At 40.7% G+C, this 72,089-nt stretch overlaps 1 protein-coding gene across 1 annotated transcript; it reads right to left on the bottom strand.

Annotated features, from left to right (window-relative positions):
• Positions 1 to 18,147: 18,147 nt before the first annotated feature.
• lypd6 (LY6/PLAUR domain containing 6) lies at positions 18,148 to 63,553 on the bottom strand. The gene is made up of 5 exons (XM_080785744.1): positions 63,387 to 63,553; positions 36,244 to 36,413; positions 25,906 to 26,004; positions 23,663 to 23,793; positions 18,148 to 18,464 (listed from the first exon to the last, which is right to left on the bottom strand). Exons 2-5 carry the CDS (start codon positions 36,359 to 36,361, stop codon positions 18,297 to 18,299), a joined length of 516 nt encoding a protein of 171 aa, XP_080641870.1. The 5' UTR covers positions 36,362 to 36,413; positions 63,387 to 63,553; the 3' UTR covers positions 18,148 to 18,296.
• Between the last annotated feature and the right edge of the window lie 8,536 nt (positions 63,554 to 72,089).

Raw genomic sequence — 72,089 nt, 5'->3', positions numbered from 1 at the left:
ATTTTGGAAAAAAAAGTTAGCCTCGTTTCTCATCATTTTGGACCATGGGCTATAGCCCATATCGTACGGCATACTATAGCGCGCCGTTTTTCATCATTTTTGAAGATTTGAAAAAAATGACGAAATGACAAAAACGAAAGGTTATAGCCCATGTTTTTTGAAATTTTGAAAAAAAAAGTTAGCCTCGTTTCTCATCATTTTGGACCATGGGCTATAGCCCATATCGTACGGCATACTATAGCGCGCCGTTTTTCATCATTTTTGAAGATTTGAAAAAAATGACGAAATGCCAAAAACGAAAGGTTATAGCCCATGTTATTTGAAATTTTGAAAAAAAAAGTTAGCCTCGTTTCTCATCATTTTGGACCATGGGCTATAGCCCATATCGTACGGCATTCTATAGCGCGCCGTTTTTCGTCATTTTTAAAGATTTGAAAAAAATTACGAAATGACAAAAACGAAAGGTTATAGCCCATGTTTTCTTTAATTTTGAAAAAAAAAGTTAGCCTCGTTTCTCATCATTTTGGACCATGGGCTATAGCCCATATCGTACGGCATACTATAGCGCGCCATTTTTCATCATTTTTGAAGATTTGAAAAAATGACGAAATGACAAAAACGAAAGGTTATAGCCCATGTTTTTTGAAATTTTGGAAAAAAAAGTTAGCCTCGTTTCTCATCATTTTGGACCATGGGCTATAGCCCATATCGTACGGCATACTATAGCGCGCCGTTTTTCATCATTTTTGAAGATTTGAAAAAAATGACGAAATGACAAAAACGAAAGGTTATAGCCCATGTTTTTTGAAATTTTGAAAAAAAAAGTTAGCCTCGTTTCTCATCATTTCTGACCATGGGCTATAGCCCATATCGTACGGCATACTATAGCGCGCCGTTTTTCATCATTTTTGAAGATTTGAAAAAAATGACGAAATGACAAAAACGAAAGGTTATAGCCCATGTTTTTTGAAATTTTGAAAAAAAAAGTTAGCCTCGTTTCTCATCATTTTGGACCATGGGCTATAGCCCATATCGTACGGCATACTATAGCGCGCCGTTTTTCATCATTTTTGAAGATTTGAAAAAAATGACGAAATGACAAAAACGAAAGGTTATAGCCCATGTTTTTTTTAATTTTGAAAAAAAAAAGTTAGCCTCGTTTCTCATCCTTTTGGACCATGGGCTATAGCCCAAATCGTACGGCATACTATAGCGCGCCGTTTTTCATCATTTTTGAAGATTTGAAAAAAATGACGAAATGACAAAAACGAAAGGTTATAGCCCATGTTTTTTGAAATTTTGAAAAAAAAAGTTAGCCTCGTTTCTCATCATTTTGGACCATGGGCTATAGCCCATATCGTACGGCATACTATAGCGCGCCGTTTTTCATCATTTTTGAAGATTTGAAAAAAATGACAAAATGACAAAAACGAAAGGTTATAGCCCATGTTTTTTGAAATTTTGAAAAAAAAAGTTTGCCTCGTTTCTCATCATTTTGGACCATGGGCTATAGCCCATATCGTACGGCATTCTATAGCGCGCCGTTTTTCATCATTTTTAAAGATTTGAAAAAAATTACGAAATGACAAAAACGAAAGGTTATAGCCCATGTTTTTTGAAATTTTGAAAAAAAAAGTTTGCCTCGTTTCTCATCATTTTGGACCATGGGCTATAGCCCATATCGTACGGCATACTATAGCGCGCCGTTTTTCATCATTTTTGAAGATTTGAAAAAAATGACAAAATGACAAAACGAAAGGTTATAGCCCATGTTTTTTGAAATTTTGAAAAAAAAAGTTAGCCTCGTTTCTCATCATTTTGGACCATGGGCTATAGCCCATATCGTACGGCATTCTATAGCGCGCCGTTTTTCATCATTTTTAAAGATTTGAAAAAATTTACGAAATGACAAAAACGAAAGGTTATAGCCCATGTTTTTTGAAAATTTGAAAAAAAAAGTTAGCCTCGTTTCTCATCATTTTGGACCATGGGCTATAGCCCATATCGTACGGCATTCTATAGCGCGCCGTTTTTCGTCATTTTTAAAGATTTGAAAAAAATTACGAAATGACAAAAACGAAAGGTTATAGCCCATGTTTTCTTTAATTTTGAAAAAAAAAGTTAGCCTCGTTTCTCATCATTTTGGACCATGGGCTATAGCCCATATCGTACGGCATACTATAGCGCGCCGTTTTTCATCATTTTTGAAGATTTGAAAAAAATGACGAAATGACAAAAACGAAAGGTTATAGCCCATGTTTTTTGAAATTTTGAAAAAAAAAGTTAGCCTCGTTTCTCATCATTTTGGACCATGGGCTATAGCCCATATCGTACGGCATACTATAGCGCGCCGTTTTTCATCATTTTTGAAGATTTGAAAAAAATGACGAAATGACAAAAACGAAAGGTTATAGCCCATGTTTTTTGAAATTTTGAAAAAAAAAGTTAGCCTCGTTTCTCATCATTTTGGACCATGGGCTATAGCCCATATCGTACGGCATACTATAGCGCGCCGTTTTTCATCATTTTTGAAGATTTGAAAAAAATGACAAAATGACAAAAACGAAAGGTTATAGCCCATGTTTTTTGAAATTTTGAAAAAAAAAGTTAGCCTCGTTTCTCATCATTTTGGACCATGGGCTATAGCCCATATCGTACGGCATTCTATAGCGCGCCGTTTTTCATCATTTTTAAAGATTTGAAAAAAATTACGAAATGACAAAAACGAAAGGTTATAGCCCATGTTTTTTGAAATTTTGAAAAAAAAAGTTAGCCTCGTTTCTCATCATTTTGGACCATGGGCTATAGCCCATATCGTACGGCATACTATAGCGCGCCGTTTTTCATCATTTTTGAAGATTTGAAAAAAATGACAAAATGACAAAAACGAAAGGTTATAGCCCATGTTTTTTGAAATTTTGAAAAAAAAAGTTAGCCTCGTTTCTCATCATTTTGGACCATGGGCTATAGCCCATATCGTACGGCATTCTATAGCGCGCCGTTTTTCATCATTTTTAAAGATTTGAAAAAAATTACGAAATGACAAAAACGAAAGGTTATAGCCCATGTTTTTTGAAATTTTGAAAAAAAAAGTTAGCCTCGTTTCTCATCATTTTGGACCATGGGCTATAGCCCATATCGTACGGCATACTATAGCGCGCCGTTTTTCATCATTTTTGAAGATTTGAAAAAAATGACGAAATGACAAAAACGAAAGGTTATAGCCCATGTTTTTTGAAATTTGTTTCTCATCATTTTGGACCATGGGCTATAGCCCATATCGTACGGCATACTATAGCGCGCCGTTTTTCATCATTTTTGAAGATTTGAAAAAAATGACAAAATGACAAAAACGAAAGGTTATAGCCCATGTTTTTTGAAATTTTGAAAAAAAAAGTTAGCCTCGTTTCTCATCATTTTGGACCATGGGCTATAGCCCATATCGTACGGCATTCTATAGCGCGCCGTTTTCATCATTTTTAAAGATTTGAAAAAATTACGAAATGACAAAAACGAAAGGTTATAGCCCATGTTTTTTGAAATTTTGAAAAAAAAAGTTAGCCTCGTTTCTCATCATTTTGGACCATGGGCTATAGCCCATATCGTACGGCATTCTATAGCGCGCCGTTTTTCATCATTTTTAAAGATTTGAAAAAATGACGAAATGACAAAAACGAAAGGTTATAGCCCATGTTTTTTGAAATTTTGAAAAAAAAAGTTAGCCTCGTTTCTCATCATTTTGGACCATGGGCTATAGCCCATATCATACGGCATACTATAGCGCGCCGTTTTTCATCATTTTTGAAGATTTGAAAAAAATGACGAAATGACAAAAACGAAAGGTTATAGCCCATGTTTTTTGAAATTTTGAAAAAAAAAGTTAGCCTCGTTTCTCATCATTTTGGACCATGGGCTATAGCCCATATCGTACGGCATACTATAGCGCGCCGTTTTTCATCATTTTTGAAGATTTGAAAAAAATGACGAAATGACAAAAACGAAAGGTTATAGCCCATGTTTTTTGAAATTTTGAAAAAAAAAGTTAGCCTCGTTTCTCATCATTTTGGACCATGGGCTATAGCCCATATCGTACGGCATACTATAGTGCGCCGTTTTTCATCATTTTTGAAGATTTGAAAAAAATGACAAAATGACAAAACGAAAGGTTATAGCCCATGTTTTTGAAATTTTGAAAAAAAAAGTTAGCCTCGTTTCTCATCATTTTGGACCATGGGCTATAGCCCATATCGTACGGCATACTATAGCGCGCCGTTTTTCATCATTTTTGAAGATTTGAAAAAAATGACGAAATGACAAAAACGAAAGGTTATAGCCCATGTTTTTTGAAATTTTGAAAAAAAAAGTTAGCCTCGTTTCTCATCATTTTGGACCATGGGCTATAGCCCATATCGTACGGCATACTATAGCGCGCCGTTTTTCATCATTTTTGAAGATTTGAAAAAAAATGACGAAATGACAAAAACGAAAGGTTATAGCCCATGTTTTTTTAAATTTTGAAAAAAAAAGTTAGCCTCGTTTCTCATCATTTTGGACCATGGGCTATAGCCCATATCGTACGGCATACTATAGCGCGCCGTTTTTCATCATTTTTGAAGATTTGAAAAAAATGACGAAATGACAAAAACGAAAGGTTATAGCCCATGTTTTTTGAAATTTTGAAAAAAAAAGTTAGCCTCGTTTCTCATCATTTTGGACCATGGGCTATAGCCCATATCGTACGGCATACTATAGCGCACCGTTTTTCATCATTTTTGAAGATTTGAAAAAAATGACAAAATGACAAAAACGAAAGGTTATAGCCCATGTTTTTTGAAATTTTGAAAAAAAAAATAAGCCTCGTTTCTCATCATTTTGGACCATGGGCTATAGCCCATATCGTACGGCATTCTATAGCGCGCCGTTTTTCATCATTTTTAAAGATTTGGAAAAAATTACGAAATGACAAAAACGAAAGGTTATAGCCCATGTTTTTGAAATTTTGAAAAAAAAAGTTAGCCTCGTTTCTCATCATTTTGGACCATGGGCTATAGCCCATATCGTACGGCATACTATAGCGCGCCGTTTTTCATCATTTTTGAAGATTTGAAAAAAATGACGAAATGCCAAAAACGAAAGGTTATAGCCCATGTTTTTTGAAATTTTGAAAAAAAAAGTTAGCCTCGTTTCTCATCATTTTGGACCATGGGCTATAGCCCATATCGTACGGCATTCTATAGCGCGCCGTTTTTCGTCATTTTTAAAGATTTGAAAAAAATTACGAAATGACAAAAACGAAAGGTTATAGCCCATGTTTTCTTTAATTTTGAAAAAAAAAGTTAGCCTCGTTTCTCATCATTTTGGACCATGGGCTATAGCCCATATCGTACGGCATACTATAGCGCGCCGTTTTTCATCATTTTTGAAGATTTGAAAAAATGACGAAATGACAAAAACGAAAGGTTATAGCCCATGTTTTTTGAAATTTTGAAAAAAAAAGTTAGCCTCGTTTCTCATCATTTTGGACCATGGGCTATAGCCCATATCGTACGGCATACTATAGCGCGCCGTTTTTCATCATTTTTGAAGATTTGAAAAAAATGACGAAATGACAAAAACGAAAGGTTATAGCCCATGTTTTTTGAAATTTTGAAAAAAAAAGTTAGCCTCGTTTCTCATCATTTCTGACCATGGGCTATAGCCCATATCGTACGGCATACTATAGCGCGCCGTTTTTCATCATTTTTGAAGATTTGAAAAAAATGACGAAATGACAAAAACGAAAGGTTATAGCCCATGTTTTTTGAAATTTTGAAAAAAAAAGTTAGCCTCGTTTCTCATCATTTTGGACCATGGGCTATAGCCCATATCGTACGGCATACTATAGCGCGCCGTTTTTCATCATTTTTGAAGATTTGAAAAAAATGACGAAATGACAAAAACGAAAGGTTATAGCCCATGTTTTTTTTAATTTTGAAAAAAAAAGTTAGCCTCGTTTCTCATCCTTTTGGACCATGGGCTATAGCCCAAATCGTACGGCATACTATAGCGCGCCGTTTTTCATCATTTTTGAAGATTTGAAAAAAATGACGAAATGACAAAAACGAAAGGTTATAGCCCATGTTTTTTGAAATTTTGAAAAAAAAAGTTAGCCTCGTTTCTCATCATTTTGGACCATGGGCTATAGCCCATATCGTACGGCATACTATAGCGCGCCGTTTTTCATCATTTTTGAAGATTTGAAAAAAATGACAAAATGACAAAAACGAAAGGTTATAGCCCATGTTTTTTGAAATTTTGAAAAAAAAAGTTAGCCTCGTTTCTCATCATTTTGGACCATGGGCTATAGCCCATATCGTACGGCATTCTATAGCGCGCCGTTTTTCATCATTTTTAAAGATTTGAAAAAAATTACGAAATGACAAAAACGAAAGGTTATAGCCCATGTTTTTTGAAATTTTGAAAAAAAAAGTTTGCCTCGTTTCTCATCATTTTGGACCATGGGCTATAGCCCATATCGTACGGCATACTATAGCGCGCCGTTTTTCATCATTTTTGAAGATTTGAAAAAAATGACAAAATGACAAAACGAAAGGTTATAGCCCATGTTTTTTGAAATTTTGAAAAAAAAAGTTAGCCTCGTTTCTCATCATTTTGGACCATGGGCTATAGCCCATATCGTACGGCATTCTATAGCGCGCCGTTTTTCATCATTTTTTAAGATTTGAAAAAATTTACGAAATGACAAAAACGAAAGGTTATAGCCCATGTTTTTTGAAAATTTGAAAAAAAAAGTTAGCCTCGTTTCTCATCATTTTGGACCATGGGCTATAGCCCATATCGTACGGCATTCTATAGCGCGCCGTTTTTCGTCATTTTTAAAGATTTGAAAAAAATTACGAAATGACAAAAACGAAAGGTTATAGCCCATGTTTTCTTTAATTTTGAAAAAAAAAGTTAGCCTCGTTTCTCATCATTTTGGACCATGGGCTATAGCCCATATCGTACGGCATACTATAGCGCGCCGTTTTTCATCATTTTTGAAGATTTGAAAAAAATGACGAAATGACAAAAACGAAAGGTTATAGCCCATGTTTTTTGAAATTTTGAAAAAAAAAGTTAGCCTCGTTTCTCATCATTTTGGACCATGGGCTATAGCCCATATCGTACGGCATACTATAGCGCGCCGTTTTTCATCATTTTTGAAGATTTGAAAAAAATGACGAAATGACAAAAACGAAAGGTTATAGCCCATGTTTTTTGAAATTTTGAAAAAAAAAGTTAGCCTCGTTTCTCATCATTTTGGACCATGGGCTATAGCCCATATCGTACGGCATACTATAGCGCGCCGTTTTTCATCATTTTTGAAGATTTGAAAAAAATGACGAAATGACAAAAACGAAAGGTTATAGCCCATGTTTTTTGAAATTTTGAAAAAAAAAGTTAGCCTCGTTTCTCATCATTTTGGACCATGGGCTATAGCCCATATCGTACGGCATTCTATAGCGCGCCGTTTTTCATCATTTTTAAAGATTTGAAAAAAATTACGAAATGACAAAAACGAAAGGTTATAGCCCATGTTTTTTGAAATTTTGAAAAAAAAAGTTAGCCTCGTTTCTCATCATTTTGGACCATGGGCTATAGCCCATATCGTACGGCATACTATAGCGCGCCGTTTTTCATCATTTTTGAAGATTTGAAAAAAATGACAAAATGACAAAAACGAAAGGTTATAGCCCATGTTTTTTGAAATTTTGAAAAAAAAAGTTAGCCTCGTTTCTCATCATTTTGGACCATGGGCTATAGCCCATATCGTACGGCATTCTATAGCGCGCCGTTTTTCATCATTTTTAAAGATTTGAAAAAAATTACGAAATGACAAAAACGAAAGGTTATAGCCCATGTTTTTTGAAATTTTGAAAAAAAAAGTTAGCCTCGTTTCTCATCATTTTGGACCATGGGCTATAGCCCATATCGTACGGCATACTATAGCGCGCCGTTTTTCATCATTTTTGAAGATTTGAAAAAAATGACGAAATGACAAAAACGAAAGGTTATAGCCCATGTTTTTTGAAATTTGTTTCTCATCATTTTGGACCATGGGCTATAGCCCATATCGTACGGCATACTATAGCGCGCCGTTTTTCATCATTTTTGAAGATTTGAAAAAAATGACAAAATGACAAAAACGAAAGGTTATAGCCCATGTTTTTTGAAATTTTGAAAAAAAAAGTTAGCCTCGTTTCTCATCATTTTGGACCATGGGCTATAGCCCATATCGTACGGCATTCTATAGCGCGCCGTTTTCATCATTTTTAAAGATTTGAAAAAATTACGAAATGACAAAAACGAAAGGTTATAGCCCATGTTTTTTGAAATTTTGAAAAAAAAAGTTAGCCTCGTTTCTCATCATTTTGGACCATGGGCTATAGCCCATATCGTACGGCATTCTATAGCGCGCCGTTTTTCATCATTTTTAAAGATTTGAAAAAATGACGAAATGACAAAAACGAAAGGTTATAGCCCATGTTTTTTGAAATTTTGAAAAAAAAAGTTAGCCTCGTTTCTCATCATTTTGGACCATGGGCTATAGCCCATATCGTACGGCATACTATAGCGCGCCGTTTTTCATCATTTTTGAAGATTTGAAAAAAATGACGAAATGACAAAAACGAAAGGTTATAGCCCATGTTTTTTGAAATTTTGAAAAAAAAAGTTAGCCTCGTTTCTCATCATTTTGGACCATGGGCTATAGCCCATATCGTACGGCATACTATAGCGCGCCGTTTTTCATCATTTTTGAAGATTTGAAAAAAATGACGAAATGACAAAAACGAAAGGTTATAGCCCATGTTTTTTGAAATTTTGAAAAAAAAAGTTAGCCTCGTTTCTCATCATTTTGGACCATGGGCTATAGCCCATATCGTACGGCATACTATAGTGCGCCGTTTTTCATCATTTTTGAAGATTTGAAAAAAATGACAAAATGACAAAACGAAAGGTTATAGCCCATGTTTTTGAAATTTTGAAAAAAAAAGTTAGCCTCGTTTCTCATCATTTTGGACCATGGGCTATAGCCCATATCGTACGGCATACTATAGCGCGCCGTTTTTCATCATTTTTGAAGATTTGAAAAAAATGACGAAATGACAAAAACGAAAGGTTATAGCCCATGTTTTTTGAAATTTTGAAAAAAAAAGTTAGCCTCGTTTCTCATCATTTTGGACCATGGGCTATAGCCCATATCGTACGGCATACTATAGCGCGCCGTTTTTCATCATTTTTGAAGATTTGAAAAAAAATGACGAAATGACAAAAACGAAAGGTTATAGCCCATGTTTTTTTAAATTTTGAAAAAAAAAGTTAGCCTCGTTTCTCATCATTTTGGACCATGGGCTATAGCCCATATCGTACGGCATACTATAGCGCGCCGTTTTTCATCATTTTTGAAGATTTGAAAAAAATGACGAAATGACAAAAACGAAAGGTTATAGCCCATGTTTTTTGAAATTTTGAAAAAAAAAGTTAGCCTCGTTTCTCATCATTTTGGACCATGGGCTATAGCCCATATCGTACGGCATACTATAGCGCACCGTTTTTCATCATTTTTGAAGATTTGAAAAAAATGACAAAATGACAAAAACGAAAGGTTATAGCCCATGTTTTTTGAAATTTTGAAAAAAAAAATAAGCCTCGTTTCTCATCATTTTGGACCATGGGCTATAGCCCATATCGTACGGCATTCTATAGCGCGCCGTTTTTCATCATTTTTAAAGATTTGGAAAAAATTACGAAATGACAAAAACGAAAGGTTATAGCCCATGTTTTTGAAATTTTGAAAAAAAAAGTTAGCCTCGTTTCTCATCATTTTGGACCATGGGCTATAGCCCATATCGTACGGCATACTATAGCGCGCCGTTTTTCATCATTTTTTAAGATTTGAAAAAAATGACGAAATGACAAAAACGAAAGGTTATAGCCCATGTTTTTTGAAATTTTGAAAAAAAAAGTTAGCCTCGTTTCTCATCATTTTGGACCATGGGCTATAGCCCATATCGTACGGCATACTATAGCGTGCCGTTTTTCATCATTTTTGAAGATTTGAAAAAAATGACGAAATGACAAAAACGAAAGGTTATAGCCCATGTTTTTTGAAATTTTGAAAAAAAAGGTTAGCCTCGTTTCTCATCATTTTGGACCATGGGCTATAGCCCATATCGTACGGCATACTATAGCGCACCGTTTTTCATCATTTTTGAAGATTTGAAAAAAATGACAAAATGACAAAAACGAAAGGTTATAGCCCATGTTTTTTGAAATTTTGAAAAAAAAAGTTAGCCTCGTTTCTCATCATTTTGGACCATGGGCTATAGCCCATATCGTACGGCATTCTATAGCGCGCCGTTTTTCGTCATTTTTAAAGATTTGAAAAAAATTACGAAATGACAAAAACGAAAGGTTATAGCCCATGTTTTTTGAAAATTTGAAAAAAAAAGTTAGCCTCGTTTCTCATCATTTTGGACCATGGGCTATAGCCCATATCGTACGGCATTCTATAGCGCGCCGTTTTTCGTCATTTTAAAAGATTTGAAAAAAATTACGAAATGACAAAAACGAAAGGTTATAGCCCATGTTTTCTTTAATTTTGAAAAAAAAAGTTAGCCTCGTTTCTCATCATTTTGGACCATGGGCTATAGCCCATATCGTACGGCATACTATAGCGCGCCGTTTTTCATCATTTTTGAAGATTTGAAAAAAATGACGAAATGACAAAAACGAAAGGTTATAGCCCATGTTTTTTGAAATTTTGAAAAAAAAAGTTAGCCTCGTTTCTCATCATTTTGGACCATGGGCTATAGCCCATATCGTACGGCATACTATAGCGCGCCGTTTTTCATCATTTTTGAAGATTTGAAAAAAATGACGAAATGACAAAAACGAAAGGTTATAGCCCATGTTTTTTGAAATTTTGAAAAAAAAAGTTAGCCTCGTTTCTCATCATTTTGGACCATGGGCTATAGCCCATATCGTACGGCATACTATAGCGCGCCGTTTTTCATCATTTTTGAAGATTTGAAAAAAATGACAAAATGACAAAAACGAAAGGTTATAGCCCATGTTTTTTGAAATTTTGAAAAAAAAAGTTAGCCTCGTTTCTCATCATTTTGGACCATGGGCTATAGCCCATATCGTACGGCATTCTATAGCGCGCCGTTTTTCATCATTTTTAAAGATTTGAAAAAAATTACGAAATGACAAAAACGAAAGGTTATAGCCCATGTTTTTTGAAATTTTGAAAAAAAAAGTTAGCCTCGTTTCTCATCATTTTGGACCATGGGCTATAGCCCATATCGTACGGCATACTATAGCGCGCCGTTTTTCATCATTTTTGAAGATTTGAAAAAAATGACAAAATGACAAAAACGAAAGGTTATAGCCCATGTTTTTTGAAATTTTGAAAAAAAAAGTTAGCCTCGTTTCTCATCATTTTGGACCATGGGCTATAGCCCATATCGTACGGCATTCTATAGCGCGCCGTTTTTCATCATTTTTAAAGATTTGAAAAAAATTACGAAATGACAAAAACGAAAGGTTATAGCCCATGTTTTTTGAAATTTTGAAAAAAAAAGTTATCCTCGTTTCTCATCATTTTGGACCATGGGCTATAGCCCATATCGTACGGCATACTATAGCGCGCCGTTTTTCATCATTTTTGAAGATTTAAAAAAAATGACGAAATGACAAAAACGAAAGGTTATAGCCCATGTTTTTTGAAATTTGTTTCTCATCATTTTGGACCATGGGCTATAGCCCATATCGTACGGCATACTATAGCGCGCCGTTTTTCATCATTTTTGAAGATTTGAAAAAAATGACAAAATGACAAAAACGAAAGGTTATAGCCCATGTTTTTTGAAATTTTGAAAAAAAAAGTTAGCCTCGTTTCTCATCATTTTGGACCATGGGCTATAGCCCATATCGTACGGCATTCTATAGCGCGCCGTTTTCATCATTTTTAAAGACTTGAAAAAAATTACGAAATGACAAAAACGAAAGGTTATAGCCCATGTTTTTTGAAATTTTGAAAAAAAAAGTTAGCCTCGTTTCTCATCATTTTGGACCATGGGCTATAGCCCATATCGTACGGCATTCTATAGCGCGCCGTTTTTCATCATTTTTAAAGATTTGAAAAAATGACGAAATGACAAAAACGAAAGGTTATAGCCCATGTTTTTTGAAATTTTGAAAAAAAAAGTTAGCCTCGTTTCTCATCATTTTGGACCATGGGCTATAGCCCATATCGTACGGCATACTATAGCGCGCCGTTTTTCATCATTTTTGAAGATTTGAAAAAAATGACGAAATGACAAAAACGAAAGGTTATAGCCCATGTTTTTTGAAATTTTGAAAAAAAAAGTTAGCCTCGTTTCTCATCATTTTGGACCATGGGCTATAGCCCATATCGTACGGCATACTATTGTGCGCCGTTTTTCATCATTTTTGAAGATTTGAAAAAAATGACAAAATGACAAAACGAAAGGTTATAGCCCATGTTTTTGAAATTTTGAAAAAAAAAGTTAGCCTCGTTTCTCATCATTTTGGACCATGGGCTATAGCCCATATCGTACGGCATACTATAGCGCGCCGTTTTTCATCATTTTTGAAGATTTGAAAAAAATGACGAAATGACAAAAACGAAAGGTTATAGCCCATGTTTTTTGAAATTTTGAAAAAAAAAGTTAGCCTCGTTTCTCATCATTTTGGACCATGGGCTATAGCCCATATCGTACGGCATACTATAGCGCGCCGTTTTTCATCATTTTTGAAGATTTGAAAAAAATGACGAAATGACAAAAACGAAAGGTTATAGCCCATGTTTTTTTAAATTTTGAAAAAAAAAGTTAGCCTCGTTTCTCATCATTTTGGACCATGGGCTATAGCCCATATCGTACGGCATACTATAGCGCGCCGTTTTTCATCATTTTTGAAGATTTGAAAAAAATGACGAAATGACAAAAACGAAAGGTTATAGCCCATGTTTTTTGAAATTTTGAAAAAAAAAGTTAGCCTCGTTTCTCATCATTTTGGACCATGGGCTATAGCCCATATCGTACGGCATACTATAGCGCACCGTTTTTCATCATTTTTGAAGATTTGAAAAAAATGACAAAATGACAAAAACGAAAGGTTATAGCCCATGTTTTTTGAAATTTTGGAAAAAAAAATAAGCCTCGTTTCTCATCATTTTGGACCATGGGCTATAGCCCATATCGTACGGCATTCTATAGCGCGCCGTTTTTCATCATTTTTAAAGATTTGGAAAAAATTACGAAATGACAAAAACGAAAGGTTATAGCCCATGTTTTTTGAAATTTTGAAAAAAAAAGTTAGCCTCGTTTCTCATCATTTTGGACCATGGGCTATAGCCCATATCGTACGGCATACTATAGCGCGCCGTTTTTCATCATTTTTGAAGATTTGAAAAAAATGACGAAATGACAAAAACGAAAGGTTATAGCCCATGTTTTTTGAAATTTTGAAAAAAAAAGTTAGCCTCGTTTCTCATCATTTTGGACCATGGGCTATAGCCCATATCGTACGGCATACTATAGCGTGCCGTTTTTCATCATTTTTGAAGATTTGAAAAAAATGACGAAATGACAAAAACGAAAGGTTATAGCCCATGTTTTTTGAAATTTTGAAAAAAAAAGTTAGCCTCGTTTCTCATCGTTTTGGACCATGGGCTATAGCCCATATCGTACGGCATACTATAGCGCGCCGTTTTTCATCATTTTTGAAGATTTGAAAAAAATGACGAAATGACAAAAACGAAAGGTTATAGCCCATGTTTTTTGAAATTTTGAAAAAAAAAGTTAGCCTCGTTTCTCATCATTTTGGACCATGGGCTATAGCCCATATCGTACGGCATACTATAGCACGCAGTTTTTCATCATTTTTTAAGGATTTGAAAAAATTGACGAAATGACAAAAACGATGGGTTATAGCCCATGTTTTTTGAAATTTTGAAAAAAAAAGTTATCCTCGTTTCTCATCATTTTGGACCATGGGCTATAGCCCATATCGTACGGCATACTATACCGCGCCGTTTTTCATTATTTTTGAGGATTTGAAAAAAATGAAAAAATGAAAAAAAAATCCGCAATTTCCGCAATTTCCATTTCCGCAATTCCGCAATTTGACAAAAACGATGGGTTATAGCAATTACCATTTCCGCAATTTCCGCAATTTGACAAAAACGATGGGTTATAGCCCATGTTTTTTGAAATTTTGAAAAAAAAAGTTATCCTCGTTTCTCATCATTTTGGACCATGGGCTATAGCCCATATCGTACGGCATACTATAGCACGCAGTTTTTCATCATTTTGGTGTGGTTTAGGCCTCATAATCAGATTGTTTGTGGGTTTGACTGTCTTTTTTTTTTGCTGATCAAAACACACACATTGTCTCATGATAAACAGTCTCATCTTCATCTTTAATATGAAGGTTCAAAGTATTCCACATCTATATGTACACATATTTACACACAAATGGCACATAGAAACAAATCTACATAATATTGGCACAAAACTGGCATGCAAAGGACTCATTGCCATTGAAGGCTGGACATGCACAAGCACATATTTCACAAGTTTGTATATAATGCTGGGTTAGAAATTCTTAGAATCAGCGAAGGCAACATGTGATGTTATTTTGGCTGTCAGATCATTAAAAATAAGTTTTTGTATTGAAAGCAAATATTGCCTGATGCAAAAGATAAGCTACGGCTCTAGCCCTTGACCGGTTCTAAAACAAAACTAACATTTACTGCACAGACTACACGAGGTAAAATGATTTACCTCTGTGAATCATGATGATTAACATGTTTCTTCCTGTCCACTGGCTCATGGTCTGCATGTGTGTGTGTTAGAGAGATACAGACAGCAGTGGTGGAAAGTAACCAAGTACATTTACTCAAGTACTGTATTTATACCAGTTTGAGGTAGCCTACTTATACTTTACTGGAGTATTTCAATTTTTTTCTAATCTAATCTAGCATCTTTAACATATTTCTACATTGATTGATACAATTATTTAAGTAAAAAAAAAAGTGAGTACTTTTACCACCACTGACAAGAGAGAAAAAGACAATGAGAGACAGAGAGAGACAGACAGACAGACAGACAGACAGACAGACAGACAGACAGACAGAGAGACAGAGAGAGAGAGACGGACAAAGAGAGAGAGACAGAGGGGAAGTGACCAGCCTCCACTGTGTCTCGGGCCATGAGCCTAAACAAATCATAAAGCCTTGAGAACAATAACACTGTAGTTGCAAACGCTGCACTTTCTCCCCCGGCCCCTCCTGACCGGAGGACCCGAGTCCTGGATGAGAAATGTGTCACCAGACAAATAGACACGTCAGAGAGCCCACCATGGCACGTGAATGGAAAACGTTGAATCGTTTTCTAACAGCGAGAAGAAGTGCTCCGTCCGTATGTTCTTCCCAATAAGGTTTCCGTTAAAGGGCGGTTTTTCCTTTGCGTCGCAAAAATGCTTGCTCAGGGAACATCAGGTGTCTGCTCCGTATCACAGCTGTCAGACTGAAACCTTGTACTGCATGTCCAAAACCGTCCAAAAACCTTTCAGGATATTGTTGCTGTGTCGGGCAGAATCCTCCTCCGATCTTCACATTTTGACATTTTGTTTCTTCCTAAATGAATGCTCTACTACTAACAAAAGCATCAAAAGTAGCAGATCCACAAGCTCGAAATGTGGCACGAAGAGACATATTTTGATCTTGTAGATCTGCTGCTTGTGAATTTGAATCAGTGACAGTTTTGGACGCATGCACTTAAACTATGTGAAAGCCTTTACTGTATGTTTTCACCCCATTCCACAGCACATTTAACAGACAGCAGGCATTGTTGGAGTGGCCTCTATTTTGCATCGCTGGAAAATAATTAAAACTAAAATAGCACTGTACTTTCTTTTTTTTTCCCCAGAACATTTTCCTTTTTTTTCCAAGGAAATCTATTTTTCCCCTAAACAAAATGTTCCACCACCTCATATGAAAAAGCTGAACATTTTGTTTTGATTGTTGCCAAGCATTCTTGTCCGGGTTCATAGAGGTACTTTCCACACTAGTTTGGAAAGGAAGAGAAATCCATTTATGTTGGCCTGCGTTCCAAATGGAACATGCGTGTGCATTAAAGGGGTAGTTCACTCAAAATTACTTTGGGTGAACTACTGTATCAATTACACACCCCATGAATCCTTGAATTCATGGAGATTTATTTGTTCGTGCCTCATTCCTGAGCCAATCATTTGATGACCAGGTCATCGGTCAGTATACTCATTGGATGACCAGGTCATCGGTCAGTATACTCATTGGATGACCGGTCATATAGACTTGCCGATCATTAAAGTATTGGCTCAGAAATGTGACAAAACAAATAAATCTCCTTGGAATTCAAGGATTCATGGGGTGTGAAATTGATAGAACATAAATGTTTTTTTTGGGGTGAACTACTCCTTTAAACGACTTAAGCAAGGTATTTTGACTGGCCTGAAATCCAAGGCTAGTTCTCCACAACAACAACAAAAAAAGTTGATATCGTTAATAACAATGTCACCTTTTTAAATGGCCTATGTTATGTTTTTAGAAAAAACTGGACCAAAACAAGCTATATATTTCTTAATCAATTGACCCAAAAATATTATATTGACATACAAATAAATTGGCCTAAGTCACATTGTCCTTTCATTTTCACTCTTGAGATAGGCCACTATACTATACTGAGACGGGGACAGCATGATCCTTTTTATATTATATTATACTACTGAGACGGGGACAGCATATAGGTGATTTTACCAGAGGTTGCTGCAGTGTCATGGAGAGCTGATTTAGGAAGAAAATATCCATAATTTTATGAAGGTGACGATGTGATGAATTACACTTGCATGAGGCTCTTAAATGAGTGTCATGTTCCAGCGTCAACCAGTAATGTGTCAGGAATGAGAAACACTCCCAAGTTATTTCACGTTGCAGTTATTTCTTCGACGTTGCTTACTATGAGTTATCTATCCAGCTACGGGGAGTAATCTTTCCCTTCCAGTGCTGCTACTCTGTGAGTCACTCACGGTACACATCAGATACATGCTGAAATAAAAACAGGTTTTAACATTCCACACATCTTCACATTTCTAGCATAATAACGACAGTTTATGTATAAAAATAAATACTATATATATTTACACATGTGTTCAATAAACACAAACATGGAATAATAAGGACTCACAAAATGTAACATCAACATTATAAAACGTGAAAGTCAGACAGAAAAAAAAACATTCTGGCTAGGGCAATGTTCTTCAAATCTTTCCTTATCGCCTAAAAATGTATGAAGCCCTTAAACTGACAAGTTCTAACCAGCCAAGACAAATTTCTAGGCTTACAGCTACCCCCACCCCATCTCACCCGTGACATGGCCTAGAGGCAGCATTGCCATGTATGCTTATTCTAAGCAACTTTGGGCTCATTTTTCAGTAATGTCATTTGTAAATAATTATTGGTAGTTGTTGTTTTTTTGGGCTTGTCTCTAAAGTGTAGTTGCTTATGGTATTTGGGCTTGTTTCCTAAATGTTGTTTAAAGGTACGAAAAATCTTTTCATGGCGAAGACCCCCAAATGAATATGCATTTCTCTACGGACTCCCCCCACCCCCCCCTCCAAAATATGGGCTTGTAAAATAATGTCAGTCACGATGCGACAAGTTGTGAGCTTGTAGATAGGCTATTTTCAAATAGCTGTGTGTGTGTGTGTGTGTGTGTGTGTGTGTGTGTGTGTGTGTGTGTGTGTGTGTGTGTGCTCATGTCACTTCTCCTCTTTCGTAGACCTGGTTGCTCGTTTCTCTCTCTGCAAGATCTGGCAACACTGCCTAGACAGAGGAACCCCAGTGGAGAGCTGTAACATTATACAGTCATGTTTATGATGTTTTATCCTTCAAAAGATCCATGGTGATAATGGCAGCGGTTTCCAAAGTCAAGTACCACCGTGCACAGTGCTAAGTGCTCATTCTCCCGATAATCTACTTAAAACGTTTTTGAGGGGCTGTCAGTCCATCGCTTGAAATCCCTTTTAAAACATTAAAAAAAAGGAAGACAAAACCGTCCAAACTGGTACTGTAGTCAAGTCCTGAAAACCTGGAGAATAGGAGATGTATAGGAGCCGGTCCTGCCCGAGAGAGAGAGGGTGACTCCGGCAACATCAGACTTCCAAAGTTTGTCGTTGGTTAAGAGTTAAGTTGAGATGACCGCTGTGAGAGTGAGCAGACTGAATGTCAGTGCGTGGCTTTTGGAAAGCCCCGCGGCGCCACTGAGTGGCGAGGTGGTGGCGAAGATGGCCTCTGTCTGGTTCCAAGGCAGCGGGAGGTTACAGATATTCCCCTCGCAGCAGGCTGTACACACCTGGAGCAAAACACAGGAACAATCAATCAATCAAAATGTTAAGTGCCTGTGTCCACTTGTCTTTATTTTATGGCACTGCAATGTGACCGAGATCCCGTCCAGTAGTCTAAATAGTTACTGTCAGCCAGACACCTCTTATCTCCATATGTTTTTTGTGTTTTACGTAAATTAACACCCTGGCCGATGACAAATTTAGCAGACCAAATTTTCCAGAACGGCCTGTTCGGCGGCCTGTTCGGCGCCACCAGGAGGCCGACTTTAGAAAAACACATTGTTGATATTGCTCCTCCAGATTCTGTCCAAAAATCCCGGAAATCATTACACACCATCTCTATAGTCATGTGTTCAAGACGGATCTGTCCGATATTTCATATTCCATCCTAGTTTGCAGAATTGCAGGATTGGCCCGTTTTGAACAACAAGCCTCACAGATTTTCTTTCTAGGGTGAGGAATATATCCCACCCTTTTCACATTGGCCTGTTATAGCGCCACCAACGGGTGGATTTTTGAAAAACATGCCTCAAATCATCCAATTACCATCCAAGGCATAAGAAGAAACGGCACCCTTTTCAAATTGGCTTATTATAATAATAATAATAATAATAATAATAATAATAATATCTCAAACTTATATAGCGCTTTTCTGAGTACCCAAAGACGCTTTACATGGGGGGGCTTTACAGAGGTAACAACAAATTAAAAACAACTTTAATAGAAAGAAAAGGAAAAATAACACTAAAAGCTAAAGAACATTAAAAGACAGTGAAAAGGGTTAGCTAGGGAAGGCAATTTTGAAGAGGTGGGTTTTGAGGGTGGATTTGAAGGTTTGAAGGGTGGGGGCATCTCTGAGTGCCTTAGGGAGGGCATTCCACAGGGTTGGGGCAGCAAAGGCGAAAGCTCTGTCCCCCCACGTACGGAGTTTGGTTTTGGGGACATCGAGGAGGTTTGCATCACCAGACCTGAGGGAGCGAGAGGGGGCATGGCGTTTGAGGAGGTCACAGAGGTATGGGGGAGCCAGGTTATTTAGAGCTTTGTAGGTGGTCAGGAGTGTTTTGAAGTGGATTCTTTGTTTAACCGGTAGCCAGTGAAGGTCACGGAGGACAGGTGTAATATGGTCTCTGGAACGGGTACAAGTGAGCAGGCGGGCAGCTGAATTCTGGACATATTGCAGTTTATTGAGGACTTTGGAGGTGGTGCCGTAGAGGATACTGTTACAATAATCAAGGCGGGATGAGATGAAGGCATGGATGAGTGTTTCGGCTGCGGAAAATGACAGAGAGGGTCGGAGACGGGCAATGTTCTTGAGGTGAAAGAAGGCGGTTTTGGTGACTTGGTTAACATGGGGGAGGAATGAAAGGGTGGGGTCAAAAATGATACCAAGGTTGCGGATGCGGGTGGAGGGTGTAACAGTGGATCCATCAATGTTGAGTGAAAAACCTTGGGTGGAATTGGTGAGGGAGTTGGGACCGATGATGATGATTTCCGATTTATTGCAGTTTAGTTTGAGAAAGTTCTTTTGCATCCACGTTTTAATATCTGTGAGGCAGGCAGTGAGAGTGGAGTGGGTGGTTGGGGTGATGGCTTTGGTGGAAAGGTACAGCTGTGTGTCGTCGGCGTAGGAGTGGAACTGAAGTCCATGGTGACGGAGGATCTGACCTAGACTATATCTAGTTATTAGTTAGACTGTAGTCTGTTGTCTTTGTTGCCGATTATGTTATTACATTTTGAGCCATATCTTTCGCGGTTTAGGCATAACCCCTTATGCCTAAACTTATTAAGCATTTTTTGCCATTTGAAAAACATTGTAAAATAGTGAAAATAGCCAATCTACACACATCAACGCATTTTGTAAGTTTAGGCATAAGGCTGTTTGCACACATGCGTGCATATAATTATGTTTGCTTTTTATGTGCAGATTCTTCAGCGTATAATAATGTTCTGCCCAAGGTTTCTGTGTAGCTTTTCCTTTCCATCACACAAATGCTTGCTATAGGAACAACATTATGTCTCTGCTACTTTTATTACTTTACCGGGTAAATGCTTGCTATAGGAACAACATTATGTCTCTGCTACTTTTATTACTTTTGAAATGGAATCCTGAAAGTAACAGTTGGACATACATTATGAGGTTTAAAGTAACAGTTGGACATACATTATGAGGTTTAAAGTAACAGTTGGACATACATTATGAGGTTTAAAGTAACAGTTGGACATACATTATGAGGTTTCCACCCGACATATTAGATTTTTGAATTGGTTTTTTTCACCCATATGCAGATTTAAACACTTTCACTTAAAAAAATATCCGATCTAAACAAGCTCACAAAGCATTGCGCTGCAGCGCGTTGTGACCTAGTAGATGGGCTATCTTCCCTACTTCTACACAACACTTACTTGACATTAAATAACCTTCACACACCCGTGAGGGGCGCTCTTATCATCGTACAACATCATACTGGAATACTCGCCCCGGTGCTTGCCCGTTTTTCCTCACAGAATTTTCCCCAGTGAGGGGGATAACTTTGTAATATGCTATTGGCTGTTTGTATTCTTTTTGGAGAAATATAAAAAGATACTGCTGTGGAAAGGCTATATTATTTGACTTATATTGAACCTATAAACAATTTAGTATTATTTAGTATATGTAAGGTTTTGCCCCCCCCCTCAAATGGTACCTCGTCAGATAATCCCCACATATCCTACAACAACTTCTGTGAACAGACTTCACTGTAGTAGCTTTTCATAAATTATATTTGTACTTAGGCTGTTCTGCTGTCATGAAAGTTTATAGTTAGAGAAATTCAAAGTCCAGCCGTCTGCTGTCCAGCCTCTCCCACCCCTCACTGGGGAAAATTCTGGGAGGAAAACAGAAACGGGGCGAGTAGTCTTGTTACCCTGTACTGTACATCAACTCATTCAATCAAGTGTATCGCCAACTTGTTACTGAAAGTTGAGAATTGAAAGCCTAGTACAGTATTTATACACAACATATCAATGTTTGTGTTAGGGAATTTGTCGTATGTCTATTTGCTCAGACACTGACGTAAAATGATCCATTCATTGTAATTTAATGTTTGTGGACGGACGAAGTTTGTGGACGGACACTAAAAGCTGGATATAGGAGGGTCAAAAAAAAGAAGTTGAATGAAAATGACAATTAATTAATTATGTAAAATACGAATGGTAAATAAAGCGGACACCGCTGATTCCTTGTTGCCATTTGACAATAATCGTTTTGCATCAGGTTTTTAGTTCCCACTTCCCAGGCCCTTGGACTGACGTTCTGATCTGCAGCCCTGTAATTTCCTTCCTCCGCCCGTCCGTCCATCCTTAGTGAAGACTAGACACACATGTTTCAGCAAGGATTACAGTGACAGTGTCCAGGAAGAAACCCCCAGTTAATACCCCCGTCTTCATCTTATCTGCTCTGAGCGCTTTGAAGGATCTGAAGGATTAACTAAACTGCCTGTTTAAGTGGTGCTGAAAGAGACTGGTGGGCACATCTTTACCCCGCATTAGTGTACTGTACTGTCCTGTACAGTAGAGTAGGCGACCGGAAGCAGTTTGGAGTTTATTAATTCCAATGGAGGAGTGAAAGTGAACACAACTTCGGAACGATTCTTTAGCCCCATGGTCAATGAACAAAATATTGGACCCAATCGTTCGTCACAAGTCACACAATCTTCCCAATATTTTCATACTGAAATGGCTTTTTCAGAGAGACAAATCAGGAGAAAATCTATTATATTATCGACCTCTCTCTGTTTGGTACAGGTTCCTAATAGGGAGGAAATGGCTGTAGATTTGCTGATCCCGATGCCCCACCCCCAACACAAATTAGATAGATAGGTGCTTTATTCTTTATTAATTTTGATCATTCTGTCATACTTGATAATAGATGGGTTCAGAGATTGCTGACAATTGAGGGAAGACGTCACGTAATTATCTTCTGAATAGGGCTCAGTATTCCAGTGCTGGTAGGCAGCAGGCTCAGGATGGGTACCACAACCGCACAATAGATAGCAATGGGAAAAGCAACTCTCTTGTTTGCCTTTCTCTCTTTAATCATGGAAACAATGGTAACTATTATTATTATACTTATTATTATTGTCGCGTCTCTGTCGGGTGGAAACATGTCTAAAACAGTTTAAAAAATGTCAGGATTCAAATTCAAAAATAGAAAAGACAGCAGATCGACAAGCTCGAGCTTGTGCTAGTTTGTGTCACTGTGTGACGGTGTAGTGTGACTGTGTAGGGCGTTCATTTACAAAAAAGACAAAAACTTTACTTAAAATACAGAGATGGGAGGTTTCTGCCCGACAGCAACAGTATTATAATAATTATTAGTAATGCTATAATAATAACTATCATGAATCTCTATTGTTGAATGTTAGCTGTAACTTGGTACCAAGTTCTTCTCTGTTCTACATAAGCTGTGGTAATGAAGAAGTCTTTTCCCCCTCCAGCATATTGTGGAACAGGATCTCCTAAAAGAACATAAGCTTTCTGCTGAGGGAAACTCACACCACCACAACCAAACAGGTTGACCTCCCGCCAGACCATTAACACCAAAGACGCCGACCTCCTGTGTGCACTGACCTTTGGTTAATGCTATATTGTCAGATGGTACATCTACACTCAAATTCAGTAACTTTTCCTTTTTGAGTGGTGCAACCACTCAAAAATATATATAGACAGCTAACGGTATGTGTGTCCCTGGGTCTGTCTGTCCCTGGGTCGGTATATCTGTCTGTCTGTCCAAGCACAGAAATAGCGTTCGTTTAAGTGTCACTGTTGCACAGCCTAACACACAGACCGGCCAGGGAGGAGGGCTTGCACAGTACCACTCACTTCAGACGGGTATGATTCTCTCCCTCTCTCAAAAGTATAACTTGTATGGGCAGTCTCTGGCACAAGATATTTACAGATGGGGGTCCGCAGCCAAATCCATATAAATTTGCCGATAGGGAGATCCTTGACAGAAGTCTGAGAACCACTGCATTAGAGTTCACAGCACTTGAGCTCATCAAATGGCACGGAGAGTTGTCTTCTGTCTTTTGTCCCCCCAGAAGTAAAGATTTTAGTTAAATTACAAAAAATAAATACAAAAAGTTAAGATATGGGATAAGAGGTTTCTGCCCAGATAATGAAATGTAAATTGAACTCTGGCGAGCATTTATTGGTCTACTCTACTCACCTGGTTTCCTTCATGGTCCATGTGAGTGCACCCTGTGTAGAGACAGTCCTCCAGGGCGACGCAACGTTTTGTCACAGACACGCTGTCCCCCTCCATGTCCATCTTGTGGCGCGTGTAGCAATACCTGGCATCTGGCAAGGAAAACAATGTTCTCTAGAGCAGTGGTTCTCAACCAGTGGGTCCGGGGACCACCAGTGGTCCCTGAGGGGGTTCCAGGTGGGCCCCAGCTAAATGATGGGAGAGTTGGTAACCAAATGGAGCCTTATTAGATCTTTAACTCTTCAGTGTATAAAATGAATTTGATGCTCTCAGGAGTTAAATTATTGTTAAACATCTGCATTACTTCATTTACAAGAAGTCTACTATACACAGAGAATGTAGAATAATTGTTATTTTGATCAACGTTTGCCTGCTGTCTCTAATGGTACGTACCACATCAATAGTCAATACAGCATGGAATTGTGGACAAAATTGTATTCAACCAAATGCCCAAATAACGGGCCTATAGAGGCCATGCACTGTCTTTTTCTGTCCCTTTTTTCTCCTATGTTTGTCAGTTTATTATATTTGCTTATTATTGGAGTACAAAAAGGAAGGGCAATTCAACTTAAACCTTTTTTGAATATTAGATATTTATTGTATGTATTAGGCCTACTGTTATTATTTCATGGATCTTGTTCCCTGATTATGGCTTCTTATGTGTCTGTGAGCTACCCGTTTGTGGTAGTGTGTGTATTTCCTTTTGTGTGTGTGTGTGTGTGTGTGTATTTCCTTTTTTGTGTGTGTGTGTGTGTGTGTGTGTGTGTGTGTGTGCACGCGCACGCGCGCGCACACACACACACACACACACACACACACACACACACACACACACACACACACACACACACACACACACACACACACACACTATAAATTCACCTCTAACACAATCCTTATGAGATTGAAACTTAAGTTGACACAAAGAATGTTAATTTGATGCTAAGCTCCATAAGCAGGGCCTTTTCATCTCAAATCAGGCTTGAGCTGAGCTTTTTTGCTACACAATTCTATATCCGATGAATATGACTTTTGTCATGTACCGTTGAAACCTGAGGGAAATACTGCTCATTGCATTGCAAACGTTACAGGGAAAACATTCCAATTTCTTTTGGTCAAGCCCCCGTATCTGAAAATCTAAGACTGTGTTTTTCCAAACAAAGAATGTGCTTTTCTTTATGAGCCAAGGCCAAGGAATACTCCGTCATTAATAGAGGAACTGTAAATCTCGCCCGGCAGCAGCGGTCACGACAGGCTGACTTTGGGCTGGCGCGTTTTTATCAGGACAGCTATTTATGAGCTAAACATGTCCACAGCTGGTGAAATATGTACAGGTACAGAGACCTCCACAGAATAAACAGTGTGTGCATGAATTTACAGCGGCTCATGGAGGCAAAGAATGTCGTATCTAAATACAAGAAGACAAGTGCTTGAGAGGCGAGGAAAAACAGAAAATACTATTGGATTCCCCCCCCCCCTCTCTTCACCAAAAAGCAGATCTACAAGCTTGTGGATCTGCTATTTTTGACTAACGTTTCCCTCCCAGAATATGGATGGTGGGTCGTTCAACTTCATAAGAGTTGAACGACCCCACATTAATCACTTGAACTCCAGCATCCCTGTTATTATGAGTGTGGGTAAAACTTTTTTTAATTAACATTTTGTTGTTAATTAACAGTATGTTGTTAATACAATATAATTCATACAATCTGTATGGTAGAGTATGTTAATACAATATAAATTATACAATTTGTATGGTGGTAGAGTATGTTAATACAATATAGGCTATAACTTTACTATTTATTTTACATCTTCTAAATTATTGTCTTATTTTCTTTTAAATGATTTTCTATTCCTTTGTACCTTGTATATGGACCCGAGCCCGCTAATAAAGATTGAATTGAATTATACAATCTCTATGGTAGAGTATGTTAAAACAATATAACTTATTGATGTATTTTGTCTCCCTGCTCTTCTATTGAGACATTTAGAATAGATCATGTCAAAGGTCATGTCTCACGCGACACAGGATCTGATATGAATTTTGACGGTCAAGATAAAATGTATCCCCTGAGAAAGCATGCAGGCTCTATTAGCTCAAAGGTAAACCAAAATAAACCAAGTTCAAATCCAGGGTAGAAGAGGAAAGTTACATGGTGCAGCTTTAAGATGGATGTTATTTTGCCAACACTAGTCTTCATTACCTCGTGGGCAGTACAGGTCGGGCGCCCAGCGGTTGCACTCGTAGTTGTCGGGCGCGTCTTCACAGGTGAAGCACTTGAACCCGCCAGGGAACGGAGTGGCTGCAGAAAGAAACAACATTTTAAACGTATTAATCAGCATATCAAAAATAAATTCCTTAAAATCCAGGAAAACTGGGAGCGCATTCATTCACAAGAGGAAGGGGTTTGGGTTTCGTAGCATTGGGCCTCATGGGCATCTCGCCAGCAAACCTTTTAAAATGATCCGGATGAAAAGTACAGTAAATCCAAAACAACAATCCTCTTTCACAAAGTACACTGGATGCACTGGAATGCATGTACTGTAGCCTACAAGGGATTGTTTTAATGCCCTTTCGTCTTTTGATTTGCTGAAATGTACGGCTTTATATCATATACGAGAAATTATGGTGGTGATGGTGATAACTATGCCCGGGTCCACAGATTTATGATTGACTGATTGAATACTTAGTCAGAAATGTAAACAGCACGTAGTACAGTCAGACATAAAGGATAATGGATTGTTTCCATTGTGGTCCTACAGTATGAATTAAATTCATCAACATAGAATTACAAAAAAAGAAAAAAACATAATACATGGCATCAATACGAACACTAAAGGAGAAAAGAAAAAACGGTCAGTGAATGAAACCTCCTTCCGATGCAGGGAAATATTAGACTAGATTTATTTATCGATTCTGACTAATGATTCTCTCATTACCCATGGTTCTTAGGATTTTCCTCTCAGACTGCCCCACTTTTCAGGTCGGCATGAGTCCTAAAACATGTAGGTCCGTAGTTTAATTTAAAAAAAAAGTTTTTTGATCCACTCCGTCTCAGAAATTCAGAATCTGTCATCCATCTTGGATCTCTCATCGATTGTAACCGCACAACAGCGCCCCTGGCTGTCAGGGTTGCGCAGCCACTTGCACTCATTAGGGGAGACGAGGAGAGATCCAAGATGGATGACAGATTCCGAGACAGAGTGGATCAAAACCCTTTTTTTTCTTTTTTCTTTTTATACATTTTTTATCCCACGATTTTGTAACCCATTTTTCACCCCTGTGTCAATCATCTAATGTGATCCTGGGCTCTACACACCCTCCACCAACCTAGTCCCCATATATGGGGGACAAGGGGAGAGCAACGGACTTCAACTCATGCCTGAGTGTCCAAGTTGCTCCTTTACACCTGACAGGGGGGAGTTTCCCTGGTTGGACGTAGCGCGTGGAAGGAACACGTTATTCCAACCAGTTCCTTTCCCCTCCATCAGGCGCCCCGGCTGGCCAGAGGGAGGCAGTTTAGTGACCAGGATTACTGCATGTTTTTTGTGAGGGTACCTACCCTAGGGGACACGGGGAGAACATGCAAACTCCACACAGAAAGGCCCTTTCTTTTTTACGGAAGTGCATTATTTGTCTATGGGACCCGGCGACTAACGGCGACAGCAGGCGAATAGGCGATGGTCGAAAGTGGGGGGCGCAACGTCGCCCGAAAAGATCAAAATAATTCATCTTTTCGGGGCGATAACGGGCGATTGGGTGATGTGTCGGCCGATGCTCACCCTGCTCACTAACGTACTGTTAGACTCTCGTAGATTGAAAATGTCAGAAATTCAGAATCGATAAATACGAGAGTCTAAATCTTAGGCTAGGAATTTACATTTACCTCTCCTCGTTGTCCACTGATTGATGTTTTTCAGGCCAGTTTTGAAAGAAACCAGAGTTTCACATCAGTGATTCTCAAACCTTTTTGGCTCAGGTCGACCCTGTAAATAACATTTTCATCCATGTCCCCTAAATTATTTTGTTACTTTACAGCACCTTACATAACTTTAGGTCATATTACGCTGTGTAAATATGTAAATCTTTCCCCCTTAAGATACGGTATGTCGCGAGGTGAACTTGAGAGATTAGGGAGGACAGATTGTAAATAACTTTGTCTGACCACTTGAACCTCAGTATCTGGGTGGAACATTCACCAAAAAATAGCAGATCTACAGGTTTTGGTGAAGAGATTGGATTTACAGTAGATCAAAAAAATAATGCATAGTAAGCAAACTGAAGTGAAGTGTCAAAGATTATCAAATAGTTCTGCGGCACGCATGGACTTGCGTCACAGCACACACTTTGATAAACCCTGCTTTTGCATGGTGTCTAGATGGTAGAGCATTCCACATTTTGGTGGCAGAGTAGCTGAATGATAATTTCCCCATGTCTGTTCTATATATTTATTGGGGCGGTACGAGAAGGCAGAGTGCTGCTGCCTTCATTACACACTGGCCTCGTCTCCTCTACTATGCAAACGGCCCCAAGAGATGGACATTGTCCATGGATGGTGACCATCTGCCAGGATCAAACGTTTGACGCTGTTAGTCTTTCCAATTTCGCACCATTACATTAATCTGATTGGCCCCTCTCTCTTCCACAGCACACACCCTCCTGCCCCCCTGTGACAGCTGTGGGTCTGCAGGTCACACAAACTTTCTTTCAGGCCCACAAAAGCCTGCCAATCAGGTTTGATCCTGCCTTGGCCAGACGGTGACCTCGTCCCTTTACCTCCCAGGAACTTCTGGCTTGTGGCTTCGCGTGTTGCCAGATCTTGCGAGAGAAATAAGCAACCGGGTCTAGGAAAACAAGCCTAAAAGAGTATTTTTCCAAAGTCTCGAAATAAAATATGGAATATTTGGAAGAGTTTTGAAACATTCAAACTGCACAAATCTGGCACAAGGGCCCATTAATTTGGGGGTCCACATGAAAATATTTCAGAACCACTGGTTTAAATAATAATTAAAACAATTTGAAACAAGCCCCAAAAAAAGAAACCCACAAATATTTACAAGCAACTTCACAGAAAAAAAGCCCAAAGTCGCTTATACTAATAACATGGCAACACTGATGGCTTCTCGTCCTCGTCCGTCCCCCCCACTCCTCCTCCATAGAACAAATAAGTGAAAGTTACACAAACACTAGACACTGTACACACAAACATGGACAGTAACAAAGTACATTTACTTGAGTGAGTACTGTAAATTATTAAAGTATCTGTAATCTTACTTGAGAATTTTTTTGGGGAATACTTTCACTCCACTACATTTCAAAAGGAAGTATTAACCTATGTTATGTACTACTAACCCTACTTAAGCTGAATCAGCTTGAATAATAGCTAAAACAGCTCACAATGTGTCACATTGCATTACGCTTGTAGATCTTTTTCCCGTTTTCTTTCTTTTACATTTCTGGGAAATGAAAGGACAGATATGTACAGTACACATGACGAAGGCCGCAGATATCAAAATGTTGACAAATGTTCATACATATTTTTGGGAGCAATAAGAGTCTTTAATTTAAGACTTGTGCATGTACCTTCTATACACAAACAGACCACACACATTCACACACAGAAAGGCACGCACGCCCACACACACGCACGCGCCCACACACCCACAAATCCCCACTGGACAGACCAGAAGGGTGGCCTCTGGACTGCTATGGATATCTCCCAGAGAACCCCAGAAAGCCAAACCTGATACCAAGAATTCCACCCTTTGTTTCATGAAAGATCTTAAGTGAGTTTCTTACTGGACTATGTGGGGTCTGAACCGCTCGGTTCTGAAGGCCAAGGTCGCTGACCTCAAACATGCCTTCATTCCAGGAGAGAGTTGTGTTGCTTCAGTCACTTACCACGCATGTCACAAACTGTCACACTTGGAAAAGCGTGTATCTTACACAAAGATCAGCTTATCAGACAGTAGAAAAACATGTTTTTTTGTTATAATGGTACAAAATGCATTGGTATTAGTGGAACCAATGTGATGTCTTACTGTACCACTCCTCCCGTTTACATTTCTGACTAATACAGTATTCAATCAATCAATCATGACATACCTGGGGTCCGGGGACCCCCAGGTTTCCTTGAGCGGGTCCCTAGCTAAATGATTGAAGTCCAAATGGACCCTTAACCGTTTCCGTCCATCCGACGTGTCCTAGGGAATCCAATCGAGGGATGCATTGGACGCGTGTACACGTCCTACCGCATCCTCAATGATATCAGACTAGAGGAGAATATTCAGATTTTTTTCCTTTTTTTATTTTTTCAGTCGGACTCTACGGTCATATTAGCTTCCCATTGACTTAGCTGTTAGCGCGGCAGAAAGAATGCCTCGTCTCTCCTAATCCAGGGCACTCTCCGTGGTTTTGATCTGATGGATATACTAATCGCTTAATTTCTGACTCCAACATGCCTCTCGTTCAAAATATGAACGCTTTGGAGCTTCTAGCGATATAATACAATCGAGACCAAGGTCAGCTAACAAAATATTTCTCAGTTTTTTTTACCGTTCAGAGTAAAAGCGGCATGTCTTTCCGGCATTGATTGTGTTAGGGTCTGTAACAAAGAGGAGTGTACAAATTAAACAAAATGGACACTACGTGATTATGGGGGTCCATGGACTAATGCAGTGTGTCAAAGGTCCTTGAAATTCTGCATTTTTGATACACCTGCCTGATGTGATCTAAAACTGTGTATTGTCGCTGTCGGGCAGAAATGTCTTTTCTACATATTTGTACTACTTTTGTTATGTTTTTCCGTAAATTAACGCCCTACTTGACAGCGTCGCTGCGTCACACAAAAGTACCAAAAGTAGCAGATCTGCAAGCCACAAACCCATTCTGTGGGGCTGACAGTCACGACACCGTTCTGTAATACCGATTCCAAGCCACTGAAAAGAGAGAGAGAGAGAGAGAGAGAGCGAGAGAGCGAGAGAGCGAGAGAGAGAGCATTTTGTGGAAAGCTGCCTGAGAAGGAACATGATCTAATTGACACTGGGGTCCAATTAGAGACCGGGGGTCCATGTCAGAACATTCCATCCCAGTCACGGGGGGACAGTCAGGGGGACAACAATCAATTATCTCTCAGCTAAGGGGTCCGACGGTCATCCCATTACCACTGCACCACCTAGCCCAGTGGTTCTCAAATCTACAAGATCACAGTGCGTCACTTCGCCACGAGCTTGTACATGTGCTGCAAATATATTGAAAAAGTTTGGATACAGTGGTTCTTCTCAGGAAAAAGGGATAATTCTATTGGTAGAAAACCATCTCTTTTCTCCGCCAGGCCAAAGGCCTGGGCGAGACTATGTTTTCGTCCGTCCGATATGTACAGCGCTCTCCGGCACCGTTGTCCGATCGACGTGAAACTGCATGAACACTCCCTGGAGGCCAGAGCAGAACCTCTGCCCCAAATGTTTGACATGGGCCTGTTATAGCACCACCAGGAGGCAGATTTTTTTTCCATTACTCCAACTGATTTTGTGCAAACATCACGCCAATCTGTAGCCTACACATCTCTATAGCCATGTGATCAAGACAGATCTGTCCGATTGGCTTCCAAAATTGCAGGAGTAGTCTGTTGCCTCAAATCATGAACGCAGCGTCCGATTGCATCCACACTTCCAATAGGCCTAAGAAGAAATTCCACATTTTTCACAGGATTTACTAAACAGTTTTTATATAACTAGTGTGATCAACACAGATCTGTCCGATCTTTCATATTCAATCCTGATTCCTGATTGGCTTCTAAAGTTAGCAGGAGTGGGCCATTTTTAACACAATGCCTCAAATCTGAATGCCATGAAACTTTGCCTGCACGTTCCCGCTAGGCCGAGGAAGAAATGCCACCTTACATTTTTCAAATCTGCCTCGATCATGGTGTGCCACAATGTATAAAAGAAGGCTTAAGTTGTTAAAAGACTACAATAAAGGCATCATTATGAGTAATGGAACCTTTCTCTAGTGATAGTTCTTTGTGCACTACAAAAACAGATTTTCTTTTAACTATGTCCTTCCTATACTTATCATTGGGGACATAAGAGAGGCCTGGTGCTGTGGGAGGGGCTGAGGGGGGGGGGGGGGGGGGAGACGACGGGATGGGGGGGGACGGGGGGGTCACAAGGCAAAGGAACACAGGGTGAGGTTAACCCCGTAATGGTTGGCTATGCATGGATCCACATGAACACATACCACAGAACTTCAAAGACCTGGCCCGGGATGGGCGTGTGTGTGTGTGTGTGTGTGTGTGTGTGTGTGTGTGTGTGTGTGTGTGTGTGTGTCACACACTGATGTGATGGAGAGATAGAGAGAGAGTGACGCTGTCTGTGTGCGTGCCTACATCTGTGTGTGTTTCTGTGTTTCTGTGCTTTACATGAGCCCGCTGTGTGTGCGACGGACATGCGTGTGTAAGAGAGAGGGAGAGACAAGAGAGAGTTATTGTCTGTGCCTGTCTGTGTGTGCGTGCGTGTATGTGCGTGCCTGCTTGAGTGTGTATGCACTGCTGGAGGGGAGGGGACATAATACTACAGAGTACAGACAGTTGCTCCACCAGCTGTGAGTGTGTGTGTGTGTGTGTGTGTGTGTGTGTGTAACCCCGCAGTAAAGCCACTTCAGCCCCTCCAGTCTATTTAACAGACTACAGAGGAGCCCCATTATATCTCCAACAGGCCACGGCTATTAATGCTGTGTAGTGTAAGCAGTGTAATCATATCATAAGCAAAGCCAGAGTGTGAGAGGAAAGACGGATAGATGACGCGGTGGATGGAGTGACCCCTCTCTCCCTCCCCGTGGGGCCATTAGCTGTAGCGCTGCAATAACAGAGGCCGTCTAATGAAAGCTTTTACAAGAGGATGAGGGTTCTTGCGGTCGGTCGTCTAGCCTCGCTTTACGGCTTCACCGTGGACCAAACACCAGATACAAAGAGAGAGAATGACGCAGAGCCGTGGGTTTAACAACTGCAGCTGACATGGTTGCCCTGACAATCTCGCTCTCTATATCGTTGCTGCTGTCGGGCAAAAAGCTCTTATCTCCATATTCTAACTTGTGTATTTTTGTTAGCAGTAAAATAACTCCCTACTTGATCATACTACATTGTCAAACAAAAACATCAAATCTACAGGCTCGAAATGCAAAGCGACTACTAGTATTCGCCGATACCGGGTACCGATACAAGTACTTTATTTGTGTTGAGTAACCACTTTACTTGAGGGTGTAATTGAGGGTAACCCGAGTAACCGATACCAGTATCGGTACAACTCTACTTTTTTATTTTTATCCTGAAAAGTAACCGTTTAGGAGATATGAGGTTTCCACCCGACAAAAGTAAAACTTCCAACTAGTATACAGCGCCAGGATGAACTGACTGACTGACCATAGGCTAATTGAATCAGACCACTTAACTGTATGAATGATTATCTGTGCAAATCAGCTGGAGAATGTGCACAGGAAGCTCTGACTCTCTGCCCGTCCGCCTGTCCTTCCCTCGTTGATCTTCAGACTGTCTTTTGTGTGGATTTGGAGGGTTAATGGAATTACTACTACAACCACGGAACAACAACTAAAGCTTTAGATTATTTATTTTTAAGATATTTTGGGGGGTTTTCTGCCTTTATTGATAGTACACAGTAGAGAGAGAGAGACAGGAAACACGGAGAGAGACAGGGAGTGACCCGCAGGAAAGGTCATCGGGCTTGGGACTTGAACCCGCGACTCACTAAGGTATGTGCCTTAATCACTATAGGCCAGCGGGCACCCCAGGTTGAAATTTAAACCTGCAACTGGAAGTACGTCTTCCAAAAAAAGGCTTTGAAATGTCTCTTCCGTTCAAGTCTGCTGTGGTTCACCCTGGGCACTGATCACAGGTGGCACCGGCTGCTGCTTCCTGCCTGGCCTGCAGCCCAACGACACCCTGCCTAAACCTGTGCTTCTGAACTTCACATCAACTCCCTGCATCAAGCACTTATGTTTTTCTGATAAGCACTTGTGTTTTGTTGGATCGATCGCGCCTAAGCATTTATTCGGCACGCTGCCAAATAAACGGCTAATTACAGCCCCACGGGCGTCGTTCAGGTTGCTGGCAAACATTCCACCTTTAAAGGAAAGCCAGATTGTTTGGTTTTATTGTGTCTTATTGTGTGTATAATTGAATCCATGTTCAATTTGTGTATATAAGTTTATAACCATGTCCTGGTATACACATTTATGTCGACAAAGTTATCTTTCCATCTCACCAGTCACCACAATCCATACATTTCTTTTTTTGTACATACAATTTCTTTAGGGCGATGTGGCCACGAATATGCTCAGCTCAACAGTAGACATTTTGGCACTCACGCAGCCAGGGGACCCGGCTTTGAATCCCGGGCTGGACATGACATTTACACATATAGCTTTTAAGACCCTTTTAAAAAATAGCAAGCTCTAAAAGCTCACAATGTGACACATTGTATATCTTTGCCTAAAATTACATGCCCAAAATAGGTTTGAAAGCATAAATGCTTACTCAGGCCAGGGTGGGACAATCTCAACTCTGCTCTATATGTAAAATATCTTGAGACAACGTGTTTTATAATAATAATAACTATAATAAAAATGTAATTGAATTTAACATTTATTTAATGTAAAGTGGTTAAATGGCCTCCTTTGCTGGAGGGTTTATTCAGTATGCTGTTTTTGCCCTTGAAGTGAAGAACACCCACTGACCATGGAGACACATGTAACGGTGTATGAACAACAGACAGAGCACGTGCACACGCACACGCACAAACACACGTGATGGATGAGGTGGGATTCAATTTGCACAGCCCCACAGACACACAATGGCTGCTTTATAGTCCGCTCACATCTATGACGGCACTGAAGCTCATTTCCCAAAGTGATCCCCAGCCTTAAGGAAGTGCCTCGTCGTTCCTCATAATTACCCTTCACTTAATTCTCTCCAAGAACATCTCCCTCTTGGGGAATCCTTTGTTTACATTTACCCATGTACAACACTGTACTTCCTAGAATGCATTTCTTCAGTACAAATATGCAGTTCAGGCATTTACCAGAGATCTTATCCAGAGCGACTTATGCGAGATCGGCATAAGGCAAAAAGAGTGGCATGAACCCTAGTAAATAAACAACTAGGTAAATAGTCACATTAATCAACAGAAAAGGTAATTCATGCTTTTATTTCTTCTCGTTTAGATTATTGCAAATCTATTTATTCCGGTCTCTGCAAAAAATCACTATCCCGCCTACAACTAGTGCAAAACTCAGCTGCCAGACTTTTAACCAACTCCAAAAGACGTGACCACATCACCCCCATATTAGTTACCCACTATTGGCTACCCGTTAGTTTTAGAATACATTTTACAATTTTACTCATGACTTTTAAAGCCCTGAATGGCCAGGCTACTAGCTACGTCTCCGACATGCTGAAACCCTATAAACCCTTTTAAAGCCCTGAATGGCCAGGCTACTAGCTACGTCTCCGACATGCTGAAACCCTATAAACCTGGGCGCCCACTCAGGTCCTCAGACAAGGCCCTCCTGGTGACCCCTACAGCTCAGCTTGTCACTAAGGGTGACAGGGCCTTTGCAACCAGGGCCCCCATACTCTGGAATGCCCTTCCTACTGACCTAAGATGCGCAAAATCAATATCAACATTTAAAACTCTGCTGAAAACCCACCTTTATCTTAAAGCCTTTTCCTAACTGTCATTATCGTATTATGTATGTTTTGTATTTCTATTTTCTATTGCATGGATTGATCTTTTTTTTAAATATATATATATGTTTTTTTGAGGCTTTCGCCCTTTATTTTATATATTTTTATGAAGGGACAGACAGTAGGCTGACAGGAAATGGGGAGAGAGATGGGGGAGTGACATGCAGTAAAGGCCGTCGGGATCGGGAGTCGAACCCGCGGCACACTGCCAGACTGGATTACCAGCCAAGGTGCCTGGACCATTGAGCCATGGCCCAGGCCTCATGGATTGATCTTTTATTGTTCTCTTGATGTAAAGCACTTTGTGACTTCGTCTAGAAATGTGCTATATAAATAAATTCATTATCATTATCATTAAGACCTGCTGAGGCCAATTCTAAATCAGTAGTTCTCACAAAATATATATTTAGGGTTAAGACCTGAGGCCGATTGTAAATCAATAGTTGTCACACTTTCAAGATTTTTCTAAGATATTGAAAAATAGAAGATGTACAAGCTTAGCCTGGGAACCAGACGAATCTGCCACTGCAAAAAAAAAAGCGATATTAGTCTGGCCATGCCAGGCTAGTACAAGTTTGCATATCTGCTTCTATAGCTTGTATATCTGCTATTTATGAATAGTCAACGCAAGGAAATATGTACAACGACACAGATATGCTTTCTCGTTAAGTGGTTCAGGAAGACACTGGCAGGACCCATTCCAGTGCCAGCCATGAGGGTATTGGAGACAGTTGGTTCTTCAGGAGAGACCACTGTCCCTGTGCTACTGTGTCTGGTACTCACTGGAGGGGTGGATGTAGATGATGTCCTGCTCCGTGAAGTCCCTGGACTGGGCGGTCTTCATCCAGTCAGATATGATGGTCAGCAGTAGGACCCAGGCCACTGCAGGCCAGGGCTCCATTGCTGGCTGCTGCGGCCTCACACATGCAGCGTCCACACACACTACAGGATACCTGTTATAGGGAGGAGAGAGAGAGCGAGAGAGAAAGAGAGAGAGAGAGAGAGAGAGAGAGAGAGAGAGAGAGAGAATGGTGTGAGACATCTGTCATAACTGAAATATTTGTATTAGCGCCTTGGATTTAACCACGTAACCACTTTAACCAAAGCAATAGTTCACTCCCAAAAACGACGTATTTTATATCAATTACACACCCCATGAAGCCTTGAATTCATGGAGATTGTTTTGTATTTGTGGCATTCCTAAAATCAAAAATGTGATGACCGAGTGAAGCCCAACACACACCGGCTCCGTCCGACACGGTGCGACGCGTTGCCGCACGGCGCCGCCTGGAAAATAGAACTGGTTCTATCGGCGCGCCAGGCGAGGTGCCAACGCACAACCCTGGCGTCCCTCCCCTGAACAAGGGGCTAATTGTGTTCATATAGATGCTCGACAAAGCCAGGTGAGATGCGGTGGATTCGAACCCCGGACATTCAGCAAAAATATCAGAGCTATAAGCCCACAACACCTATTAGTGTGAGGCGTTGTGAGCTTGTAGATCGGCTATGTTTGGCGAAGATATTTTATGTAGAGGGAAAACAGGAGGGGGCCAAACATAGATCCCCCACAGGACCCCCGGCCAATGAAATATATTATATAGGGTAGAGTTTCAGTGGTTTAAGTCCATGGATTATAAAAGGCCACGTTCTGGACGGCCAGCAGACAAGAGAAGGACTCAGCATTGTTGTTGGTCATTAATTATCTCAAGCATTGTTGGTCATTAATTATCCCAGTGTCAAGCGTTTCCCAATTAGATCAATGTCATCACCTCGGAGTACATAATGCATCACTGTCCCTTCCCCCCCACCCACTCTGCTCCAGCTCCGTCTTTGTGCAATCATACAGAGTAACATACCAATATCTAGACAACGACGTCAAAACATTATTTATTTATTTTATTTTATTTTATTTGGGGGGGGAGGGGTCCCACAAGTGCCAATAAGCAATTAAATGAAACGATAGATAGCCACCAAAAATAGAACAACAGTATCTATACAACTGTCCTGCACTATGCAGGAAAAGCAAACACTGCACTATACAGAAAAACAAGTTACAGACCATTACTACATCAAAACCAATCACCAAACTATACTACAAAATATGGTTGGACAAATTGTCAAATTTTACCTAAGAAATTAAGAGGCAAACATTTTGAAAATAGCTAATCTACATGCTCACAATGCCTCGCAACTGTAAGGCTCAACGAGTACTGCCTGCCCTCAACTCCTGTCATCAGGGTGAGGGGTCCCCAGTTCAAATATTATTTTGGGAGGTCCTCCTCAGTTCAAATTTGGATATTGGGGGGGGGAATTAAAAGACTTCAGTGCACTGTGCCTACACATGTTGCGACCGCAGGTCGCAACATGTGTAGGCACAATGCAAGGAATAAATGCATTCGCCATGTATCCGAAGGAAGTCTGATCCAATCACTTTAAGTTTTGTAGTGTTCAAGATCTGATTTTAGGCATGTTTAAGCCTCCAGGAAAATCCGTGTTGATGTTCTTAATCCACTGTTTTTCATTAAAACGTCTTTGTCCTACTGTCCAGTTAGGAATGTGTTGAAGTCCAGCGCATTTTAGAGCTTCAATGCCGTGCGCCATGAAATGTTGCACCAATCTTGTGGTTGTCTTTTTGGCATTGTTAATATTGTATCTGTGTCGTCCCGTCCCAGCCTAGTACCTATTGTTTTACCTGTCTCTCCGACATATTGTAAACCACATTTTTCACATGTGATTAAATAAATGCAGTTGCTGGTTCTGGCTGTTATTTGTTGTTTAATCTCTAAGACGCGTTTTGTGGTTCTATTTTTTACTAATTGTTTGGGTTTGAAGTATTCTGGTCCCTGGCGTGCTGGTGTGTTGATTTCTTTTAGTTTGCTGTGTACTAGACAATCTTTAAGGTTTTTATTTTTTCTGTAGGCAGATATAATTTTATAATCTTTTAGAAGATCGTCCGTTCGGTTCTCAAAATTCCTTTTTATTCTGTTGTTGGCTAGTGTGCTCTGTGTTGAATAACTGGTTATCAGGGCCAATTTGGGGCCTGTATCCCGCACTCTTATTTCTAAGAAGGTATTTTGGGCCTTCCGGAGGAAGGTCCTAGTGTATCCTCTTAGTCTGAGAGCATTAAATAGAGTTTTACAAGCTATTTTGAAATCACTTCTTTGCGTGCAGATCCTATGGAATCTATGGGGGGGGGGGGGGGGCAGTTCAAATATAAATATTTTGAAGGGTCGCTGCCTGAAAAGGTTGAGAACCACTGTTCTAAACAACAAGGTCTCCGAAGCGAACAGTGAACCAGGATGGCACTGAATAAAAAGATGACCAGTGACAACAAAAGAATGACATGAATTCCAAGATGTGAAGTGGAGCATTACGGCTGGTCAGATAGGAAGAAGTCAGCACTTGCACACGGAAACCGCCGGGTTCAAATCCAAGATAGAAGAGGAAGGTTACCGTACATACAGTAGTGGTAGTGCCGCTTTAAGCTACAACAGTAAAAATGTCAGCACGTGCGCGGTACACCCGGGTTCGAGTCCCAGGTAGGATATGAAAGATATGACTAGCAGTTGGAACTTGGAACTACAGTTTTTCCTCTCCAAAAAGAAATAAAAGACGAGCATTTGGCATTTGCACAAATTGCCCTAAATTGTCCATGGCCATCCAACTCCAAAACCATCACATTTTTTCCAGTGAAATTTCTCCACAGGCACAGTAAAACACCACAAATATTTTGTTAAAGTGAATATTTGACAGCCTGACAGAATGTGTCTGGTAGGCAGCCAACAGAGCAATGAATGTGTCATGATCACAGCCAAGGTAACAGTCTGACCGAGATTTAGAGACATATTCACTAGACCAAAAACGTATCAAATGCCGAGGCTGATGTAACACAAACAGGACGCACACACAAGAATGGCACTCGCACGGATTTAAAATAAAGTTTTCCTGATTAAGCAGTTAAGACCTGAGACCGATTATACGGTTCTCAAACCTTTTCATGTCAAGGACCCCCAAAATGATATGTATTTGGCCAAAATATTTTGGTCCAGCGACCCCCAGAAGCAACTATTTTAGTTAAAAATGTTTCAAAAACATATATATATTCAAAGATTTGCAAACATAGCAGCTACATACTCATAGCTCGCAGCGTGGCACAAAGTGACATACTGTGATGAGCTTGTACTGTATATCTGCTATTTTTTTAATAGTCAAAGTATAGTCACCAAGTGCCACGCTGTGAGCTTGTATATCTGCTATTTTTAATAGCCAAAGTATAGAATGACACAGATGCTTTCCCAGTGCTAATGGTTTAAGATACCCGTTGTGAATATATCTATAAACGTCTGTCACAGCATGTGCAAATCAAAGCAGAGTACACAAGCTTTGCCTCCTCGACAAAACAAGCAAAATAATTTGTCAACGAAAACAAAGAGCAAAACAAGCGCTTTAAGATATTCTCACCATTCCCGAGGGGAAATCTTGATGATCCATCTAAACATTTAAAGACTTCTGAGTCAAAGAGTCTCCACTGTCCCATATTGGACGGACAGTGTCCTCAGCAGCAAATGGTAGAATGGTGAGACAGTGTGCATTCAGGACGGCTAGCTAGCCTCCCCTGGCACGACCATGGGAAGAGACAGGGGCCTCTGTCCCACAGGCCAAAAAAGTGCAGCCTGGAATAGGCCTCTGACTGAGACCAGCCTCGTCCATCACCCCGCGGGTAAAGTAAGGCCAGGCTCTGGTTAACACATTAAAACCGGAGCCCGATTCTACAAATGCCTTCTGAATCAGTAGTTGTCCGATTTAGAAGTTGCCTTCTAAATCAACCATTTTGTGCGGCAAGGACCCCCAAAATGATATGTATTTGGCCGCAGGCCCCCCATCTGAAAATGTTTTCTGTCAGGGACGTCCACAGAAGAGAAGATGTGTTCTTTTTTTTTAAGAAAATTTAAAATAAATAAAACAAATAGGAGATAATAATACAATTATCAATACAATAAGCTGGCAGCATAATGCTGTGAGATTGTATTTTAGCTATTTTTGAGAACCACTGTTCAAAACCACTGTTTTAAACGCTTAAGAGTTTACTGAAAAACATATGTTGCTGTATACAGTGGATTAAAAAAAATCTAAAACATTACACAGATGTTTTCCCGGTTTTAATGGATTAATTGTGCTCTCCACAAACCCCGGTGAGAACATTGGCCCGTTCCGTCAGCTAGCCTCTGACAGGGATACACAGTCAGGCGAGTCTGGCAGCGAGGACAAGGACAAGCTTTGACACTTCTTTGGAAAAATGGGATCCGCTCGTCCATTTGTCACATGCACTTGACTCGGGCCCTTTGTGAGCATCGCAACCAGCACAGCAAGACGCAGCGAGGAACCCTGGTGAAATCTCAATCGTCCCTTGTGTTACCGTTGGGAGGTAAACAACACAGTGCACCACTGCACAAAGAACCTATCTACGTAAACATTCCTTTGAGGTTCACACTCAGTTCAGTTTCTCCTGGCAAAAACCTGATACCCACACTTATAAGTCAAACGGATACTTATTGGCATTAACGCGGGATTTGCAAAGCCGAAGCTCACACAGGGTAATTTTAGGATTAGGTCTCAAGAGATGTGCTGCTGCTGACCCAAGATGAGGAGTGAGAATTTACTAAAGAACAAAGAAAGAGCTCCATATCGTTGTTGTGGAGCAGAAACCTCTTCTCTCCATATACGGTTTGTGTCTTTTCATAAAACTAACGCCCTACTTGATCAAACTACAGCGGCACACAAAATCATCATAAGTAGCATGTCCATAAGATCAAAACTCTGCTACTTTTGAATATGAATCCTGAAAAGTAACAGTTTTGGATGTGGGGTTTCCACCCGACAGAGATGAAATCCTTGTGTTAAAAACCCTTGGCTCTTTAGTTAGCAAGCAATCTTGTCGTTATATTTGAACTGCAGCCATTTAACGACTGCAGTGGGAATGTGTTATTTTAATCTAAAGCAAACAGAATAAAACTGTACAAATCTGTTGTTCACTTGTTCATTTTTCCCACCGACATCGACACTTGCAGGCAGATTCTTTGGTGGATTAACATTGTTTACAAACAAAGGCATGAGGGCATTACAGGCCAACACTTATGAAAGGTAATTTTTTTATCTCCAGGTGTGGGAAGGGTGACACACTGCTTGGTTTTCAGTGGACCAAAACAAAAACATCCCTAATGTTCCGTTACATTCATACTGGTTTTCTTTCTTCTTATGATCACAATACTTCCCATACGCTACAGATTCAAAGTAGCCTACTGAAGTAGTAGTAGTAGTAGTAGTAGTAGTACGATTGATTTATTGAAAACTTTATAATATAAACAGCTTACAAATGGTACAGTGGTACGATTATAGAAGAATGGTGCTAAAAAGGATAAAAGCACTAGGGGCTTGTTTCTATTGTGGTCCTGTGTATACAATTCATCGATATACAACCAGTATGGCGCCCTGAGGGCGAGGTTACGTGCATGCATCCGCCTCTGTGACGGCAGACTGCTGGGCGAGCACTGGCGCTTTGGTATGAAGGGTCAGATCAACATATGGAATGAATACTGTACTGGCCATATTTAATATAAATAAACTAAGGTTGGCGTGACTTGTCAGAACAGGTCAGCTCCATTTATGGAGATCTAAGGGTGACAGAGGGGGCAGTGTCTTGAGTGTACAGGGTTTGATGAGGGCCCAGCCGCCCAGGTAGGGCCGGGCCTTAATTTTCGGGCCTGTTGAGAACTCTAGTTTTCGCCGGCTGCTGGGCACGGCTGCACTAATAACTTTGGGGCAGGCCCGTCTAACCTGTGACCTACGGTCACAATAATAAACAATACATCATCAACACTAGAACATGTGTATGTGTAACGTTAACAGCTGTGTTGGGGGGGGGGGGGTGTTGTTCTGGTGACTTTACAAGGACCAGTCAAATTGCAGGTGCTCTTTTATGGCAGATTTGGTGTTGTGCCCGTGTGTGTCTTTATGTTATTGAAGTAGATTGAGAGGTACATGGTGTCTCTGTATTACGTATCTTGAAGACCTAGCATAATGAGCAGGGGTTAGGTGAAGGTGAGTAGTAGTAAGAAGTAGTGGTAGTCGTCGTAGTTTGGCAGCCATGTTTGTCTTGTCAAACAGTAAGACAGAAATGTTGATTGGTTGATTGGAGGATGAATGTAATTGCAAAAGCAAAACATTGCCGTGCTTATGATCCCTTGTTTTAATCAGTTTTAGCCCTCCTGTGCCATTAATTCATTTGTATTTTGTTTATCAGACGTGCATACGACGTGCACACGGACGCGTGCAGGCTTATTTATTCTTTTATTTGTCCTTTTTCTCTGGCACCTGCACAACACTTTCTGTCCAACAGGTGGCACTGAATGTGTCAAAGCCTTTTTGCATTGATTCAAAAACATGGGTCGATAAAAGCCAATTAACACATGGTCAGCAAAGTTAACACCTATCTAATTAAAATGCAAACCCACTGGCCATGACATCAGCAACAACATCATCATATGAACAGCTGAGGAGTCATGGTCTCTTGTAACATACTGTTGACCTTCTGCACAATGCACCGTGGAACTGTGTTACTGTGCTGCACTGCATTGAGTTTCCTCTGGCAGATCCTTATCATAATCACAGGCAAAGGTCTCTACAATGTATTCCTTCAGGGTTGAAGAGCATGGGGCTGCCATGTATTATAAGAGACTTTGGCCTTGCTTGTAATTTGTAAATATTGGTAGTCGTGGGTTGCAGAGTGTTTTTGGGCAAGTTTCTAAAGTGTAGTTTCCTCATGCCGTTACTTTAAACCAGTGGTTCTTAAATATTTTCATTGCAAGGACCCCCCACCTCCCCCAATCGAACCTGAAAATATTTTGTGGCAGGGACCTCTGTACCAGATTTGGGTTGTTAAAATATGGGGGGACCGTTTCACGTTAACTTTCACCAGCTAGAAAGCCCACAGGCTAGAAAGTGAAAGCTTGCAGTAAAGAGGAAAAATGTATGACATACATTTGGTCTCTGTTGGGAGTCGCATTGGATTTATGTGTATTAATTAGCCTTGACTTATTACCTCCTTTTATGTCTGGAAACCCTGAGATGTGGCTGTGATTATATTGGGGTCTCAGTTGAAGATAATTAGCTTGATAGGGCATTCATATATAAAGTCAAATTCACTACCCTGCATTTCCAAGTGCTTTCAGACTAAATTAATGTCACCTCTTGGGACCCATCCAATGAGTTAGTAGCCTGTGGCAACCCTTCATTTAGACTGGAGGTCCATTCTAAAAAAATCCTATCTAAAGTTTTCTTATGTTTTTTTATACCACATACATTTCCCTGGCTCTGCTTTAGGACCACATCTCCCTATATGCAGTAAAAGTATTGTAGTATTCACTTGGATGCAATAAGCTGTTATCATGGTTGTTCTACAATCTACGCACAGTGTGGGCTTTTTGAAAATGAGGCCAATCTGATCGCCATCTCTGGTGCTCACAAACAGGAACCCTTCTTCCACACCGGTGGTTGGAAGAATTTTAGAAGATAAAAAAAGAGGCCACAGACTCGCTGGAGAACTCCAGGAGGTAGATGTGTGCTTTCTGAGAGCCAGTCTAACCTCTGCCATCCTCCTTTCAAGCGAGGAGAATAGAGAGAAAAGAGCAGATTCTATAAGCGGAGAGGGGCTAGAGGACATCCCAACAGACACTCTATTGACAGACACACGGGGCTTCTGTTTCAATGGTACAGGTGTACCAACAAGAGCCCGGCGTCATGTCAGGGGCACATCATGTCATGTGTGACCCGTCAACAACATGATGGGTAACTCAACCTTTTTTAATTTCAAGGACGCCCCCCTGAGCAGCCCGCAGTCAGATCTGCAAGTAGTAGGCCACAGACACCTGCATGGTTGCCTCCATTATCGGGGTGTATTTCCATGTCTGCTTATTATAAGCGACGTAAGGCTTGTTTTGCTGTGAAGTCTTTGCAAATTGAATATAAATGCAGCAACTAAATGAACCTGGATGGTTATGATTAGCACTCAGTGGGGAATAGTTAGCACAGACTGGGACTGGGAGATGAACCGGTGACCTTCTAATTAGCAGTATAGTAACCTTGACAATATTTTTCCCCTTTGCTTTTAAGGGCCTGACCGGCTTTGCAGGGCAATCGTCCAAACTAAGCACATCTGAGTGAAGAAATAGTGGCAATTGAATCATGCAAAACATTCTGAACGGTTGCCAAGATTTCTGCCAAGAAGAGTCAGACATTATGATATAAAGCTGCACTGCTTGGTGGCACCCCCTAATTTAATCTGTGGTTTTCTGGTGGTTGTACAGTACCTTCGCCCTTTCTGAATAACAGGCTGGAAACAGGGATTGATGGATGGATTGTTGGCACATCAGTCGAGAAGCATGTAGGCCAAATGAATGTGTGAAACCCAGACAGACACAGAACCATGTGACTGTCTCATTTTGTCTTCATCTATCCCCTTAACGCCCTCAGGGCTCTGCAGGTGGGAGGGACAAGTGGAGTGAACGGCCGCCATACAGCTTAACTTGATTGCAAAGGTAAATATATACATACAGTACATACACACACACGTGTGTGTGTGTATATACATACAGTACATACACACACACGTGTGTGTATATACATACAGTACATACACACACACGTGTGTGTGTGTGTGTGTGTGTGTGTGTGTGTGTGCGTGTGCGTGTGTGTGTGTGTGTGTGTGGTGTTACAGACAGACATTGCTAGATCATGTGTGTGCAGTCAGTGACTGGTGTATGTATATACAGTACTGTGTACACGTATGCTTGTGGGTGTGTGCAGAAGAGTTAACATGTTTGTGATTATACTGTATGTGTGGCTGTGAGTACTGCATGCGTTTGCGACTGTGCGTGTGTGAGAGAGAGAGAAAACACTGTCACGCAGAAAACTTGCATCTACATGTGTTTAGTGAGCTGTATTTTACACTGCTGTATCTATTGTTCCCTTCTTGCCCTCAATGTTCTGTAACTGTATCTAAAGCTGCTGTGCTGCCTTTGGCGATAGAAATTCCCTTACGGGATCAATAGACCACTGAAGTTCTGACAAGCGAACAATACGTCACATATGGCAAGCTTGTAGATCTGCTGAAAAGCAGTTAACTGAGTCTGTGGGTTTAAAAAATAACTATATTTTGGCCTTGTGGTTGAGTGTCCGCCCTGGGACTGGGAGGCTGGGGTTCAATCCCCAGTCGGGTCATACCAGGGACTGGGACCCAGTGCCTCCCTGCTTGGCACTCAGCATCAAGGATTGGATTGGGGGTAAGTCCCTGTGACATACTAGCGTCATGTCCAGGGGGTGTACTTGTACATCAAGCTGCCTCACGCTACAGAAACAGGAGATAGGCTCCTGCCCCTATGGGCCTCATGGCTCGGCAAGGCTACTTACTATATTTTAGTCACTGGGCACATGCAGGTTCTTGTATCCATTTCCTGAAAACGAACAGTTTTGTTACAAAGGGCATTGGAGGCCAAGTTAAGAAGGTTTCCAGTAGGCAGACAGCAACAACAATGTGCATGGTAAGGATGTAGTGAAGTGCTTCCAGTGACACACAGCCCCAGGGGACGCAGTAACAACACTACAGTAGGTGCAGGTGGATATTGGAGGAGGTGGGGCTGAAATGAGAGCCATTCATCATGCAGTATGTGTGGGGCGCCACACAACTGGCCCCAGCTGAGCTCTCTGTATTGATCTGGACAACCAACATCTCTCATTACTACTGTTGGTTCTCTGTCCTATAGTCAGAAAATGAGAAAAGCCAAAACAGCCGCTCATTCTGTAAGAACATTTGGAATAGATGCTTTCCAGCCAGCAACAGTGGAACACATCCGTCCACGTCAGTGTTAGCAAATGCTTATTGTAAACGACTTTGGGCTTATTTTTCTGTAAAGTTGGTACAATCAACTTAACAGAGAAACAAGCCCAAAGTCACTTAGTAGTAGTTGCTTATTTGGGCTTGTGTCCCAATGTTGTTTAAACCAGTGCTTCTCAAACATTTAATTTCAAGGACGATACCCAAATGTATTTATTTGACCACGGACCCCCACATCTGGTGTCGTTCTGTATAACCTAACCATCACACGCCATTAATGTCTCATTTCCCTCATCATGTCCTTTGCCATTTCGTTGCCGTCGCCCGCCGGGTATCTCCATATTCCAACTTTTTATGTTTTGTTTTTGTCAATAAATGGCCTACTTTGCGGTACAGTGTCACACAAAGGCAGCAAAAATAGCCGATCTACATAAGCACACAACATATCGCAGTGCGACGTGTTGTGATAAAAGGTTATTTCCAGGAAAACAGTTTTGGACATACAAGGTTTCTACCCGAGAGCAGTGATTTGTAAAATACAGTGGAAGAGAAGGTGCATTGTGGAGCTATGCAAAAAGCGTTATTAAATGACCACTATGAAAGCTGCGAATACAGAGGTGTACGTGTGTAGCATGGTATAAAGTGTTTGCATTCAGTTTACTGCTCACAAAGTGACACGTTCATTATTCATTTTGACAAGAGGCCTTTCTGGAGCTGGTAGAGATTAGGATGACATGGTTTAGAGAGCAGATAACAGGCTGCCCTCTTATTATTCTGTAAGACTTTTTCAAAACAATTCATGAAATGTTGATTTTTGAAATAAGGCTCAACCACTTGAAGGGGATGTTGAGAACATTCACGAAAAGCAAATCTAGCAGATCTACAAGCTTGTAGATATTTTTGTCAAAGCGATTTGGTGTAGGCAGAAAAAGCAGTTCAAGTAACAGTTGTAACTCATGTCTGTACTAAGAATAGAGGAGGGTTTATGTGTTTAAATGTGTTAGAACTAAGTCACAGATTAGATTTGGAATCAAAAACAACGCCCGAGACAGACACGATCATTCCAGGCCAATAAGGGGCCGCAGTGCATGGGTCAAAGCACCAGGAGGCCTGCTCTGAACCGCTGCCAGCTGGCCCGGGGGAAAGCGATCTGCAGGCCGGGCAACACGATATTCTGGTCTGTGCAACAACCTGTGAATAGTGGTTCCTCCCATTCTGAAGGGGGAGAGAGAAATGCAAATAGACCGTCTTGTGACTCAACGAGAACTGGTCTGACCAGATCCACAAAGCGAGCGGACGGAGGGAGGGAGGAAGGGAGAGAGAGGAGAGAAGAAGCTATTCTCTCTGCAGGCCTTTTCCAGTTGTGTGCACTGTGTGCACAGCAAGAGCCTCTTTCTAGGATTTTTGCTCCCGTGCAGCGCAACAGCAAACAGCTAATCCGAAGAGACGGATCACTGTATAAACACAAGGCACTAATTGTAATAATAATACCTTCCTACTGTTAAGAGTATTAAGCCAAACAGCCCAGTTTACTTACACAAAATGTAAAAATTCTAAAGGAATCTACTTAAATGCATACAGTAGACGGACCGATAAATCCAATTAGCACGTTCAAGGAAAATTCCACCGACACAGACCCGTAAGCTGATTACATTGGGTCTGACAACCGTAACGGAAAAAAGAAAAACTCCCAACCTTTTCATTGAGTCGAAGTGGCGTAACGGTATTGGGACAATGCGTGTGACTGTACCAGGCGATCCACTCGGACTGTGTGGCGTGCGTGCCAACCACGGCCTCTTGACCTCTGTGCTGGTACCACACAAAGCCGGGGAGTCAGGATGGATCTGTATCAGGGGTCCGGCTAATTGAAAACCTGCATGCTTACGCTCCCCTAATCCCAGTCGTTCTCTTTTTGAAGTGCCCCGAGTCAGCTGTGTAATTTTTTTAATCCTCATCCTGAGCCACTTGGCACATAGGAGCAGCCAAAGGATTAGCTATGTAGATCCTGCTATAGAGGGGCTCGGGGCTGGTGGTGGATGCCAAAAATTCTAAAGTCGGGGAAAAATGGGTGTTTGATGTTAAAATAAAACACAACAGTACTGTAATGTAGTGCAGCGCTGGACAATGTCTTGATTGATATATGTCAATATTGTGATGTGAGACTTGATAGCATTCGCAGGAATTTGTCTATCGTACTGAATTTGTCTATCGTACTGTAATATGGTGAATTGGTGATATGGCATTAGTGTTATCATTTCCTGGTTTTAATCAAAATCACTATTTTATACTTAATGAGTATAATATCAATAAGTGTTGACAATTACATTTGTCAAAACTAATGTGATATTTGATTCTGTCCATATCCCAGACCTACTGGAATGTTGAATCTGCTAAGCAAGCAGCCCTGCAGGGCTTTTCAACTCTCTGGGGTTTACTATCAAACAAAGGGTTGCCTAATATTGTCAGGACGACAGACAATATATCCCTGTACTGAAAGAGACGCCGTGTCAGCACGCAATTAATCAACTGGAGCTAGAGATGTCATAGTTTCAGGGGGAAGAAGTATGTGAGAGATGTTGCTTTCTCTGTTACACATCTTATGTGTCTATGATTAATGTAAACCACAAAGGAAATAGCTTTGTCCACAAAGCACTTAAACACAATTACATTTAGATTTACTTTGCCGACAATTATCCAGTTAAAGCGGGAATCCTCCATGTGGGTGAGCACACGAATCACATTCCACTCCTCCTCGCCTCTTCTCATGACATCATTAAAACTCATTTCCAGAGATTTCAACTAAAATCCAATCAACGTAATTATGGGGCAATTTAGTGAATTTCTGGGTAATTGAACCTTTTGACAAAATTCTGTGTTTATTGAAAAGTTTGCATATTTTCATCTGCATTCCTTCCGGCCACACAATGGGTGCGAGATGTATACAGTAGATGGTTTTAGTTTGTATGGCTGTGAGATAAATACAATATGGTTTTAGTTTGTATGGCTGTGAGATAAATACAATATGGTTTTAGTTTGTATGGCTGTGAGATAAATACAATATGGTTTTAGTTTGTATGGCTGTCAGATTAATACAATATGGTTTTAGTTTGTATGGCTGTGAGATAAATACAATATGGTTTTAGTTTGTATGGCTGTGAGATTAATACAATATGGTTTTAGTTTGTATGCAGTCTTTACACATGACGGGGAAATAGAAAATATGCCAATTATTGTTGAAAACGTTGATGCCCTTATTTGCAGTGGACAATCGTGAATGAAAAGGCGTCCTTTATGAATGAGACCTCGACTACATTATATGTAGTGTACAAATGGAACCGAATGGACCCTTACAGACCGTTATGGTCTCAAGAGTGACAACTACGATCTGACTGTCAGCAACATCGGTCTCCTTATGTTCACATACTGTACCAGTATCACATTTTACAAATATCTAGTGTTTCATTTAGCATTAGCAGCAACGTTAAGGATGTTCCAGACTCCCTGTCAGTCATTTTTTCCATCCAGACAGTTTTACACCCCACAATGATGTAAAAGCACTCCTGTTTTAACACTTGATGCGTTGGGAGGGAGGGTACAGGCAAGGTGCTGAGAGCTGGTATGTGCCCAGTGGCGAGGGCCACTGGGCACATACCAACTCTCACACATTGTTTGGCAGCGAGGGGGCCTAAACCCCTTGCACGAGAAAACAGAGGGTGTACACCAAATCCCCTTGAAGGGAGGCTGCTGCTGGGACGTGTGAATTTCCTGATGCGGGCCCTGCGAGAAGGGGGGCACACACACACACACACACACAGACAGACACACTATGAGGAGATCAGTGCCAGGATCATGCACCCCCTGTGACAGGACAGCTGTGGGGAATTCAGAGCGGCTGCAGGGGTGGATCCGATCCCCTTGAACTTGAGGGCAAACCATCAACCTCTGCACGTTCCAGAAAGGCTACGGAGTACGGAGTCTAATTGTGTTGTTTCTTTTCGTTTTGCCACTATGGATATAGATTTTAGTCTTAGAAATAGAAGCTAAAGGAAAACCTCTCAGATCATAGTTGAAACCCAGGACAAAAGGCCATGACTGGGTGACTACGCAGTACGCACTGCAACCTTAGCAACATAACAGATGTACAAGCTCACAATCATTCAGAGCCCACCGATGTCAGAATCCTAGACCACCGATTTGGTATGATATTTTGTCAAAAAGTGACAAAATAGTATTTTGGAAAACTCACCGGTATATTTGCTTAAAGTTTCTATTTGAGAACATTTAATAAAAAACACTTTTCGAAAATAGACAATCTACAAACTCCACACGCATGGCAATAGCTTGTGAAACTGCTATTTTTCAATTAGTTTGTCTATAGAACATTTTGACCAGGAACCACATTCCCAAAGTCTAGGGAAGGACATTTTAAAGTGGATAAAAATTGGCTTAGTCAAATAATGACCAATATATTGGTCAGGCTCTACTCACAATGAGTCGCGATGAATTGTGAGCTTGTAGATCGGCTATTTTAGGTGAAGAAAGTATAGCATAGACCCCAATCAACACAATATTTGTTTACCAAGTATAGAGGGGGGTTTAAGGGATTAATAGAGGCACATGACACTACTTGGTGCTACCAACTATGATTACTGTAGGTAATTATGTCATAATTGCAAAGGAAATAATATCACACGTCTTTATTTATACTCAAGGTGTTTACACACCGGTGGCGTGTGACGAATAAAACAATACGTAAATCGCCGGCGAGTATTCTCAGTCAAAACCACTCAATACCGGTTAACTCCTTTTATTTGGGATGAAGAAGCACGAATGAGGCGTTTACCTGCATGAATGAAGTATCACCTATATGAATAGTTTTTTTAATGTTTCACAGGCACATGGCTGGGTTGACTTTAAGGGTTTAATTATGTTTTCTATACACACTAGAGTTGGCTTACTGTTAAGTGTAAGCTTCCTGTTGTATGAGGGAGCAGTTTTGATAGCTTGTCTCGGGGCTTGTTTTTTTTCCTGGTTCCTCAACTTCCTCTATTATGAAGATTGACATTGATTGATGGTATTTACTGTTTTCCGGTTATGCAGTGCTGTCTCTAATATCCCAACCAAAACCTAAAGTATATGAGCATGTGCCTTCGTTCAGCCCCGCAGGGCCTGTTGCCAAAATCTTATCCGGTGAGCAGCAGCCGTCTCCCAATAAAAATCAGTGGTTCTCAAATTCTGGGGTGGGGACCCACTGGTGGGCCTCAAGGAATGTTGCAAGAGGGCCCAGAAATCATTGGCAAATTGAATGCGTTTCCGTTGATCCAAGCCGGAACACAATCAATAGATTTCTTTAATATATACATCCTCGCTTTTAAAACCAAATGTTACTGGACATGCAACCCGTTCACAGTCACGCATATTACCATGCTAATATGGAACAAACTTCCTGACTCTCTGGTTCAATTGGATAAGAGACGCTTAGGGTGCTAGTTGAGGACAGATACTGTATATTTATAATTTGCATCTGTGACGTTGTGCTGTGGTTCAAATGTTTCTTACTCTTTTTCATTCTATGTATTGTGTATTATATGCTGTGATCAGGGCGTCCTTGAAAAAGATAGCTTGCTCTCAACGGGCTTCTCTGAATAAATAAAGGAAAAAGACAAGAAAGAAAGATTTGATCATTAAAACAAACATGTTCTGAAAACGGCCCACCCATCATTCACTGGACTGTCTATCTTCATTAAGACTTGATATTAAAAAGCTCCAGTTGAGCGCCTGGAGTACCTTTTAAATTGGTTTGCTTGGCAGAAACAGGATGGTAAGTTTTCTAAAGTATTATTATCCATTATTATTTGATGGAAATCTTATTTCAATGCCAAAACTGTGACATGTCCATTGTCCAATGCAGTTATTATTCACTCACAAGCTCAATTTCATTGGTAAAATATTTAGAAAAACCCACATACACACAACTTTCACTTTAAAAATAGCAGATGTACAAGCTCACAACGCATTGAGCTTGTAGAACTGCTATTTTTGAGTGAAACCATAGTAGTATGACTATGTAAGTAGTAGGGCATTCATTTGCGAAAAATATAAAAAGTTGAAATATGGAGATACAAGGTTTCTGCCCGACAGCAACGATAATAGTCTCTGCAAAGCACTACAGTCACAGAAGAGAAGACCTTTCTTCGCCATCAGTAGTATGACACAAAGCGTAACGGTTCGTAACCCCCTCAGAACTCATTTCCCTGTGAAATGTGAGCGGTTTAGGAGCACGTTCCTTGCCCTTTTCTTTCCCAACGCTAAAGTCCAGCATACGGGGGGGGGGGGGGGGGGGAAGCACAATTAGACACGGTGCATAACGCTTAAAGCGTTTTTTGGCCCATAATAAACTTCAAAGTCAACATTCATTTTGGAAGAGAACGACCATGTAACCTGAGGAAGATGAGGCGCATTAGATTCACCGTTTACCAAACACTGGGTCGTGGACCCATTCATAGGTGGCGGACAAGTTTTTATGGGTCACAAAGTAAATATCCCATTTTTTATTTGTTTCCTTATATACATATATGGATATTATTTAAATATAATGTATATATTTTTCAAAATACCGTACTATATTTAAATGAAATCTAAGAAATTCCATTTATATAATAATAATACAAATTATAAAGAGGTAGTAATAGCAGCTCACAGTTTGTGAGTTTTGCAGCTTGTAGATGGGTCCCGGGAAGACATTCTCTTTTGGGTCTTTCTTGAGCTAAAACGTTTAGGACCCCACCCACTGCTTTAGATTCACCATTCAGGAGATTTTACAGTCTTGAAATTAAAACGAATTATTCCGAAAATAGTTTATCCTTTCCTAATGTATTTCTACATGCACCAGGAAATACAATATTAAACATTATCTGGTATATCACTGTCATAAATCTAGCCTTAGGACTTCAATATATACACGTGAGACAGAACAGAGCCAGTGTTGCCAGCTAGGTTTTGTGAGAGAAACAAGCGACCATGGTCTACGAAATAAAACACGCCCAAAAGAAGCGACTACTATGGTATGATGGGTCCCCATAAAGATTACTTATAGCATCAAAATCAGTTGAACCAGTTACCGGTAAACCCCTATACTGTATATTATAGGATACATCTGCTATGATCGAAAGAAATATTAGGAATAATATAACATTTTAAATACGGTACACTTATCTTGTATGAGGGGGTCCCTGACAGGCCGACACAAATGGGGGTGGGGGGGGGGATACATATCAAGTTTTGGGGTCTTTGACATGAAATATGTTTGACAACCACTGGTTTACTTACACAACATTAGAGAGCAAGCCTAAATAAGCAACTACTGTACACTTACAAGAAACAAACCCAACAAACCATAGCCACCAATATTTGCAAGCAACTTTATAGTAGAGGGGGAAAAATCCCAAAGTCACTTTTAATAATGGCAACAGTGAAGATTGAGAGGAAACAGGTAGGTAGACAGGCAGACATTAATGATCCCACTGGGGACATTCATTCAGTTGTCATGAAGTAGGAAAGGAAACACAGGACAGATACAGAGATGAGTAGAGAGATAACCCCAAGCTTCAAGAGTAAACCGGTACTGTATAGTTAACATAATGGAAGCAGACAAGATACAAAATACCAAGATGAAATTGAATCATTTAAGCCCGATAGCCCATACTGTACATACAAAAAATAGTCAGACCATCTAAAAGTTCACATTGTGAAGTTATTGATTGCATAGATTTCTTTGCTTATTTTTCTTAAAATAGGGATATCAGGTTGGTCTGGTCTGGCTGTGTGTGCGTGTGCGCTTGGACCGGTCAGTGTTTGCATGATGTACTTGTAGTGAGCTCTTAAACAGGTATAATATTTTAGTATTATTGTAGCAGTATGAATGGACATTCTAACGGATTATGGTCCATACTGTACAGGCAATCTGCTGTGGATTAGTGAGCAATAAATACACCGCAAACATTTACAGTAGCCACTTATATACAGTAGCCCAACGTCTCAAATCACTGCTGTTGGTTGGAAACCTTGTCCAAACCAGTTCCTTTTATTATTATTATTATTATTATTATTATTATACATTTGTTTTTTTAAGTAAAAATATCCAATCTACAAGCTCACAGTGAGTAATATATCTGCTATTTTCACTACTTTTGTGGGACACTCTTGTATGATGAAGTAGGCGAGTAGGACATTAATGTATGAGATAGAAAACATACAAATTAAAAACATGGGGGATATGAGGTTTCCGCCCGACAGCAACTGACAAATGAATATTAAATATGATTTATTTCTTGGCTATTCTTGCCATGGCGTGCCGAGACATGTTAGGAGGAAAACGACGTATAGCAAATGTAGGTTTTGCTTCCATCACTTCTTCCCCAATACTGGTATACAGTCTATTACTACTACTCTCTCAATGAATTATTCACACAGACGAGCTATCCAATCAGAGGCACGGAGGAAAAGTGCCGAACTTCAAAGGGGAGATCATCAAACGAGATGTCTCTAGAGGCGTGTTGAGAGAAAGCCTTGCGCTGAGCATGCATGCCCTCGTACACTCAAAGGGCTAAGCAGGGTGAGGACCTCATGCTGCACGCATGCTAAAATAGAATAGGTCGCTGCTGCAGTCAAATGAATCGCCAGGGTGGTAGCTTGAAAATATTCGCAAGAAACATAATTCAACAAAAGGAGCATGAAAGGGATATGCAGTGCAGACTGTGCAGTATATCATATTGACTTTTCGTACATTTTTGCAAACGGCCTATTTGATCATCATACTACAGTGTTACACAAGAGCATCAAAAATAGCAGATATACGTATATATATATATATATATATTTGCCACTTTTAGACATATGAGGTTTCCACCCGACAAAGATGATATCCTATGGATGTGTGTGTGTGTGTGTGTGTGTGTGTGTGTGTGTGTGTGTGTAACCAATGTGTTTCTACTACTGATTGTGTCAGTGTCTACTATGCAGTTGCTTGCTTAATACGCGCAAAGGAATTTTCTTCAAGGATTAATAAACACTTAGTTTGATAAAAATATATAAATTTAGTCCATGAGCAAAAAAAAACACTTTTCCTTCATTCTCTGCAGAATATTTTTCTTTTGCTTTGATCTGCTTCCATGATAGTAGGTCAACAAGATCTCAAGCTGTGCATACAGAAAATTCTTAAAGAAGGCCCATGAATATGAGGTCCGTCAACATAGTATCAACATATTTCACAGTGTGCTGTATAAGTAACTTTGTACTGTGGATTGGCTATGGTTTTGCCCATTTTGACAAAATATCACTCAAAACAACAGTAACTGGTGGGTCTGGACGATGGTCATTGTGGGGTCCAGCCCTCAGTTCCTTGAGGGGGGTTCCCCAAATGGATCCTTACAGCCCAGCCGCACTAGCAGCGATGCGAGCGGGCGAACGACGAATTCTCATCATTAAAGTACATGTTGACATACCACTGACATACCGCGAGTGACACCTCGCCATGCAGCGACGTCGTCCACCCCTCCGATATTCGCTCACAGTGTCTCTATTTGAGCAAAGCTTTCGCGTCCATGTCCCGGCCCGTAAACAACTTTATTGGTTGAGATCTACACTCTATTTATTGGTTATTTGATTGGTTCAGGCTACATCGCAACGCAATGGCTGACGATCCATATCAGGACAGTTTTTCTCGCGATATCGCCGTGGGAACGCTCGCTGCTTGGCCTTGCCTTTGCAGATGAGGTGTTATAGGTCTGTAACCCTGATTATGTACAAATGGAACTCTTTGAGTGAGAGTGTACAAATGGAACCAAATGGACTCTTTCTTACTGATCCATTTGGTTCCATTTGTACAATCTCAAAATACCATTCATTAATAGACACTGTCCGATCAATGAACAGACAGTGGATGCTAATGAAGCATTTAACCCTGATACTGCACAACAAGAAAGCAACAGACGGTTCACACCGGGACACCGAGCCTCTCTGTGGCGCAACAGAGCAGCAGAACGTGTGCTGCTGCATTGTAGAAAAACGGAATACATTTGCTCTGCCATGTCCAGTCGGGAAAAGAGAAGAAAAGCATAGCAAGGACGAATGAAGGAAAAGGAGTGAACCTACTGTAGTATAAACCTGTAGGTCCAACTAAGTATGTTGAAATGGTTAAGCATCAGTGTTAATTTTCCTTGTACACTCTCGGATGGACACCAATAGAGCTGCAGACCTAGAATCATCAATGGCCTATGTTCCGGGAATATAAAGGCCTAACGCCTAAGTAAGTACTCTCAGATTGTTTTTGCTGTGCGCATTCAGATTCTATATAAAACAGTAACACGCATTCCTCAAAAGCCTGCAATTACATATATGCATGAACACCCTCCTCTCCCGCCTTAGCAATGCATAAGACATATCAGTCTTACACAGCCCCAGCTGTGCCTTTTTGCCATATGGATGGATAGTTGGCGCAGTGACCGTGCATAAAGATCCTGCTGAAGCCATCCATGCGTTTAAGCTTGCACAAACTTTCCTGAATAATGCACAGTGAGCATTAAGAAGTATGTCAGCCCCCAAGCTCCCCTCGGTCCTATATATCCATTCATCATAGCATGGTTGTGAACATGCCTTTGAACATGGCCACTGACTTACACATCATTTTAACACATCATTTTCTCAACGGAAAACACAGAAAGCCACATCTATGTCGCCTCCATTAGATTCCGATATGAATGATCTGACATACAGCCCGAGGGTTAAAACAACTAAGGCTATGGATACAGCATCCATCTCAGCCTGTGGCCCTCATGCTTCTTGACAGAGTGGCCTCTGTGACAGAACACCCTGCACGCCATCTGAGGTAATGGACTGAAAATATCCTACCGCCGTTAAGACTCATCTCTTTTTTCTTATACGTCTACATACAATAAGCACAACTGTGGGCATGTCTCACATTGAGCTGGCTTCTGATGAAAGATCTCCTCAAAATAAACTAAAATGTTGTGTGATATTTTAGTTATTAAAACTGCACTGTACCGTGTATCATTTAGTATCACCATATTCACAATAATAAAATCCTCGGTGTTAACTCTGAGTGTGTACAAATGTAACCAAATAGACAAATGGACAAATGTGACAGCGTATTGTACAATAAATACGAATCTGAAAATGTGTTTCATTCCATACCCCTAAGGACATAGGAATGTCACCATATCTATAGTCAGGAGGGTCAGAAACTGGTTTGAACTGGTTCAAGACACTCGCCCACCATGGGTGACCCTCACAACGCCGTGACCCACTTGAAGTTGAAACAGCCCGTCGATGACAAGGGCGAGACAGTGATTTGTGGGTGCAGTCTGGGGGAGGCACCTGTGGGGGCTTCCTGAGGCTCCATATAAAAATGAAGGGTATTTCCCTTTTAATGTTTTTAACAGTCTGAGTACAGATACGTCTGAGAAGAAAACATGGAACCCACCATTGTTTCCACAGAGTTGAACATTAACCCGTTTTAGAAATAAGGCCTTTTTTTCCTTTACTGTTTTGATGTGGAAGACAGACACGTTGAGGATTGAAGATTAATCACACCAAATGTCTTCCTGGGGAGACCTGGGAAAGAAAGGTGAGTTTTGTTTTGGCTGTTGTACAAAAAGCTCTTTATCTTTACTGCTGACCCTGCTGATTAGCAAGCAGACATGCTCTGGTCTGCTCAAGGTTTATGTAAGGAAACCAGGGGCCTACAGCTACTACAAGTGACTCTGTGACATCGAGTGTGTGTGTGTGTGTGTGTGTGTGTGTGAGTGCATGCGCGTGCGTGCATGCGCTGTCTGCACACGCTTGCTCATAAAGTAGCTGGCGCTCTTCAGAAGCGTGTGTGTGCCCTTGTGTATCTGTGTGTGACAGGAAGAGATAGGGATGAAAAAACAGACCGCATACATAACCACTATTCTCCTCTCTCTTTTCTTTTTCAGTAGGCTACACATGCATGCAGGGTCACTATCACTACAGATAACTCGGGCCGAGTATAGCAGTGGCAGCCAGAACCTTTATGCTGCTTAGTTAGAAACCAGCACACACAGCAAGCATTCCACTAAAGACGGTCCGTCACAGAGCTGGGGTACTTACACCCTAAGAGGTCTCATTTGTCAAGCGGTTAGCGTGCAAAATTCCCAGAGTGACGACAGACGTAGATATTTTACACAGGACATCTGTCAAAAACATTGAAGCAGAGAGGCATCTAAAGAACCCCAGACCCGTCCTTACACATAGAGGACATTTCTGAGGGGAGTCTAGTTTTCCGCCACCCATATATACCAGCATTATGAATCATCTTCCATGTTCCAACACTGTCTGCCGGTATGGTAGATAATGGCCCGTATGCCCTCATCTGCAATTCTGCATGTCTCCCTATACCCCCATGCCATTATTGTCTCGCGTGACACACCTGGACCTGTCTGTCTGTCCCACTATAGGGACCAAGACCATGCAGGCAAACCCTCGCCAGTGTTGCCAGATTTTGCAAGAGAAACAAGCAACCAGGTCTATGTAAACAAGCCCCCAAAAAAGCGACTATTATAGGCCATATCCATCGGCTATTTGAAGAAATAGTGGGGCAGGGGGGGGGTCTGTCGACAAATACATATTAATTTGGGGGTCCTTGACATGAAAATGTTTGAGAACCACTGATTTAAACAACATTCGGAAGCAAGAGCAAATACGCAACACTACACTTTACAAACAAGCCCCAATGATTTCCAAGCAAGCTTTACAAAAAAACAAGCCCAAACTAAGTTCAAGTTGCGTATAATAAGCAGACATGGCAACACTAGACCCTGTGCAGGTGGAACACATCCTTATCTGTGACACTGTGCCGTGGGGCGGGGCCTCCTCGCACCAACACAGCACCGGTGTGTCACTCGGGGTCAGTTGCAGCGTAGTAGCGGTGGGCGGTGGCCACAGATGTGGGAGCAGGTTTCCCATCAGAGGGATACATAATGGAAGGTGTCTACAAGCTAATGAGGGGGAATAGAGTTTTCTTCACACAGGTGACAGGTCATTCCTCAGTTCTGTCAGAGCCGTTAGACCTCGTCTATTACTCCATGGGGGAGAGGGGGGGAGGGCCTGGTGTTAATCACCTATCCATCACTGGGACAGAGGGTACAAAGGAACAAGGTTAATGCAGCTTTAGGATTCATGTAACATGTAGCATGGGGGTAGTAGTGTATTAAAATGTCACAAAGCAAATTGCTTGCAGGAAAGCGCACCACGGTGAATTATTAAAATGAAGTTTTCTATGGATGCAACGATATATGGAAAGACTATTAATATCAGCCGATGTATGTGTACTGATAAAATCAGTGTCAGTTTGATTGTGTTTTTACTTTTTACAGTCAATCTGATTGCAGTGATGTAAATAGGTTTTCAAAGTAATGAAACCTGGGATGCAGACATGGTCTTTTAGATGAGTCCCAGGGACATTTTATGAGTCCCACTTCAACGATGCTAGGAGTCATATTTTGTCATTTTTACAAATTGCAGCATTTAACTCCCATTTAATTTTATATGGTTATATTCATGTAGAAAACAGAAGAAGAAATGATTATTATTTATAACTAAAGCTATCAAAATAAACTAGAATAAAAAAAACAGTAGTACAGTAGTGCATCCCGTGGATGCAGAGGTCGTTGTTTTATTGCGTCCCTTAACTATAAACTGCGTTTTGGGATGCAAAATGCACCCCGTTTTAATCTCTGTGATTGTGAATAGGTGACATAGACGGTGGTGCGCTACTTTTGTCGTTTGTCTGGAATAATCATCTCTTGTTTTACCAATTCCAGTGCTGAAGTGTGACTGTATATCTCCACTGGACCGCTGAACCAATCTCGTAACAATCAAAATCGGCTGATGCAGGGAAATAATCAAACATCTCCTTACTGTACTACAGAAAGATCATATTGGCACATGCCTAAAATGTAACACCATTTATTGTACAGTACGTACATCCCAAGGAAAGCCTAAAACGTTTGGACATAACGTGAGATTGATTCATACTGCTCTATCCACCATCGTACGACACAAACGATGGCATTCCATTTTTTTTGTAGCACCTTAAAAAGCTGATTTGTAGCAGAATAAATTAACAGGCACCAGCAGGCATTCTGCAGCTCTATCAGAGCAGACCGTTTGGGATCACAAGAGTGATAGCAACCCATTGTCAATCACTCACACACACACACACACACACACACACACACACACACAGCAGCAGAAATGAGGCCCAGGGGCCCGCTGTCTGCTGATGCCACGTGCGGGGCCCGGGCACCACCGTCCAAAACGGCAGAGCCTGTCCACAGATACCACGCATAGTAGAAGTCTATTCTTCCGTCATAATCTCCACATACTCATTTTTCATCAGCCCATTGTTATGCAGATCGGGGTGTAAGGGACAACAAAAAGGCCAGCTCAACATCTGATTATCAATATTAGGCAGACTACAGATGGGCTTCACAGCAAATTAGAGGCGTTTATTCTTCTATTCAGATCACAAGCGAGGTTGAGAAGTGAGGTCAGCTGCTGTGGGGGGTTTTCAAGTCATGGCACGGCAAGCAGTGTAGCCAGATTTAGCAAGAGAAATAAGCAAACAGGTCTATGAACACACGGCCAAAAGAAACCTACCGGTATATGCATTGCATATTTGTAAATAGACTATCAACAAACAATATTGTAGATCTGCTATTTTCAAACAAATCTTGAACAAAAGTGAAAAAGTATTTTTTTTAAACACAAATCTAGCTGGTACGGGGGTCACTTTCAGATGGGGGGAGTCCATGGAGATATACATATTCATTTGGGGGTCCTTGATTCGATTGATTGGATTAAGCAGCATTACGAAACAAGTCCAAAATAAGCAACTACACTTTAGAAATAAGACCCAAAAAACACAACCTGCAACTACCAATATTTACAAGCAACAGATTATTGTATTGTGTACCAATACAATCCCCAATTTGACAATAATTCATGAACTAGGTACTAATGCAGTGATTCTCAACCTTTTTAATAAGGACGGTCGGACCCCCATCTACACTGGGTCCTCTCTGTGTTTATTTAACTCTGAGAGTGTACATTGTACAACTATGGAACCAGAATCAGCTTGAGAAACAGTGCAGGGCAAATAAATCGATAAATTCCTTTTTAACCAAAATATATCAAAAATTATGAAAATAGCATATCTACAATCTTCCATTTCATTGGCTACTTTCGCTATTCGTCTCACACAGCACACGTATATAGGGGCTTAATTGGTTCCGCTAAAGCATTCAAGCAACTGAAGCAAGGTAGCTCATGTTATCGTTTTGTGTGTAACTTGCTTACTGTAAATCCCTCTCTGGATTAAGAGAGGCTGCTAAATGCCCATATTGTAAATGTGGCAGACGGCATGTGTTCATCCCCAGCACAACTGTAGTGAGTGCATATTATTTATGAAAGCCAAGGGCATGGAGGAGGCACAGGTTCAGCCCAATAGGAGATGCAGTGCACCATTCTGCCCGTACGGTCATCAAACAGAGACGGGCATCATCTCTGCCCTAGCCTGGCTTCCAGCCTGATTCACTACATTCCATGGATTCGTTTTGTCACTTGACAAAACAAATCCATGGAACGTATAGTGAATCAGATACTGAGCCTCGTAACATGAAATTGATTGATTGATGTATATTAATAATAATAATATCAAACCACTCCAAAACGCTACATAGCAACAGTGTGCCCTGGCTTAGAACAAAGCCCCCCCCCCCCCTGCCCGGGGGGCGGGGGTGCTGCACCCTCTCCTCCCTGGCAGCCCACCGGAAAATCATCAGGAAAATCAAATGTGTTCATTTTACGTTTATATAAAGATATCACTGTATATGGGTACATTTTAGGTCACTTTCTTCACTCTGTGAAGCCATCGAAAAATCTCGGTCTGATAATAATTATTATTATTATAATAAAGCCTCTAGATTTAATAAACTGGACTGGTGGTGGCACTGTCTTTTTCCCCCTTCCACTCTACACCAAAAACAGCTGATCTACAAGCTCACAACAACATGAGGAGATGTTCCCCCCAGAATAGGGATGCTGCTGCTGGGGTTCAAGTGGTTAAATACAAATCAAACGGAGATGGTTGGTTGTAAGCTGAAGAAGGAGCACTGCACCTGCTGGCTCTGCTCACAGCAGAGCACAGGGAACAATGCAGTGGTTCCAGCAGGGATCAGGACCCTGTAACACTGTCCAAATGTGTGAAATTCAACCTGCATGTATGGCATGTTCCTAACAGCTAACAGGACTGTGACAGGGCGCTTCCAGATGTAGCCTCTAGCACTAACACTGATAGTCCACTTGAATGCCATGACTTTTTTTTTACAGTAGCCTAAACTGGATAAAAAAAGTGTTTTAAAAAAATATATATAAGTCGTACAAAAGGTAGTAATGAATTGATTAGTAAATTAATGTATGATTTTGCACAGAGGCAATAAAGCTCCTTTGTCTGCTTTGAGTGCTATTATTTATTAATGTCACAAGAAAATATGTGTTATTATTTGCGTGCCTATAGTCCAAATTAAATAGTAATAGCAGTGCAATGTTTTAAGCAAATGCTTTGTGTTCTGAGGATAAGAATAATGCTTTACGGGTTATTTTCTTCGTTTATTAGCAGGATAGTGGGCTAGTATTATTATTATTGAATGGAGCTGGGGGTAAGGTCAAAGTGGGTCAGGATAGGAGCACCATTTTCGAGGAAACAGAAAAGGTGCGCACCGCCAATTGTAAGATATCACATTGCACTTTTCAGGAGTTTTTTCCTATTGTTTATACCGCAAAAAAAGAACGAAACGGGGATATTTCCTAGTTGTTTGCGTTTCCCCTGTTTACCAGCAAGACAGACAGACACTGCCCCTGTTCTGTCGCCTTATTGATCTGATCTCCCTCCGCTCGTATATTGTTGCAGTGTGGCAGCGGCTGAATAAAACGCACTTACTTGAAAAGAAGTCCCTTGCTGCAGCTGTCAAACTTCAACGGGTCCCTCCTGTCCGTAAGCCTTTTACAATGTAGTGTCCAAGAGGGTCAAACAAACAGCCAGCGCTGTTCTTTCTGTTCTCTGTTTGTTGGCTTTGAGGATTATATTGTCCCCGTCGTCGCCGTATTGGTCCGATCACTGTTTGAACGTCTTGGAAATGGAATACATTGAGTTGACGGCTGTGGTGCTGGAGGATGCATTACACTCTGCTCCTATCAGAGGTCGAGGTGGGCGTGTTCTGTTCTGAGAGGACTCGCACCGTCCCCCATGTGAATAGGCTGCACTGCACCTTACTATTATGTATTATTTATTATTCTTACTTAGTAGTAGTAGTAGTAGTAGTAGTCAGGGCCGGATCTATCATATGGGCACTTTGGGCACGTGCCCAGGGGCCCTTGGGCACCAGGGGCCCCTCAAAAAAATAAAGAAGATTTATTATTATTATTATTTTTTTGTTTCACATAAAATTTCCCTGCTAATCGGATTGAAATAAATGGTGTCTAAGAAGAAATAGATGAGTGTTTTATTGTCGGTGAGAAGGGGAGCTGAAAAGTGCAATTGTGTGTAAAGCAGCAACAATGCGCTAGATTGGCTGTCACTCTGGGGGGGGGGGGGGGGGGGGTAGGCGACCGGAAATAGGCCAATGTAACGGCATAAAACTGCCCCAAAACAGCAAAATTGTTGTGCGAGCGTGAAGGGGGGGGGGGGGGGGGGGCCTTCGAGCTTCAGTGCCCAGGGGCCCTCACAGGTGTTAATCCGGCCCTGGTAGTAGTAGTAGTAGTAGTAGTAGTAGTAGTACTAGTAGTAGTGTAATAATGCAGACTTATTATTATTATTATTATTATAGTAGCCTACAGAGGAGCAGAGACCTTCAAATCTCTGCCATTGCTTGTTATGATCTAAGATGATTTTTGAAGTAAAGAAAGTAAAGTAAGTAAAATCCTGAATGCATTTAATTCTGAGTGTACAAATGTGTGAACCTGTTTGCTGTTGTGCACTTAAAGGGGAATACCACTCATTTTCAACATTTTACTGTCATTACTATACCTTAGAGTTGTTGTGTGGAAATAACAAAACAGTCCCCCCCATTCTGTGTTGCCTGGAACTGGAGGTCTGAGAAAAATCAGCAAGTACATCTTTGTGATGTCACTGAGATGATTAAATGACGTAGTAAAATGTTGAAAATAAGTGGTATTCCCCTTTAAGCACAGAGGATAAGAGACCTTGGCCGTAAAACTGCTGGCATGCTTTGTGATCTAAAATGTTTTACCCACCACCACAAAATAACACTGTGGAATCCTTAAGTGTCAAAGCCCGGTACATAGTAGTGGTTCCGAGGGTGGGCAAATTTAAGCCCAACCCAAGTTTCATGTTCCCTGGGTCTACCAAAGCTTTTTTCAGGCAGTAGCCTATACAACCAGTAGACTTGTCACAAGGCCTACTGTATAGCGGCTATAGCCTACCTTACACTACATTTAACATTTATCAATGTGAGAGACTGCACCTCCAACCAATCTGCAATTATTTTGAGAGAAACATCAAGGCCAGTGGTTCTGGTTCTCAAAGAGGGGTCCATCGGCAGGGACCAGCAGCAGTCCATGGCCCCCCCAAGAACTCCAGGGGGTCCCCAGCAAAAGTATAGCTTGTATACTATGTTTATCTTGTTTTTTTAACCCATTTTGACCTGAGATCAGATTCTAAAAATGTCTTCTAAATGACAGTTTTCTGAAAAAGCTGTCAGTCGTTATTTGATTTTTCAAAAATAGCAGACCTACAAGCTCGTAGCGCTGCACCGAGTGCCGCGCTACGAGCTTATACTGTAGATCTGCTATTTTTCAATAGAATACATTTTCAACTGAGGGTCAGCGGCCAAACACAATTCAATTTGTAGGTCCTAGACTTGAAATGGTTTGAGAAACACTATACTGCTCAAGGCTTCTGTGTGTGTTTTTTTTGTCTCGTAAGGGGCTTTCAGAACACAACAGAAATGTTTATAATGCTCCTACACAAGTAGGCCCATTTAACGTTCATCGAGAGATCATTTAATGTTCAAGTGTTACGCCCTCAGCAGCTCATATAGTATTTCCTTTTTCATTCAATCAAAGGCATGCGCGTGCATATGTGTGTGCATGCGCGTATGAATGTGTGAACGCGCACGTGCGCCTAGCCCTAGAGAGAATAGAACAACAGAACAAAAGAAAAGCGTTTAGTGATACTAACAGTGTGGGTGGACAAAGTACTCAACCCCACAGTACTTGAGTCACAGTATGGTCAAATTGTGACCATAAAGTGAAAGTGGTCTGTCACACTTTAAGTAAGTAATTAAGTACTCCATTACTTTAAGTATTCAAAAGTAATTTTAGACAGCACATTTTCTTAGTATGTCAATGCATTGCTGTAAAAGATTGTTAGGCCTACAGTTTTTCCCCAAAATAATTTAAGATTTTACAAAAATATTCAAAAAACATTAATAATAGTGAACATAGCAGATCTACAATTGATTGATTGATTGAAATATTTATTAACAGTTTGTAGAATTACAGTACATTTCAAGCACAAACTCAATACAAAGACTGTTAACTGTGAGTGGACGACCCAATTAAGCATTACACTTGTTTACACTTCTATGTAGTTAAAAAACAGAACAGGAATTCATCATATAGGAAGCCAAAAGGGAAAAGATACATATACAGTGAGGGGAAAAGGGGGGGCCGGTGGGGGGGATTCAGATTTTACAGAGGCCATTTTCGAATTGCAGCCATCCGTAGGTGCCCTTTGAGAGCGGTTTTGAAGGAGTCAAGGGATTCACATGTCTTAATGACTGTTGGTAGGGCGTTCCACATTTTGGTGGCATAGGAGCGAAAAGCTCAAAGAATACATCCCGACATGTAGTGAGTTGTAGATCACTATTCACTATTTGAAATAGAGCTTAAGCGGCTAATTCATTATAATGTAAATATTTTGTCTAAAGTACGATATTTGTCTTTGAAATGTAGGGGAGTGAATCGAAAAATACATAATACTCAAGTACAGGTACATAAAATGTACTTAATTACAGTACTCTAAATGTATACTTCATTACTGTCCACCACTGATTGATACTGCCGTATTGGCGGGTACAGGACTAACACATCCTTCACTGTTATTAAGAGGAGGGGTCATGTCATGTGTGTTGAATAAAATAAATCAAAGGCACATAAAGCACAGCGCCTAGAGATATACACTTGGAAAAAGAAAAGTGCCCACATCTAAGTAGGAATTTGATTTGTGTCGTTTTGGGGATGTATACTTTTCGAGTCAGAGCAACGGAAGTGCTCAGATATGTAAAAACTAAAAAGTCATGTTACGTATGTGAGTGTTGATAGATAGATGACACAATGCAAAATTATCATTTCATGGAGGTTGTTGAAGAGAGAATTGTACATTCTAGCTCTTATTTTGTTTTTTTTGTAAATGAACGCCCTACTTGATCATACTACAGCGTCACACAAGAGTAGCAGATCTGCAAGCTGGAAACGTGACATGAAGTGACACTGTTGAGCTTGTCGATCTGCTGCTTTTGCTATTTTTGAATCCCGAAAACAGATTTGGACATATGAGGTTTTCACCCCGAAAGAGAGGCGGTTTCCAGTTTGAAAACCTGAACTGCTTGCATTGCGAGGCTATACTGTCCATCAAATGTCGTGGCTTAAGATGATTGATTTGGCATGTAGTATAATAAATAACCTCACCCCCACCCCATTGTCCTTAAAAAAAACCTTGTGGAACACAAGAATCAACGAGGAGAGAAAAACTATTATCAAAACAATTGTAAAATTGCAAAAATAGTAGTCTAATTCTATTAGTCTGAGCGACTCTGCTAAGCAGACCTTGGCCTGAAAAACATTGAAGACCCTGCTCTACACCAAATATACAAGTTTGCTTTTTAAATAAACCAAAGTCGATCTACAAACTTGGTTACAACACGTGTTCCAACACGTTGTTGTGAGCTTGTAGCTCTACTACATACGCCCAAATGTTCACCTCAGAATAGGGTTCAGAGAGATCATCATCGGCTCTATGTACAGATTTGAAGCATGACTGGATTCCACTTGAAGTTAAGATCTAAAAAGATGGGGGGGGGATACAGCCATTTCCCATAATTACATGTTCCCTACTAGCAAAGGGATCGGGTAGCATCTAATGGTGCAGCAGAGACGATGTCGCAGGGGCCCCTAAGATAAGCATGATTTCACTTGAGGATAAAAGAAGACAGAGAGAGAGAGAGAGAGAGAGAGAGAGAGAGAGAGAGAGAAGAGGCAGGTGCTGTTTGAGAAACAGTGGATGAGTTAATGAGGATGTCACAAGATAGGTTCTACGGTGGGCAGAGGTGTGTGGGCAGGCAGCCATGGTGCCATGTACCTTTAACACTGTTCATTTAGGCCTGTTTCTCATTTACTGCCAGTGCAAAAGAAACATGCATTGAGAAATTAAGTGAGAATTTTAAAATCTTTGTTTCCAAAAATAAAGACAAAAACCATTAGACTATACTTATAGTATAAAAATGCCTTCTAAATGAGTAGTTCTCAAACTTCTTTGTGCCAGAACCCACTAAATGATTTGTACTGACCCCCCATCTGAAAATGTTTTGTGCCAGGGAACCCCAGAAGAGCCGATTTGTCGTGTTTCAAACACTTTCAAGATTTTTCCAAAAAAAAAAGAAGACGTGCTGTGAGCTTGTATCTGCTATTTTTGAGAACCACTGTTCTAAATCCTAAGAGTTTTCTGAAAAATACATTTTTGTCATAGAAAGAAAGATGCTTTCCCGGTTTTAATGGGTTCATCAATCTGTGAAGACGTGCGTCAAGTTGTTGCACTTTCACTAATTGCTGTCCTTTAGTCAGATTAATGACTGGTACTTTCCTATCATTAGTACCACAGTCAGTCTGGGTCTCCTCCTCCTGACTTAGTATATCTTTGATTATGTGCCATCAGAATGCATGACTTCTAAACATAGACATAAACTCCACTTAAGTCTTTAAAACACTGTCTGTCCTTATTCAGCGATTACTTAGCTAACATTCACAGGTGTCTGGTACAGCTGTTAACGGTGTCACAAGCGCTGTATTCATCTCTTGTTTTTTTGTTTTTTCCCCCCTGATACAAATATAGGTTAAAGCAGTGATGGAAGAACTACTCAGATTTTTTACTTACAAGTAAAAGTATCCTGGAAAATAGTCTGTTACATGTAGGCCTACAAGTTTGCTATAATCAACTTTTAATGTAGTAAAAGTACAAAAGCTCTGGCATCAAAATGTACTTAAAGTACCAAAAGTAAAAGTACTCGTTATGCAGATGGTCCCATTTCACAAGTTTTCAAATGTCTAAAAATCTGTTGAAAATAGCAGATCTACAAGCTCACAAGCTGTGAGCTTGTAGATCGGAAAATGCCAAAGTAAAGTAAAGTGGTTTTGTAATAATCTAAATCAAGCTCACCTTGGCTGGTAACCCAGTCTAGCAGTGTGCCGCGGGTTCGACTCCCGATCCCGACAGCCTTCACTGCATGTCACCCCCCCATCTCTCCCCCCATTTCCTGTCAGCCTACTGTCTGGATGTCATCTTGAATGAGATTTAAAAGGGAGTAGTTATGTAATCAAAACCAGCTGTATTGGAGGAACGCGCAGTGATGGGAATCAACCAGGTGGATGAAATCATGATTATTTTTTATCCATGCAGGCCTCGACACGTCATCACGCATCACATTTTCGTTCAAGGAAGTAATTCAAATTTGACTTTTATGGACTTTTGATATAAAAATCACACCTGTGTGAAGTGAGGGGCGCTAATATATTAAAGTCTAACTCATGTTGATTAGTAGCCCCAATATGTTCCCTCGGTTAAACGAGCGTTTAAATCGGTTGTGTAGCAGCTACAGCTTTTCAACTTCCTTGAAAAGCTTTAGCGCCTCCCCGGCACCTCCCCTGGTCGAATATAGAATTACATTTTCCAACTGACTTCCGTTCACTCGACACGCACGCGCACACACGCAACTTCCTTGATAAACATGGAAGTGGCTGACTAAACAACCGATTTAAACACTCGTTTAACCGTTTAAACTTGGATTTTCTTGTCCGTTCCTAAGTTTAAATTAGTTTAGCACGTAAGTAGCCCTTCACTTTTTGGATTTATTGTGCAGAAAAGAGTAAGAAGTGTTCCTTTTGGAAACCAAGCACCGTTTCTGAACCGCGGTGAGAGCTGCCATGGGTGTGACCTCATCTCGGAGCTACAGAATTAGCGTAGGGACTGAGGGAACATATTGGGGCTAGTTGGTTAGGTGATGTAATGGTGATGTAAAACAAACGGTGCCAACACATACTGTACATTAAACGCCATTAACAATAAAGAGACAATATGACGTAATGAGGCACATTATGACGTAAATTTTCCCTTCATTGTCAATGCGTTTATAAAACAAACATTGAACTAAAGACAAACATTAAACCTGTGTATAGGAGGACCAAGCGCCCCTCAAAAATAGTATACACAAAGATGGACATTTTCCCATTGTTTTGGCATAGACTGTATGCCCATATGATAACCACGGATATGCTCTAAAAGTGTGAAAAACTAATTTTTCCATTTCCCTATACGTCTTTAAGTACAGTACTTGAGTAAATGTACTTATACCACCCTGGCCTTGGGGTAAAGCAACATAGCTCCTTGCATGGTGAAGCAGCCGGGGGGGACTCCCAGCCGCGGTCATTTCAAGCTTTTATCAGCGGTCCGCCTGTCAATCAGACGAGACAATGGGGGACAGTGAAGAGGACACGGGCGCGGACAGAGGCCCATTCACTGGGCGGTGGACATCAACACGTACTCCCACCGTCACAGGAGACACAGAGATGGGAAGGAGACTGAGGGAGTCCAGACCTCCACTTAAAGACGGGACCCTGAGTGCATATTCTGGATGTCTGTCTGTGTATGGATGTTACACGGCCATTATCGGGACACGGGACACTTGAGATGGACTTGGGAGTGTGCAGAGGAGGGGGTTCATCCTTCCTCTTTTTGAAGAGCTCTTTGAGAGGCATTGCTGGCATGAGGATGAGGGGGGTAGGGTGGGGGGGACGGGTGCTGACCGGATTCCCATGTGACAGGCGGATGGACACGTTAATGTGCATTGACGAGTTGTTTGTCTGTAACCTTCTTTTTTTTCTGCTTCACCGAGCTCCAAGCAGTAAAAGAGATTGTCGATCTTGATGGGACAGGCTGGTTACTAAAGGGTACTGTAATTATTTTTAGATATTGATACAGTGAAGACAGCAAACAAAGAGAGGCTCAGGAATCGAATCACGACTCACTGTGAGGCTGCATTAGAGACTATGTGGTATGTGCCTTGACCACTAGGCCACCACAAGCGCCCCAAGTGTGCTGTAATTTGACTAAACTTTTAATTTTTCAAAGTGTCAGACATGGAAGGAGACTCTCAGGGTCCAGACCTGAGGTGGCCGCCATAGCTGAGTGTGGAGTAAAGAGAGGCCATCTGGGAAACAGAAGGTCATCGGTTCGGTTCCCACCTCATTCCTTCCTCAAGTTCTTCCAGAGGGCTGTATTAATAGCGCCCACTGCTCCCAATACTAGGACAATGTACTATACTTTGCAAATATACAGCGACAGGAGTGGGGATCATGAAACTATATTATATTATTAAATTCCATATTCCAAAAAAAGAAAGAAAAATCATAGTAATTTGACATAGATTGTCAACACTCTTAAAGGAGTAGTTCACCCAAAGAAATACTTATTTACACACCCGTGAAGCCATGATTTTTTGTTTTTGTCACATTCATGAGCAAATAATAGGAGACTCAATCAAATTATTGTCTTAGAAAAGCGACAAAAAGCCTCCATTAAGAAAAACTGAATGAACTCAATTTAGCTGCCTTTACAATGAATATGACATTTCTTTTGCCCTTTTGTTTTAGAATTAAACGTGTGTATGTGTATGTGTGTGTGTGTGTGTGTGTGTGTGTGTGTGTGTGTGTGTGTGTGTGTGTAATTTGCCAATGTTTTTGTCTGAAGTGCAGACATATTTCTCCGCCCTGCAAGTGTTTTGTCCACACATCAGAGTGTTTCTGCAGTCAGGAGGGCCGCAGGGCGCAGGGGGGCTACAGCACAGCCGACACCACTAGCCATGTCTGTCAACACTCTTAAATGCTGAGCGTGTCTGAGCTAAATGCAACCCTCTGTATCCCAAACACTGAAAGATATACATTTGCTCACCCTCTCTTTGATCTGTCCGTCACGTCAAAATGATAGACGCAGGGGTAGGCAACGGTAGGTACGGGACGGGTACCACTGGCACAGGGGAGGGAGGAGGTAGCCTACTTTGGCCAGACTGATAACGTGTTTTCACTCACGCTTCCTCCCCAGTATCAGGAGGTGTGAGTGAATTCACTCACGTTTATGTCTGGCCTTTGCCAGGCTACAGGGAAGGGTGATCATTGGCACACTGGTATAAGTGTTAGAGAGAGGATTTTTCTTTTAAAATAAAATATCAATGAAATTAAGTCACTCTCACATCTGTATGCAAATTACTACTGAAACTCTGAACTCTGACTGCGGAGGGAGTCTGGGTGATATGTGGGGTTATTGCTCCGAGTGAGTCTAATGATCAATTACATG

The sequence above is a fragment of the Protomyctophum bolini genome, assembly GCF_963924005.1.
Source record: "Protomyctophum bolini genome assembly, chromosome: 16".
Taxonomy (NCBI): domain Eukaryota; kingdom Metazoa; phylum Chordata; class Actinopteri; order Myctophiformes; family Myctophidae; genus Protomyctophum; species Protomyctophum bolini.
The sequence above is the reverse complement of the archived record's forward strand: the minus strand, read 5'-3'. Positions and strand labels throughout refer to the sequence as shown.

Coding starts and splice junctions, on each gene's coding strand:
- lypd6 (XM_080785744.1), bottom strand. CDS start 36,361: ATGGAGCCCTGGCCTGCAGTGGCCTGGGTCCTACTGCTGACCATCATA. Junction 26,005..36,243: donor CATCTACATCCACCCCTCCA/GTGAGTACCAGA, acceptor TTCTTTCTGCAG/CCACTCCGTTCCCTGGCGGG. Junction 18,465..23,662: donor TGGACCATGAAGGAAACCAG/GTGAGTAGAGTA, acceptor GTTTTGCTCCAG/GTGTGTACAGCCTGCTGCGA.